This window comes from Microtus oregoni, unplaced genomic scaffold (genome assembly GCF_018167655.1).
Source record: "Microtus oregoni isolate MIOR12 unplaced genomic scaffold, Mior012 000010F_ref0000083, whole genome shotgun sequence".
Taxonomy (NCBI): Eukaryota; Metazoa; Chordata; class Mammalia; order Rodentia; family Cricetidae; genus Microtus; species Microtus oregoni.
The window spans coordinates 45,189,105-45,260,000 of NW_024543069.1; the positions used below are offsets into that span (position 1 = coordinate 45,189,105).

The following is a 70,896-nucleotide window of genomic DNA, read 5'->3' on the forward strand; positions in this document are numbered from 1 at the left end:
TATGGAGGCCATTCTCATTCAACCGACCACATAGCCCCAGCTGTCATGGAACTTAGAACAATCCTCCTGCCTCTCCTGCCCAGGATTGGATAAAAGGCATCAGCTAAGGCTGGCTGAGCTTGATACATTGTTATCTGCTCATCACTGCAGTCACAAAAGTACCAGTGTGATTCCACCTGGTTGCTATGCTCTGGGTTGCTGTGCTTGGGTGCAGCCTCCTGCTGGCATGTGATTGTTCTTGTTAGTATTCAAACATCTGCACTGCCTGCCCTTAGTTTCCTGAGAGGCTACTTCCTCAGCAGCAGCCACTAAGAACATCTCCTATGCACATCCCCTTTTAAAAGGTGGGTTTGCCCACCTCCTGTGTCTTTCTCTCTCTTTCTCTTCACCAATCTTGTTCTCAGGGATCAGTCTCTGCCCCCTTCTCAGCCTCTTCTCTCTCCTCTTCCAATAAACCTCCCATGTGAGCCCTGTTGCAGGACGTGACTTCTCTTCACAGCGTTTTAAAATAAATGACGACAGTTCTTATCTGGGAAGTGTGTGTCCTGCTGATCGCACTGACCCCAGAAGCTGAGGGGTTGCTTTGGAACTGGCTGGAAGCAGGTGCAAGACAATGGCATCTTTGTGTCCTCAGCTCTGAAGGGGGCTGAGACAGGTTACACTGACAGACACTCCCTACTGATACATGCCTTTACGGAGTAGTGCAGGAGACCAACCCACACTCAAGGAGACAGATGCCACAAGAGGGCACAGTTGCCAGGACCCAAGGAGGAGCCGGTGCTTTTTAACAAAAGTAGTCGCTAAGCCCCTGTATTGCAAGATTTCTTTCATACGTAGAAACTGTGTTTTATTTCTTAAAGTTGTAGGGAAGGGGCTGGAGAGATGGCTCAGAGAATAAGAATGCTTGGTGCTCTTTGAGAGGCTGAGTTCAGTTCCCAGCACCAATACTGGTTCGCAATTGCTGGTAACTGTTAGGAATATTAACAAGACAAGCCGCTCCGCCAGCACAAAGAAATCCAACCAAACAGATATGCCAAATTAAAATGCCCATATTTAATAAAGGTTGCACTCTCCGGTGGCAGGGAGAGCATGGCAAGGGAGAGAGAGAGAGACAAGGGATCCATGCAGACCCAAAAACCACTTGTTCTTCTTTCCCTGGCAAGCCTAAATAGCCTGGGGGAGTGGTCCTGACCCTCCCAGGGAGGGGTCACCGCTTGGCAGGCTGGGAGTTGAAGTCCAAGCCAGGGCAGCTACCAGGCCAGGGGCTTCCAATTTGTAACTCGAGCTTGTGGGCAATCAATGGCTCTAGGACTCTCTAGGACTCTAAACTGTAAATGTTTAGAAAATAAAAGTCATGAAAATAGAAAGGGGATTGCTTGGGAAAAGAAAGGAGCCAGCAGGAGGAGGGACAGGAGAGGTGACAAAGGTGTCAACAGGATCAAAGGGCATGTAAGCAATGGTTGATTAAGCAGCCAGGCTTGGGGGCCCACGGCCTACAATTCTAGCACTCCAGAGGCTGAGGTCAGCCTGAGCTGCAGTGCAAAACTTTGTCTCAAAAATATAAAAAGAAATAAATAAATAGGCTAGGCATGGTGGGGTTTGTTTTTAACCCCAGTACTCAGGAGGCAGAGGCAGGTGAATCTGTGAGTTGGAGACCAGTTTGGGCTACATAGTGAGGTTCTAGGACAGCCACGGCTATGTAACAGAAAGACTCCATCAAAAAAAAAAAAAAAGTCAGTGTTTGGATGGAAGCATCACCCCAACCCCTGGCATCCATATATCCAAAGAGTCTGGAATGTTTGGGTGGAAGCTCCATCCCAAGCCCCCTCCCCTGGGAGCTGCCTCAGTCCACCTCTAAGAAAGCCTGCCAAATGGTGACCCCTCCCCAGAGAGCTCAAGACCACTCCCACGGGGTATTTAAACTGCTCCCCAGAGAACAAACATGTGGTTTTCTGGTCTTCCTTCCTTATCTCCTCTCTGGGGAACTGGAAGGCCACCAGGGAGCACTGGCATCCATTAAATCTACGCCTTTTCTAAGTAGGTTTGATTTGGTCTGATTTGGGTTATTGCATCAGCAGAGAGGTTTACTGGGACACAAACTTTTCAGTCAGCAAAACAAACAAACAATATAAACAGGTGAATATATAAATAAAGTGAAACCTATTATTTTGAACCTTTTTATATTTGGAAAGTTACTCAGGCTAATGTGGCAATATTTTAAAATATTTTTCTTAATTCTTTGTCTTAAAAATCTCATTTGCAGGATTTTTTCATACTAGGCTAGCAATAACTAACCCATAAAAGAATTAAGATTATGTCAGTGTCAATGGCACAAATTTCTGATCCCAGCTCTTAAGAGAGACAGGCAGAGTGGTCAGAAGGATTAAACTTGGCTCCATGGTGACTTGAAGACAACCCTCAGCTATAATGAGACCCTGCCCCAATAAAACGAGAGAGAGAGAGAGAGAGAGAGAGAGAGAGAAAGAGAGAGAATGGAAGGAAGAAAAGAATGAAGGAAGAAAAGAAAAAAAGCAGGAAGGCGGGAAGACAGGGAAGAAGGAGGGGAGGAAAGGGAAAGGAAGAAGTAAAAAGAATATTAATTATAGTGTCATAAAAGTAGAAGTCACAAAATTTTTTATAATTATGTTTATATAAATTATGATACAATAAAATGCTTACTGTGAAGTTAATTAAAATGTTTTTTAGTGATAAAATGTGAAAAAAAATAATTAAAATTTGAACTTGATCCAGGCATGGTGGCTTAAGCCTGCAATTCCAACAGGATCATCGTTGGCCACATACAATTTTGAGGTCCATGTGGGCTACTTGAGACTCTGCCTCAGGACAATAGCTCCAGCATGAACATAAAAATCAAAACCGCCTCCTTGTCTCCAGGACTGAGAATTGTTATGCAAAAATGAAGAACAACATGCCCCTTCAGTAATGTGTGTCTTCTGAGTTAAATGGGCCAAAAGTAACCTTGTAGGGAAAAATATCTGGAAGGCATTCACAGTTGAGGTTCAATGTGCTGATCACATCCCGCAGACTTGTGGGGGGATGGGAATGAGACAGGAAGTGCTTTCAGGTCAGAGTTCAGGATAAGTGAGTGGTAAGGATTCAATGGATAGTTGAAGATCATCTCACAAACAAGGACAGAGTGGCCATCTCCAGGGTGAGGGTATTAAGATGCGCTGCTGTGTGATTTGCTTTCCTGCTCCGATTTTATCCTAATTTTCAATTCCTACTTTGCGTTCTAATCTGAAGGCTATCATTAACTTTTTTTGTGTTTTATCTGTTTGAATTGTGTCCGTCCAAATGTGTGTGCAGGCGTGCGAACTTTTCATGAATGCAGACAAGAAGAAAGTGTGGGAACCCTTTATCACTCCGCCTTTTCTTCTGAGGTCACATCTCTGCCTGAACCTGGAGCCCAGGATTTTCTGAGCTTTATTGGAAGCTGGCAAACTGTGCAACCCCCTCATCTCGGCTCCCCCCAGGGTTAGAGATACAAGGTGTTTGCAGGACGCCCAGCTTGTTATGTGGGTGCTGGAATCTAAACACTGGTCCTTAGGATTGCAGAGCAGGAGATCACAACAGTACCCCATCCTCACCACCACACTTTGTGTATCCCGGGCTGCCCTCAGTCTCTGCAGTTCAAGGTGACGGTGAACTGGTTTTTCTGCTTCTAACTTCCAGGTGCTGAAATCGCATCGTGACTAGCTCACTTTAATTCTTTCACTGTAAGCCTGCAATGGGTCTCCTCTGTCCAGACACTCCCCAGTGGCCTCCAGACCATAGGGATCTAATTTCAGAACTATTCGAGGGGCTGGAGAGAAGCCTCAGCAGTTAAGAGTGCCTGCTGTTCTTCCAGAGGACTAAAGTTTGTTTCTCAGCACCCACATCTATCAACTCACAACCACCTCTAACTCTAGCTCCGGGGGATCCAATGCCTGTCTTCTGGCAGCACACACACACACACACACACACACACACACACACACTTGTATATAAACATACATGAAAATAAAACTAAAATCAATCTTTATAAGAAACATTTGATATGAGCATGTTAATGTATCCTAGAGATACCAGCTTTTGGGATTTTGAAGCAAAAGTGAAAATTCAACAGCCATCTGGGTCACACACTAAGTCCAAAAAAGTAGAGATAACTTACCCGTGCTATACCATGAAGAAAATGACCCCCACCCTACTCCCCTCCTTCTCTTCTCTTCTCCCCTCCCCTCCCCTTCTCTCTTTCCCTTCCCTCATCCCCCTCTCCATAGGATCTCTCGTTATTGTTCTGACCATATTCACTAAGACAATTGGAACGTGCTCCTCTTGCCTGCACAGGCACTAGTCACTATGCCCAACTTTTTCTTTTTACTGGCCATATCCCCTTAGTGTTTGGGCTTAGAGGAGGAGGCACGCCCCCAGGGAACAGTCTTTCGTGAATAACTTAAATGGGAATCTTAAATAACTGTGTCCATTAAGTTTGCTGATGGAAACTCCATGAAAATGTCAGATTCCTTATTTACTGTGGCTTCAATAAAGCAGAAAACTAGATTAAAATGTCCAAGAAGTTAAACTATAGTAAATAGAGATTTTGATAAATCAACTCCACATTCCTTAAATGGGAAATTTGACTTAGAAAGATCCAATATTGGCTGGTATGTAGCTCAATTGGTGGAAGGCTTGCGTAGTATGATGAAGTTCTGGGTTCCACCCCAACAACCCAGACAATCTCTGGTAAACACGCCACAGTTCCCGAATGCCTACACGGGGCCTCCAAGGCCAGCCTGAACTGAACAGCCCTGTCTCTTTTTGCTTGTTTGTTTGTTTGTTTGTTTGTTTGAAACAGAGTCTCACTCTGCAACTCTGGCTGTATTGGAACTCACTACGTAGATGAGGCTGGCTTCAAGCTCAAGCCTTCCTGAGGGACTAAAGGCATGCACTATCATGCCACCTGAGACCCTGTCTCGAACAAACAAACAAAAGCACTAGGCAAATGCTTAACTCTATGAAGCTTTTTTCTTCTTTATAGGCATAGATTTTAAAACATTTTCCTTACTTGATGTGGGGATGAGGTACGAATGTGCCACGTCCCACTGTGGAACTCAAAGGGCAACTTGCAGAAGTCAGTTCTCTTCTTCTCCTACCACATGGGTCCCAGAGACCCAGCTGAGGTCCTCAGTCTTGGCAGTAGACAGCACCCTTGTTGCCCAAGCATCTCAGCCCCTGTAGGAGCAGCTGTTATAACATGGTTGGTTCTTATCACTAAATGTTATGATTTGTATGTTTCAGTCTTACCTGACATCAAACAATCCTGGGGCCAAAACTCAAACCAACTCTGTCATTTGCATTAAAAATCCTTGGCTGGGCTTGGGATGTGGCTCAGGGGCAGAGTCTTTGTCAAACACCTGAGAGGCTCTGGATTCAGTCCTGAGGACTGAAACTCAAAAAGTCTCCCCATGGCTTCACATTGGCCTTCAATGCTCGTATTTTTTAATGATTTTTGTAATTTCTCTTTTCTGATTCAAGGAAGTAGGAAAATTTTATGGGGCCTGAAATGGATATCTTCTGGGGATTCCAACCAGGATTGCCTTTGTAGTACGGATCATGTTTCTTTTCAATATTTATAAAGCTTCACATTACAGAAGAAAGTAATGAAAACATGCATTGAAGCAACAGGTTAGGAATTCTGACTTTTGTTTCACTGTTAGTAGATTGAAATTTTGTCTCAAATTGGAAATAAAACTGAAAAATAATTGTAAACCAAACTGGAACTAATTTTTAGTAGAGAATAAGACTCAAGCCACCTCCTGGGATTACATAAATAAAACCTCTGGTGGATAGAAAGGGATGGAAGAGATTAGCAGGTGACATTTAAAAAGCTCCCACACCAGGGTTTTTATAACTTTGATCAGTTTAGCAGAAAGAAAACCTAAGAGTAAATATTTGGTAATTTGAGGATGTATCCATGTATAAATATAAGTCTATTTTCACAGGATTTTTTTTATTTCTGTGTTATATGTAGGTCTCCATAGATTGTGTGTGTGTGTGTGTGTGTGTGTGTGTGTGTGTGTGTGTGTGTGTGTTTGTAACCAGAGGTCAGTGTCAGGTGCCTCTCTCTACTGCTTCTCATTTGGTTTTGGAGACAGGGTCTCTTACAGGTTCTCTTACACTAACTGACCAGAGAGTCCCAGAGATCATCTTGCCCTGCCACTCCACCCCTGGGTTATAAACACAAGTCACTGAGTCTGGCTTCATGTGGGTGCTAGGGATGCCAGGTGTCTTAGTTGGGTTTCTATTGCTGTAAAGAGACATCACAACCATAGCAACTCTTATAAAGGAAAACATTTAACTGAGGTGCCTATTATGGTCAAACACTGCAGGTCCCCGAGTGGTGGCAGTGGGCAGTGGGCCAAGAGACCATGGCAGCCACGAAGATAGTAGGTCTCAGGCAAGGAGTCACACGGTAGGTGAGAAACGGCTAGGCACACGCCATGCAGTGAGGTTGGATATTTATTTAGTGGGTTATGGAAGGGAAGGAAAAAGGGGATAAGGGGGAAGAGCAGAGAGAAAAAGAGAACCAGAGAGAGAGAGGGGGGGGAGGGCGAATGGGGAGAAGGGGGAAGAAGGGAGAGAGGCAGAAGAAAGGAAGGGGCTCAGAATGGAAGCAGAAGGAAGTTTCTCCTGCCTTGCTGGTGGATGGGGGAGGGAGTGGGTGGGGCTTGTCTCTTAAAGAGACAGGACAGACCATTACAGTACCAGCTTCCATTTTCAGAGGTTTAGTCCACTATCATCATGGTGTGACATGGTTGTAAGCAGGCAGACATGGTGCTGGAGAAGGAACCAAGTGTCCTTTATCTTGACTTGCTGGCAACAGGAAGTGGCCTCAGACACTGGGCACGACATTAGCTTATATGAGACCTCAAAGCCCTTCTTCACAATGCTACACTTCCTCCGACAAGCCCACACCTGCTCCTACAAAGCCACACCTCCTAATAGTGCCACTCCCTCTGGGGGCCACTTTCTTCCAAACCACCACACCAGGGTTCATGAACTTTAGCAGCATAGACTTCCCCATTTCCCCAGGCTTTCACAGGTCTCACCCCTCTGAGCCAGTCCATAGACTCAGCTAAGTAGAACTCGCATTATCCAAAAAGGCACAGCCTACTCATTCTGTCTTCTCTCATTACTGTACCATTTATCTCCAAAACAAATTCTTCTAAAATTCTTTCTCCATTCTCACAGGAAGTGGATAATTTGATGGATATATAAACATCTCTTCCTGGAGGCTGAGGAGAGAAGAGTCAGGATTTGACCTCTGGTCACTTTTGTCCACCTCTGACAGACACAAAAGAAGCGCGGAGCAGGGGGTTACTACTTCACGTTGTCTGTGTCTCCCCTGTGTGAGTGTCCGTGCTCAGGCTACGGGAGGAGGGCAAGGAAGACCTTGACGAGGAAGGCGAGAGACAGAGCACAGGCCTAGTCCATTTCTAAATGCCCCGACTAATCAACACCAAGGCAGCAGCTCACCGTTCCATTGTCAAAGGATAGAGATGACTAGAATGTTCAGAAACGACGGGCCGTGTTTGCGGCAGGAAGAGAGCTGGGAGAACAGTCTGTAAAAAAGCCAGATTTTAGCCACATGTTTATTTCCATTAACCCTTAGGCCAGCACTTTAAGAACGAGAAGAAACCCTCTCTTCAGGGCAGACTGAAAGGCTGAGCTGTGGTCCTAGCGGCTGACTCTTAGTGCTTCCTTCCATGTTTCCCAAGCTCTCTAATAAAATTAAGATTTCCATCTTTCTACTTCCCTTTGTCCCTCCCTTCCTCCCTCCTTCTGCCCCACCGCACCTCTTCCACACTTTATCTTGTCTGTCCCAGGCTGGCCTGTGGCTATCATCCTGCCCCCATTTCCTGAGTGCTGAGGTCGCAGGTGTGTGCCACCTGGGGTTTGTGCTAGGCAATCATTCCACTGATTGAGCTACAAGCTCAGGCCCCTTCCTGCAGCCCCCTTTCTGTCAGCTTGTGCATGGATGTGTTTGTGTGTGCACACACTTGTGGAGGTGAGGGTTTGACATTAGGTACCTTCCTCAGCTGCTCTCTAGATCTTGACAGAGTTCCCTTCCTGAGGCTGGAGCTCCCAGACTCAGTTACACTGACTGGCTGCCAGCCCAGAGGATCCTCTGACCTGTGCTTCCCTGATGCTGGTATCAAAGTGTGAACAGCCACATTGGCTTTTCCTTCTTTTATATTTTAAACATGGATGCTGGGAATGGAACTCAGGTAGGTCCTCCTGCTTACAATGTGATCATTTCACCACTGAGCCATCTCCCCAGCCCTCCCTTCCCACTTTTCTTTCAACAGAAAGGCTAAGGATAGGTGGATCCTTCAATAGAAGAGCGCATGCTCAATGTACAGAGGGCCTGCATGAAGCCTCAGCAGCCAACACAACCACTAACACAAACAGTAAAATAAAGGCAAACTCTAGCAGTGCTGTGAACCTGTTGCCGGATGGCCACTACTGTAAACAGTAAGTGCCAAATAACAAAAATAGCATGGACAGAGCAATAAGCTGTGTGCTGGTTGGTTACATACGTGCAGAAAAGTTTCCAGCTTAGCATTGTGCAATCACAGCACAAGCAACTTGCAGGCCTGGAACCTCTGTGCTGTGCCAAGCCCGCCTGAGTTCATCTCACACCATAGGACCAAGCAATGATGCTGAGGACTCACAGGGCGAGAAAGCTGACTTTTGACTTTTAGGAATCTGCTGTTGTTGTTGTTTGATTGCCCATTTGTTGGCTTGTTTCTTTGAGTCACTGTAGCCTAAGATTCACAGTAACCCTCCTGCCTCATCTGGTTGAAAGAAACACAACTAACTGGTTCTTTAAAACAACTTAAGGGTAGGCCAGGCAGTGGTGGCACAGGCCTCTAATCCCAGCACTTAGGAGGCAGAGGCAGGTGGGTGGATCTCTGTGAGTTTGGGGCCAGCCTGGTCTACAAGGGCTAGTTCCAGGACCGCCGGCAAAGTTACAAAGAAACTCTGTCTCGAAAAACCAACCAACCAAACAAACAAAAACAAAAAAAAACTTTAAAGGTAAATTGAAAATTTGCTTTCTTCCTAAACTCTCTGTGATGGTTAATATCCCCAACTTGTCAGGATCTAGGACACCTAGAGACAAATATCGGAATATACCTGGGAGTTTCTACACTGAATTCATTAAGGTGAGAAGACCCATCCTAAATGTGGGTGACACCATTCTATAGATTAGGGTCCCAATATTTAATTAAGAGGTGAAAATAAACTGAAGGCCAGCATTCATCACTGCATCCCGACTGTAGGTGACAGTGGGACAGAGCATGGCTTTTCCTCTCACCACGTGTCCCTCACCATGATGGTCTGGGTTCCCTCAAACTATCAGCAAGATAACGCCTGCTTTCTTACACGACTTCTGGTCAGATGTCAGGTCACAGCAATAGGAAGAGCCACTGGTAAGCTGAGTAATGGCACACCCACGCCCCATCGAGTGAAAGCATTTATGCCTTTTGTTATCAGTGGGGAAAGTCCTAGAACATTGTCCCCTGTCCCACTCAAGTATGTGTGGAAGTATAAAATCCCAAAGAACAGTGTCTCTTTTTTTTTCATATTTTGTTTTTCTATAAACAAACTTTATCTGTGGCCTTGTGGGAGACAGCCAGTTCCAGGAAACAGAGCTGACAATGTCATTCCCCTTGAACTGTGCATAATATAAAAACAGAGTTTAAGTAAATATTTGAATTAGGACAATTACAGAACTCTAACTTTGGAGTAGCCCCCCCCCCCCAGCATGTATCGATCCTTCCTTCCCAGGGCTGTGGTTTCAGTTTGTCACACCTGCTCCGATCAGAGGAATGACCATGATGTTGGATGTGCTGGCACAGGGTGACCAAGGAGAGTGTGATGGAGAGGTTAGGCTCCTGCCACCTCGCAAGGAAACACGTGTCTATAAATAGCAGTAGAGCAGCACCTAGTGCTACACCCAGACATAGCAGAGGGATGTAACAGCAGGCCTACTGAAGGGTGGGCTGGGAGGCATGATGGAGGAAGGTCATTGGTTAAGTAATAAAGAAACTGCTTGGCCTCATAGGTTAAAACATAGGTGGGAAGAGTAAACAGAACAGAATGCTGGGAGGAAGAGGAAGTGAGCTCAGACTCGACAGCTCTGCTCTCTGGAGGAGAGGCCATGCTCCCCTCTCCCGGGCAGACACACACGATGAAGCAAGCCGCCAGGTCAGACATGCTGAATCTTTCCTGGTAAGACCGGTGCTACACGGTTTATTAGAGATGGGTTGATTAGGATATCAGAATTAGCCAGTAAGGGCTAGAGCTAATGGGTCAAGCAGTGTTTAAAAGAATACAGTGTCCTTGTAATTATTTTGGGGCATAAGCTAGCAGGCGGCCAGGGTTCTGGGGACGCAGCCCCGCCACTCCTACTACTACAGAGGCAAGCGGAAGATGCCTTCTTGGGAGTTTAACTGTGGATTTGCTCCAGGGAATGACAGGCTAAGCATGACTAGTTCTTAATGTCCCGCTGGCTCTGTCTGTGACTCTCCTGTTGGCTTATCCCTTCATGCTTTCCATTGTTAGTGCCACACATTCTTCTCAGTGACCTTGCCTGTTGGGCATGGTGGCTGTGCTTGGCCCCAGCTTTCTCAGCTTGCTTTGTACAGACAGTGAGGAAGGAATGGAAGCGCTTTGTCATTTGGAAGTTGTACAAATGCTTCCTTTTCCTAGCGTGGAAACAAACACCACCAAGGACAGAAACCTGGGCTGAAAAGGGAAAATTAGTCATTGCTCATGCTATAGATCTGCCAAAGGGTGATGCTTGCGTTGAGACCCAAAGCTATACCCAAAGGGTTTATTCAGATGATCAATTTTTGTATCTCAGAAAAAATTGTGATATCATCTATATGGAGATTCGGTGGGAAAAGATTCTTTCCTCCCCCCCCCCCCCCCCGCCTTTCTTGTCAGAATAATAGGTATTCCAGGCTGGCCTTAAACTCACTATGTAGCTGACGAGGACCCGGAACTTGTGATCCCCCTTCTCTACTCCAGCCCAAATGCTTGGATTACAAGTGTGTACCACCACAACAGTTTTGTCCAATGGAGGGGATAGAACCCAAAGGCTTCATACTTGCTAGGCAAGCAGCCTTCCCACTGAGTCTGCCCCTAGGTCCTTGTAATTTATCATGAGGAGGGCCTGCTTTACAGACCAGCACTAGTGGATTGAAGAAAGTACACACCAGAGTTCTCTTTCTGTCTCTGTCTCTCGCTCTTGTTCTCCCTCCCTCCCTCCTTCCTTTCCTTCCTTTCTCCCTCCCTTCTTCCCTTCCTCTTTCCATCCCTCCCTCCCTCTCCCCTTTCCCCTTCTCTTCCATAACCCACTAAATAAACTATACCCACTTTCTCTGCATGGTGTCTATCCATCTCTCATCCACTGTGGCTCCTCCTGGGACTGGCTGCCCCTCTGACCCTCCGAGATCTCTTACCCACAGCCTCCCACCCACCTGGGACCCACAGAGGCCTCAGCTGGTCAGACCCGGCTGCCCCTTGTGGCCCGCTGCTTCCCCTTGGAAAACCATGCCGTTTTATCTAAACCACTACAGTGTGTACAGTGCAGATCTCCAACTGGCTTAGCTCTTCTGGAAGGCAACCCTTGTGCTCCTATGTGGGCTTTTCAGAGAGGAGAGCCTGGTTCAAGGAACCAGCCACCACGTGCTTCTCGGGGAAGACCTGTGGGGCTGTCTTCTACAGCAGATGGCTTAGATGTACTAGTGGTTGTGAGAAGCGGTTTATCAGTCCAACAATCCACCCTAATCCTGTACTCCAGGCTGGACATTGTTTTGGGATGTGGTATACGTAACTAAAGCAAAGGCCTTGCATTCACAGGGCTTCCCTCTGGTGGGGGAAGATGCACAATAAACACATAATCCAAGAACTTGAAGACAAAATCAGGTGTGATAAAACCGTGTCATAGTATAAAATGTATCCCACAGGCTGGTAAGTCCAAATACTTGGTCCCAAGCTGGTGGCTCAAAATATTTGGAATAGGCTCAGAACCTTTAAGACATGGAGCCTCACTGGAGGAAGGGAGTCACTGGGCACGGGTCTTGAGATTTTATAGGCTGGTCTCTCTGTGTCCACTCTCTGTTCCCCCTATGCTTCCTGAATGCTGGTGCCGTGACCAGCTGCCTTCGCTACTGCCATCATGCCTTCCTCCTTTAGGGGACTGTGTCACCCTGAACTGTGAGCCCAAACAGTTCCACCCTCCTTCAAGTCTTCTTCCTGTCAGGTATTTGGTCACAACAAGAAAAGTAATAGAGTCCCCAAATAGTGGGAAGAGCACTGGGCATGTGCTGCGGGGGCTTTGTGCAGAGACTGGGGTGAGAGGAAGGGATTGTTTATGACTCTTTTACCTCACCTGGGTTCCCCACTTGTGTGAAAACAGAACCCTGAAGCTTCTGGTACGTTTAGCATTACTTGTGATGGAGGAAGGTCATTGGTTAAATAAAAAGAAACTGCTTGGCCCTCATTGGTTAGAAGATAGGTGGGAGCAGTAAACAGAACAGAACGCTGGGAGGAAGAGGAAGTGAGCTCAGACTCCACAGCTCTCCTCTCGGGAGCAGACGCCTCAGAGAGACGCCATGCTCCCGGCTCCCAGGCAGACGCACTCTATGAAGCTCCGACCCAGGATGGACATAGGCTAGAATCTTCCCGGTAAGCGCACCTAGGGGCACTACACAGATGATTAGAAATGGGCTAAATTAATATGTGAGAATTAGCCTAGAAGAGGCTAGATAGAAATGGGCCAAGCAGTGATTAAATGAATACAGTTTGTGTGTTGTTATTTTGGGCATAAGCTAGCCAGGCAGTCAGGGTGCTGGGGACGCAGCCCTGCCGCCCTTATTACTACATACTTGGAACGCACAGAAAAAGTATTTTGTTTCCAGATTGATCACAGATTTCTAGAGGCCCAATAGACATTTATACTGTCCCCTCTGAGGCTCAGAGCACCTTGAAGAGGAGGAGTCAGAATGGAAAAGCTGGAAAATAGGGAGAATGTCTGCAAAAATCTTAATGTTTGAGCAAGACACAGCCATGGCAACCACAAACTCTCAGCAGCCATAGCCATGGCAACCGTGAACTCTCAGCGGCCGTAGCCATGGCAACTGTGAACTCTCAGCGGCCGTAGCCATGACAACCGTGAACTCTCAGCGGCCGTAGCCACGGCAACCATGAACTCTCAGCAGCCATAGCCACGGCAACCATGAACTCTCAGCAGCCATAGCCATGGCAACCGTGAACTCTCAACAGCTATAGCCATGGCAACCATGAACTCTCAACAGCTATAGCCATGGTAACCGTGAACTCTCAGCGGCCGTAGCCATGGCAACCGTGAACTCTCAACAGCTATAGCCATGGCAACCGTGAACTCTCAGCAGCCATAGCCATGGCAACCATGAACTCTCAACAGCTATAGCCATGGCAACCGTGAACTCTCAACAGCTATAGCCATGGCAACCGTGAACTCTCAGCAGCCATAGCCATGGCAACCGTGAACTCTCAACAGCTATAGCCATGGCAACCATGAACTCTCAACAGCTATAGCCATGGCAACCGTGAACTCTCAGCAGCTATAGCCATGGCAACCGTGAACTCTCAGCAGCCATAGCCATGGCAACCGTGAACTCTCAGCAGCTACCCATGCTTACACCCGGTCAGCACAAGAGTAGACCATTCAACTGTCAGGCATGGATGGAGAAGGGCTCAGGGGTTCTACTTTTCATTGCCGAATTATTTGCTTCTAATGGAATCAGAGAGCAATCATTACCTTCACCCGTGTACTCATCCACGACCCCGTTAGACCTCACTGACACTTCTAATCCACAGTCACAAAGATGGTTAACCAAACAGGTCACTAAAACCAACCAAAAGTCACAAACTCAGAAAAGGGACTGGTAGGGTGGGAGAGAAATAAGACAGGCTGTGAGAGCTAGTAATTAAAATACATTATATACATGTATGAGATTGTTAAATTACAAAATTAACGAATAAAAGATGATAATCTGGAGGTTTGCTTTACCCAGTCTTTGCCAGTCAATTGCCTTTGAGCTCAAGAAGCTGGGGAAAACAGACCTCTCCTTCCCCAACATCCATCACAACCATCTCTAACTCCAGTCCTTCCTGTAGATCTGATGCCCTCTTCTGGCCTCTATGAGCACTGCACACACAGGGTACACAGATGAACATGCAGTGAAACCTTCGAAACACATAAAATAAAAATAAAAGAAATTTTTTTAAAAAAGAAGATAGACAGGACAGGCTTCAAAGCCACAGAGAAACCCTGTCTCGAAAAACCAAAAAAAAAAAAAAAAAGAAGATAGAAAAGAGTAGTGATTCTTTGTCTGCTGTCTGCTCACATGTTTTGATTTCTTTATAGCACAGACAACCATCAGCTGATGGCTCAACCATCATGACTGAGGTTAACAACGCTGAAGCTGCTAAGTGTTTAACTGGTAGCCGCTAACTACCCTGGCTGCCATTGTTCCCCCAGGTTCAAAGGGAAGCTTCTTTAAAGTAAGGCTGGGCGAAATGTCTCAAGCAAGGATCCACCTAGTCCAAACCCAGTGCTCTCAGATCTTGCTGCCTTTGGCTTGTACATCAAGGAGCTCTGTGACTTTCCAGACCACGGTGTAAGGAATGAAGTTTCCTAGAGGCATAAAGTCTGCTCACACAGGTGTGTCTGCTCTTTGGAGACCTAAGTCATAAAAATTCAGAGACGAAGCATCTCAGAAACTGTCAAGCCCTATCTCTACATATAATGAGGTTAGGAAGGGTTGGAACTTATGAAACGTCATTCTTCCCTTCTTGTTCCACCAAGAAGTGTTTTGTTTTGTATTCCGGAAACTTCCACACATCAGATGTTCAAGTTTATGTTCATCAGTTATACTCTAAGTGAAAGTTAAAAATTATACACACACACACACACACACACACAGGCAAACACACCTACACACACATGCACACACACATGCAAACACACCTACACACACATGCACACACACATAGGCAAACACACCTACACACACATGCACACACACAGGCAAACACCTACACACACATGCACACACACAGGCAAACACACCTACACACACATGCATACACACAGGCAAACACACCTACACACACATGCACACACACAGGCAAACACACCTACACACACATGCACACACACACACAGGCAAACACACCTACACACACATGCACACACACACAGGCAAACACACCTACACACACATGCACACACACACACAGGCAAACACACCTACACACACATGCACACACACACACAGGCAAACATACCTACACACACATGCACACACACACACAGGCAAACACACCTACACACACATGCACACACACACACAGGCAAACATACCTACACACACATGCACACACACAGGCAAACACACCTACACACACATGCACACACACACATAGGCAAACACACCTACACACACATGCACACACAGGCAAACACACCTACACACACATGCACACACACAGGCAAACACACCTACACACACATGCACACACACACAGGCAAACACACCTACACACATGCACACACACAGGCAAACACACCTACACACACATGCACACACACACAGGCAAACACACCTACACACACATGCACACACACACACAGGCAAACACACCTACACACATGCACACACACAGGCAAACACACCTACACACACATGCACACACACAGGCAAACACACCTACACACACATGCACACACACAGGCAAACACACCTACAAATACTCTCAAACATACAGACATATACATGTATACACACGTATACACACATACACAGGTAAATGCACCTACACACACTCTCAAACATACAGACATATACATGTATACACACATATACACACATACACAGGTAAACGCACCTACACACACTCTCAAACATACAGACATATACATGTATACACACATATACACACATACACAGGTAAACACACCTACACACACTCTCAAACATACAGACATATACATGTATACACACATATACACACATACACAGGTAAATGCGCCTACACACATGCCCATACTCATGCGCACACACTCACATGCACACACACACACTTTAACTGAGATTGTATGTATCATTATCAGGGTGGTGCGTGACATGGAGCCCATGGAGAGGTAAGAGGACCACTCCGTGGAATTGGCTCTCTTCTTATACCTTCACTTGGATTCTGGGGATAACTCAGGACGTCAGGTATGAGCAGCAATTTTTTTTTTCAATGAGCCATCTACCTTGCCATAGATTTTTATATTTGTGTATAGAAACAAAGCTTTCATTTTAGCTCTCTTCTTTAGTTTAATTGAAGAGAATGGTGGGGAGCAATCTTAATAAGTGTCTTTGTTCACTTCTTTTTAAAATGTGGGAGTAAAGTCATTATCTCGTGTCTGACATCTCCTTGGTGTGTCGGCTTCATCACCGTATCCTCTCGTGTGCTTAGATTGAATGCAGTTCTGTGTGCTTGCTAAAATGTTCAGGTGTACACACAACTGGGGGGGGGCAGGAGGGAGGGAGGAGAGACAGAGGAACTCCTGTGCGCTGGTCTAGTGGGGAAGAATGAAAGCTTCAATTTCTGGAGCCCAGGAGGCAGAACTCAGAGCGGGACTGATACCGCACACCACAGAGGGTCAGCAAAGCATTGCTGCCCCGGATCACAAAGGGAACCAAGGAAAAGTTGGTGTTTGTTTTTTGTTTTTTTTAAATATGTCAAAACAAGGAGTTAAGTGATGGTACATTTCCTGATTACAAAGACTAAGGCCAGGGTGGTGGGACATAGGGGTAATCCTAGAACTTGGGAGGCAGAGGCAAGCTCCAGGTTATGCACCAGGTCTATGCACCAAGTTCCAGACCAGCCAGGACTACATAGTGAGATACATACATACCTAATACATACACACACACTTACTTAAGTGTGTACATGCATACATATATGAATCAAAGCTTTCAAACTTTCTCCCTTAAGGCAATCTTTAAAAAAAAAAACAATATGAGAACTTTCCAGGCACCTGGCAACTTTGATTTGCTTATTTTTATCTCTCTTTTCTATTTCTTTCACTTTCCTTCACTTTTTAAACATTTTGTGACCTGCACACAAGCAGCTTGCAACTTCCATGACTCCTGTGTTCCCAGTCCAACTCTCCCAGGTGCAGACTTAACTATTCAAGCAATGCTGATGAGTTCAGACATTTAGTACCTGAATTTATTTAATTGTTTCTTTTTTTATCAGGTTCCATTGAGATACTCTTGCACAAATGCTACGCAGGTGACCCTGAGCAGGCCATCCCATCATACTAAAAGGTGGTGAGGTCGGTTAGTCCTGTTATCGTCATAGTGTGATCACTCGTTCCTATGACAACTGGCACACTACACTGCCTTTCTCTTCCTCCAGTATCCATGGATGAACCCTGCTGGAGTCAGTTACTACGCTGCTGTTAGCAGTGGTTTATGTTTTAGATTTTTTTTGTACTTATTAGAAAGAATGTTCAATACTAAACTAAGGTGGGAGGGAGGGAGAGAGTGTACGGCTAGACAACTATGGTGTGCATGTGGTTGTAGGAGGACAAGTCAGGCGTCCATCCTGAGCTTCCTCTCTGAGACAGGGTCCTTTACGTACCTTAGATAAGCTGAGCTGGTTGGCCTGGCAGATTCCAGGAAGTTCTCTTATACTCTTCCTTTGTCTCTATACACTTTATCTTGCCTCGTGAATATCGGAATTACACACACACACACACACACACACACACACACTCACACATGCATGCACACACTCACGCATGTAGGTTCTGAGAATTCCAGTTGTGGTCTTCAATTCTTGAGCAGTCAGCACTTCATCTGTGGGGCCATCTCCCTAGCAACGCCACCCACTTTTCTAAACTGGGTTTCTAACTCGTTATGTGGTGAAGGGTGACCTGGAGTCTGGATCCTCCAACTCTGCCTCCCTTAGGACTATAGGTGTGTGCCACCAAGCCAGCAAACTCAGATCTTTCCGACACTAGATGTATGCTCTATCTGCTATATGGGTGACCACCCCTCAATTCTAAAATAAGACAGATGTCTGAAGCTACTAGGAAAATGTATCTTAAGTACGTCTCTCTCTGGAAGCCCCATTTTCTTTCCTTTCTCTTTTTATTTTATTTTTGTTTTTTAAATTTTTTTCTTTTTATTTATTTATTAAAGATTTCTGCCTCCTCCCCGCCACTGCCTCCCATTTCCCTCCCCCTCCCCCATCAAGTCCCCCTTCCTCCTCAGCCCGAAGAGCAGTCAGGGTTCCCTGCCCTGTGGGAAGTCCAAGGACCACCCACCTCCATCCAGGTCTAGTAAGGTGAGCATCCAAACTGCCTAGGCTCCCCCAAAGCCAGTACGTGCAGTAGGATCAAAAATCCATTGCCATTGTTCTTGAGATGTACTCACTCATATTTGGTTTCTAGCCATAAATAAAGGACATTGAGCCTATAATTCATGATCCTAGAGAAGCTAAATAAGAAGGTGAACCCAAAGAAAAACATATAGGCATCCTCCTGAATATTAACCTTCATCAGGTGATGAAAGGAAACAGAGACAGAGACCCACATTGGAGCACTGGACTGAAATCTCAAGGTCCAAATCAGGAGCAGAAGGAGAGAGAGCACGAGCAAGGAACTCAGGACTGCGAGGGGTGCACCCACACACTGAGACAATGGGGATGTTCTATCAGGAACTCACCAAGGCCAGCTGGACTGGGTCTGAAAAAGCATGGGATAAAACCGGACTCGCTGAACATAGAGGACAATGAGGATTTCTTTTCTCTTTTTAATATAAATGAATCTTTCCTGTAGTTTTAAGCCCTTTTAAGCCTTAAACCTCTAGCACCCACAGGGCTGTTATTCATAAGGATTATATGTGAAGGGATGTACTTAAAAAGACCCAGGATGATGGAATCAGGGTTGCCCTCAGCATCTCTGCTATCATCCAGCCTTTGTGAGTCTGGGATTCCTTGCTTGACTGTGTTGCAGTGTGCGGAGGTGAGTTGGATTCAAATGTCCATTTTTTTTTTGTGTGTGTGTGTGTTTTATTTTGTTTTGGTTGAGATAGAGATTTGCTGTGTAATCCAAGCTGATCTTGAAGTACTGATCCTCCGGCCTCAGGCTCCCAGTGCTAGGCTAGGCATGCCATGTCCAACACTGTTTTGGTTTGTTTTTCATTTTGTCTTTAGTGGAAAAGTGGGATTGAAATGTTGGTGGAGCCTGCACCATCCTCCCTTGAGCCAAGATCTTGGGGTTTCTTTGGGTTGAAGAGAAGGGAAGGTGTGCAAAGACTTTGACTCTGCCTCCTTCTAGAAGAATTTACAGAATTCCTGCTCTAGGAAATTGGTGCCGAGAAGGAGAAGGGGCTTCCCCAGTGGTGGCAGCTGCTGGTGCCTAGGTTCAGAATGGTTGATAGTGGAAGCCGGAAACAACTGCACACCCACTTCTGTGCCCGCTGAAAGATGCTCTTGCTTTAACAAAGTAAACAAGAGTCCAACCTCTCTGGGAATCATGGAGGGAGATGTCACTAGCTCCACTTCATTTTCTACGTGGTCATATTTAGTGCTAACACCTTTGAACCACTAATAAAGTTATATGGACAACATTTGGGTTAATCTGGAATGTTATGGGCTCTTAAAATCTCCCCACATTAAAAGGAAACATTCTGTCTTTGTTTGTCAGCCTTTGCACTGTGTACTGTTTAACAAGGGGATTTCAACAGTCTGTTTTCCAAACGTGCAAGCAGCAGAGAGTGAGCTGACCCGGGGCGTGCAAGCACACCACAGAGCTGTAATCTCGAGATAAGAAGTAGAGGAAAAAGTCAAAACAGCTCAACCAAATATGAATGCAGACAAACCTTTCTTCCCTAGATCTTTTCCCCGGGCATGATGGAGCAAGCTGGCCTTGGCATCAGCTCTGGTGAACTTGAAGTCACCTACATTCACCCTTGTGCTGCTCCGTGGGACCCAAATGCAGACTGGACAGGCTAACACCTCCATAAATTTATTTAACAAGTATTTACTAATGTGGATCTGCTCCGTAGACACAGTTGTAAGCTGTCAGAGAGGCCATGCGTATGAAGACTCACAAGTTCTTTGCCCTTCAGGAACTTCGCTAATTTATATGGAGAAAGAAAACAGTCTGAGAATCTAGCCCACAGCACTGAGAGGAACCAGGGCACAGTGGCCGTGCCAGACAGTCTGAGCAGCTTTCCCGGATTCTGCATATCTGCATACAGCTGTTTTGAAATCTGGGTCAGCTTGCGGAATGACTGTTGTAGATCAGAAGACAGAAGCGGGGAGAAGCGGAGAACAGGCGAGAGGCTCCACTCTCCAGTACATGGCAGGGCCTTTTGGAAATCCTCATCAATCTGATCAGCAAGAGTCAAGCCTAGTGTTTCCAAGGTGTTGGACAAGAAGATCAATGATATCTGAGCCACTGTCACAAGAACCTGGAAGAAAGGTGAGTTCAGTGTGTTCTCTGTGCAGAGCTTGCTCCACCCTAAGCATCTACACAAGTGAGCTGAACTGCTGTTCTCACCCAGCCACCTGGTGAGATAAACATTAGTGTCTCCTGCTTCTCTCATGAAGAAACAGACCCAGAAGAGCTTTGTTCTTCCTCAGGATACAAGCCCAGCAGACGGTGAAACTAGAATCAGACCCTGCTCTGCCTGACTTCAAACCCAAATTTTGGGCTGATAAGGCAGCACTGACTCCAAACCTGAAGACCTAAGTTCAAAGCCAGGCCCAACATCAGGGAGGAAGAGAACTGACTTCTGTAAGTTGTCATACTATGGCATGAGCATACCCTTTAAAACACACGCGTGTGCATTCACGTACACGTGCGCGCGCACACACACACACGAGTAATATGTGTGACTATTTTATGTATGTATACCACATGTATGCCTGGTGCCCAAGGATGCCAGAAAAGGGTATCGGGTCTCCCGAGACTGGAGTTATAGACACTTGTGAGCCACCAAATGGATACAGGGAATTGAACCCAGGTCCTCTGGAAGAGCAGTCAGTGCTCTTAACCAGTAAGCTACCTCTCCAGCACCAATAAATGTAATTTAAAAAATTGAAAATAGCTGAGTGTTATACCTATAATATCAGCCATTGGAAGACAGAGGCAGGAAAATCCCTGATAATTCAGGACCAGCCTGGTCTCCACATCAAGTTTCCAGACCTTGCCTAAAGTAATAATAATAAATAATTGTATCAAATTAAACTTGGGAAGGAAAGGTTTGTTTGCTTAAACCATTTAAATTAAATATAACGAAAAGGGAAAGGTGATTGGCTGTGTGGTTCTTGCCTTGCTTTGTGGGAACTCTTGCTGGGAATGTGGTTCTATTGTGCAAGAGGATGTTGGCTTTATACTGTAACCACTAGGCAGGTTGAGCTCAGAAACAATTAGCTCAGTCCCCGAGCCGTTGAATCTGATTAAGCCAGGAAGTGGTCACTCCCCAGGACATAGCAGATGAAGGGAGTCAAGGCAGCCACTCCAAAAGGAGAAATCAACCCCCACTCTCTCTGAAAAAGGACAGTGTTAGAGTTTATCCTGTCTAACTCACATCTAGGGCTCTAGCATGCCCTCTGTTCACCTTTGGAGAAGCAGGGGTTTGCTGTCTGCAGGAACTTGTTGCCTGTGTTTGCAGTCATCGCAGTTACAGTCTCTAAGAAACTTATGTTTATGGAGGGTTGGCTTGCCCTTGTGTTTTGGTAACAGATTATCTCAGAGCAAAGACTCAAGTCACAGAGGAAGATGAAGGGCCCCTACCAGGCTGCTGGCAGGACCCTGCTTATTTTAGGGAGCCTCAGCATCCTCTCTGGAGTGCTTGCCTTCTTCCCCGTCTTCTCTTGCAATCTTCAGTATGCAGGATGGAGCGTTTGGATCGCCTGTCCCATCTGGAACGGGGCTTTGGTAGGACGTATTTCATTAACACACTGACGTAAAGGGAGATGAGAAGAAAGCGGAAGGAAAATATATCAGTTAAGAGTTTTCCAATAATTCAAAGAAGTATATACCCTGCAGAAAACCGTACTCCTGAGTTGGGAGAAGGAATTTCTATGAACTGAATTTTAAGCACGCAATTTTTCTTAGCATTGTTTTATATGTATTTGTATGTCATGTATACAGCGAAATGTTAAAGAAATTCTTATGGGGCCTGGTGGCACAGATCTGTGACCCCAGCTCCTGGGAGACTGAAGAGGGATGGGAGCTGGAGGCTAGCCTGGGCTACACAGTGAGGCTCTGATTGTTATGCAGCCATTCGTCCCTGCCAAGCTCGTGTCACCACACCGGGCATCATTTTGACTAAGATTATATACATTTGGTGCAGGCTGAGCATATATTTTAGGCATAGGCCAAGAGAAATGGCATGCATGTCTCTAACATGCCACTGAGTGGCTACAGGAGGTAGAGCGGGGCAGGCTGGGGTTGGGCACGGAATCAGAGGCACAAAGGGTAGGGAAGTAGCCTGTGTTCAAGTTCTGACTTTAATGTTCTTACTACTTGGTCTGAAGCAGGCGTCTCAGCCAGCTAGCTCCTTCTTGCTCTTTCGTGTGCTGTGAGTACATTCATGGGCATAAAGAGACCATGTGAACAACTGTCTAACCATAAGACACTTGGTGAGGGTGAAGGCAATTTGAGCAAAGACTTTGTACTCTATTCCTGTACCGTGTGCTCTGCCCAAACTCCCTCTTCTTACCCACTCGCTACCAAGCCTACTCTGTTATCCTCCTCCCCGGAGTGTAGCTTCCTGGACTCATTGCCAGCCAGCTTGTTCTTAGTTGACATCTCCCCCTTCACATTCAAGGCTGCCATTTCAAGAATGCCAAGGTGGGTTTCACCCAGACCCTTTGCTCTGGGGTCTCTTTGTCTAAAACCTTCCTGTATCTGGCTGGCTCCCAAGCCATATTTTCAAAGGCAGGATCTCATGTCTCAGGCTGTTCTAGAACTCTCTATGAAGCCTAGAACTTCTGACCTGCCCACTTCCAACTTCCCAGTGCTGGGGTGACAAGCAACCACCACCACGCGCAGCTTCCGCAGTCCTGCAGATCCAGCCCAGGGCTTCACGCTTCAAGGCAACAGCTCCACACCCAGCTCCCCACGGTCAATTCTCAATCAAACACCGCTTTTCCACCAAGGTCCTCCCTCTCTTATGCTATTCAAACTGCAACCCCTAGATGCCAGCAGAGATGACCCAGCCGGGAAAAGTGCTTGTCGTCGAGTTGGAAGACGCAAGTTCGATACCTGGAACCGCACGGTAGAAGGAGAGAGCCAACTCCCATCAGAGGTTCTCTGGTCTCTGCTTGTGTGCTATGGTTCCCATATGCCCAATCCCTGAACCCCACACAAAATAAATAAATAAAACAAATGTGAAAGGCATCTTTAAAACTGCAACCCCTGCCCCCATCTGCAGTTCCCAATCCCGTGAGCCCACCCCCGTCTACACTGTAACCATGCCCCCATCTCTGGCTCCCAAGCCTATGGTCCCCCCCCCCACCGTCTACACTGTAATTCTGCCCTCCCCCACCCCGTCTGCAGTTCCCAATCCTGTGGGTCCACCCCCCGTCTACACTGTAACCCTGCCCCTGTCTGTGGTTCCCAAGCCTGTGGGTCCACCCCCGTCTACACTGTAACCATGCCCCCATCTCTGGCTCCCAAGCCTATGGTCCCCCCCCCCCCCCCAGTCTACACTGTAACCCTGCCCCCCCCCGTCTACAGTTCCCAATCCTGTGAGCTCATCCCCCCCTCTATACTGTAACCCTGCCCCCCCCAGTCTACAGTTCCCAATCCTGTGAGCTCACCCTTGTCTACACTGCTGTATGACTTAACTACTTCCTGTGCTTTACACTAGGAAAGGGTTCTGTTTCTCTGTCTCCAGAGCTTAGAACAAAGACAGCCACCTGCTAGATTTTGAAAAAAGTAGCATTTGATGGAAACTCTTGACTGAGTGGATGTCTCCCAGGCCCTGCATCCTGAAAATAGACTGTGTTGTGCTGAACTCTGGTTGGGTCGTGAGGACGACAGGTGAGGCTGGGTCTGTGCAGAAGAAACCCCAGAAGGAAGCGGTAGAGTGCCCACTCCTCCCATGTCTAAATCTGGAGCAACAATCATTTTCTTCCTCTTGAGCTTCTTACTAAGCTAGCTTTGTCTGATCAAGGTCAGCTTCGCAAGGCCGCTGCCTTTTCCACACCACCCCTGCCAATCACGTCTTTAATTGCCGCTGAGACACATCTTCCTCCAGTAAAAGATGAATTGGATATTTCAATCATATTGCAATCTCCTTTACAAATGACTTCGTATTTCTTTTGAGCCGTGAAAGAGAGAAGTTTTTGCATGTGATACAGTCTCTTGTATTTGTTCAAAGCTTTTATTCAAGACTTTCTAAAGTCCAACCAGCATTTTGGTCCACACCCTGCTAATTCTGTTCTAAGGCCACATGGCACACAATTTTCCTAGGATGTCTGAACAAGGCTATTTAAAGACATCACCTGCTAGGAAGCATGCAGCCAGCAGGTCAGATGTCCTCCAGAACTGAGCCCTGTTAACCCTCAACACAAGGCCCGCAGAGCCGTCTCCAATAAAGGGACTGGATCCTGTGAACACATGGCCTGCAGAGATCTCTGGTGAAGACATGGATCCATGAACACATGGTCTGCAGAGATCTCTGATGATGACACTGGATCCATGAACACATGGCCTGCAGAGCCGTCTCCAGTGAAGACACTGGATCCGTGAACACATGGCCTGCAGAGCCATCTCTGATGAAGACATGGATCCATGAACACATGGCCTGCAGAAATCTTTGATGAGGACACTGGATCCATGAACACATGGCCTGCAGAGCCGTCTCTAGTGAAGACACTGGATCCATGAACACATGACCTGCAGAGCCATCTCTGATGAAGACATGGATCCATAAACACATGGCCTGCAGAGCCATCTCTGATGAAGACGTGGCTCCATGAACACATGGCCTGCAGAGATCTCTGATGATGACACTGGATCCATGAACACATGGCCTGCAGAGCCGGCTCTGATGAAGACGTTGGATCCATGAACACATGGTCTGCAGAGCCGTCTCTAGTGAAGACACTGGATCCATGAACACATGGCCCGCAGAGCCTTCTGATGAGGAGACTGGATCCATAAACACATAGCCTGAAGGGCCGTCTCTGATGAAGACACTGGATCCGTGGACACATGGCCCGCAGAGCCATCTCTGATGAAGACATGGATCCATGAACACATGGCCCGCAGAGCCATCTCTGATGAAGACACTGGATCCGTGAACACATGTCCCGCAGAGCCATCTCTGATGAAGACATGGATCCATAAACACATAGCCTGAAGGGCCGTCTCTGATGAAGACATTGGATCCATGAACACATGGCCCGCAGAGCCATCTCTGATGAAGACATGGATCCATGAACACATGGCCCGCAGAGCCGTCTCTGATGAAGACATGGATCCATGAACACATGGCCCGCAGAGCCATCTCTGATGAAGACACTGGATCCATGAACACATGGCCCGCAGAGCCATCTCTGATGAAGACGTTGGATCCATGAACACATGGCCCGCAGAGCCAACACATGGCCTGAAAAGCCGGCTCTGGTGAAGAGACTGGATCCCATGCATTCAATTAAAGAATCTACATGTAGAGAGTGAGGGTCTTGGCAGAAACAAGCCACAGCGTACCTCCCAGAGCTTTGCTAGTACAAGATCGGGGTTCCCCTTGCGTCCTGCTGAGCAGGCTTCGCAACTGTTGTAGATGGGGCTCAGCCATGTGGGGGCTTAGCAGTCGTGGGACTACCATTTACCAGACAGCAGCAAAGGAGAGACAGTGTTTGGCAGTGGTTAAAATAATGAAATCAGAGTTTATTCAGTACTAATGCAGAGTGGAGAAGGAGAGCTTCGGACAGGACCAGGTTCTACTCCAGATGCTGCAGCACAGCAGAGAATGTAGGTCAAGGAGCAGGGAGTGGGGCAGTGGATAGGAAATTACACAGAGGAAACAGCAAGGAGAAATTATGGGGATTTTTGCTGAGGACAGACTAGGTGATCAGACATTGTCTGCAGGGTGATGCTGGAGGATAAAGAGATCAAACAGACAGTTAATCAAATATCTTGGTTAATGTTTTTATTTATCTACTACTGTCTTTTAATTCATTTGTTGTGTATGTGAACATACATGGGTGCCCCTGTGCAATTGTGGGAGTCAGAGAACAGCATTCAGCAGCCAGTTCTCTCCTTACACCATGTGGGGTCAAACTCAGGCCTTTGTCTTGGCAGCAAGAGCCCTTACCTGCTGAGCCATCTCTTTCACAGGTCCCCAGGAAGATCTTAACAAGGAAGTGCTGATTCTGGCAGTTTGGCTGGTTGGAGTAAGCAAATTGATCTTTGTCAGCGGTTAGTTTCCCACTTGAATAGCCCAAGCCTCTTTTTAGTCATCCTGCCTAAAAACAAATTAGTCATCTCGTCATCCAAACCAATTCTTTCTTCTCCAATTTCCCTTTTCTTGTGTTGGGAAATCAATTTCAAACCAAGAATGACCTTTGACTTAATTCTTTCTGCTAAAGTAGTCGCTTTTCAGACTGTGGAGATAAATCACTGGGAACCAATGGGAGACAGGGTCAGAGCTGGGGGAATCTACAGGTAGAAGGGTCAGTGCTGGGGAAACTATGGACAAGAGGGTCAGTGCTGGCGATCTATAGACGGCAGGATTAACACTGGGGATTTATAGAAGGCAGGGCCAGCACTGAGGATCTATGGGCAGCAGGGTCAGTACTGGGGACCTATGGGCAGCAGGGTCAGTACTGGGGACCTATGGATGGCAGGGTCAGCACTGGGGGATCTATGGCAGCAGGGTCAACACTGGGGACCTATGGGAGGCATGGTCAGCACTGGGGACCTATGGGCAGCAGGGTCAGCACTGGAGGCCTATGGACGGCAAGGTCAGCACTGGGGATCTATGGGCATCAGGATCAGCACTGGGGATTTATGGGCAGCAGGATCAGCACTGGAGGCCTATGGACGGCAAGGTCAGCACTGGGGATCTATGGGCATCAGGATCAGCACTGGGGATTTATGGGCAGCAGGATCAGCACTGGGATCTAGGGCGGCATGGTCAGCACTGGGCATCTGTGGTCAGTGCCGGGGATCTATGGGCGGCAGCGTCAGTGGTGGGGATCTATGAGCGGCAGGGTCAGTGCTGGGAACCTATGGGCAACAGGGTCAGCACTGGAGACCTATGGGCATCAGGATCAGCACTGGAGAATCTATGGCAGCAGGCTCAGCACTGGGGACCTATGGGCATCAGGATCAGCACTGGAGAATCTATGGCAGCAGGCTCAGCACTGGGGACCTATGGGCATCAGGATCAGCACTGGAGAATCTATGGCAGCAGGCTCAGCACTGGGGACCTATGGGCAGCAGGGTCAGCACTGGGGATCTATGGGCAGCAGGGTCAGCACTGGAGGCCTATGGACGGCAAGGTCAGCACTGGGGATCTATGGGCATCAGGATCAGCACTGGGGATTTATGGGCAGCAGGATCAGCACTGGGATCTAGGGCGGCATGGTCAGCACTGGGCATCTGTGGTCAGTGCCGGGGATCTATGGGCGGCAGCGTCAGTGGTGGGGACCTATGGGCAACAGGGTCAGTACTGGAGACCTATGGGCATCAGGATCAGCACTGGAGAATCTATGGCAGCAGGCTCAGCACTGGGGACCTATGGGCATCAGGATCAGCACTGGAGAATCTATGGCAGCAGGCTCAGCACTGGGGACCTATGGGCATCAGGATCAGCACTGGAGAATCTATGGCAGCAGGCTCAGCACTGGGGACCTATGGGCAGCAGGGTCAGCACTGGGGATCTATGGGCAGCAGGGTCAGCACTGGGGATCTATGGGCAGCAGGGTCAGCACTGGGGATCTATAGAAGGCAAGCTATACAACTCTTACAGATAACCTGAGTTCAGTTTCCAACACCCATGGTAGGCAACTCAAACCTGCCTGAAACGCCAGCTTCAGGGGGTCTGTCTGATGAATCTTTTCTGACCTCTAAGGAACTCTCTCTCTTTCCCTCTCTCTCTTACACACACACACACACACACACACACACACACACACACACAAACAAATCAACAAATTTACTAAAGGAAATAAAGTAAAAGTAGATGAGAATGCGAGTTTGGTACACTAGAAGTATGTAGGTATTAATTTTAGTAGGAAAACAAGAGAGATGGAGCCTGGAGCAAGTCTCAAGGAAGGCCATGACAGGCGATGGGCAGGTCCAGCCAGAAACCAGCATCTGCAGAGGCAAAGAAGTGACCTTGTGTTTGGGACACAGACAGTTCCATTTTCCCATTCACTACCTGCGTCATGAATATAGATGCACCGTGTCCAGCCAGCCTCCCGCTCTTGACGCCACCTGCCACCATGACTTCCCCGCCTGCCGCCACATCTTTCCCACCTGCCGCAGCATCTTCTTCCTAGCGAGCCGCCATGTCTTTTCATCCCCATTGGATAGTATCTCCCTGAAACTGTCAGGTGAAATAAATCCTCCCTCCCGTAAGACGCTTTTGTCAGGGTATTTTATGACAGAAATAAGAAAGTAACCAATACAGGGACTCAGGGAGTCCAGGCTGGCCTCAGACTCTGTATATGGAGAGTAACACTGAATTTCTGATCCTCCTGCCTCCGTATGCCAAGTGGTAAAACTACAAATGTGGGCCACCGTGCCCAGTTCATGTAAAGCCGGGGATCACAGTCAGGGCTTCTGCATGTTAGGGAAGCATGTTGCTAACAGAACTACACCTTCAACCTCATTGTATAGATGCAACGTGGGAACGCTGGTGTGCTTACCACCGGGTCTGCCCTCTATTCAGGCGGCATGAAGATTTGCTATCACTACTTTATCTGCCTCACGACTACCTCACTGCTTACTGTAGTAGATGCTTGTAAGTGACTGCGTTGTGTATCCTATCTTCGCATGATGCCTCTAAAATCGCTTCCTTCAATTCATCCGCTTCTGGGAACTGCACGCTGTACTTAAGCAGTTTAAAAGTCCAGTGGAAGGGCTCACAATTACCCCGGAAAGCCAGCCAATAGCACGGCAGAGGGAGGGAGCACCCTCTCTCCTGCAGCAGGTTCCTCACCTCCTGTTACTCCCCAAACCCCACTGATTCACCAGACCTTCGCTTCCCAGACAGTCTGCTTCTTCCTCCTTTTCTTTGCCCTCGTGACTTCCGTTCCCTACTCTCAAATTTCTTCCTTTTTCATTCTTTCCCTCTTCTTATCTAAATATAAAAGTGAGCACCGGGAAGATGGGTGTGCTCAGCCCCATCCCATCAGCCAAGTGGATTTAAAAAGTTACGGAGCAGTCAAACATCCTAGGCTTCCACTTGGTGGAAGAGTTTTCTCAGAGCCGTGTGTAAACAAGGCAAAATTCAAGCTGGCGGCTGTGACCAAAATAACAGGAAACTGACTGCAATTCTGCAGCGTGTTTCAGCTTTCAAAAGGAAAGACACTCCTGCCAGCACATTAAGTCAAGCTAGAGTCTCAGCATCCCACAATGTCTGCTGTCTCCAGAGCTAAGCCAGCCAAGGGACAGGAGCAGTCTCCCGCCCTCCTGCTTCTGAGGTTCTGATTGATGACAGGTGAGCTGTGTGTCGGTCTGGAAGCTGAGACAGCCCCAGGCTCCATGGCTCAGCTCTTAGTACTTCTCCTGTTTGTGCCCCCGCTGCCTCCTTAACATCCCCTGGAAAGGTTCGTCTTGCAGAATCAAGCCAGGAACTTCTTTTGACTGCAGATGGTCCTGTTTTTATCCATGGCAGACCCACGCCAAGTCTGCAGTCTTGGGCTCGTCAACTGGAGCCATGCGTGAGCAGGAGTTTCTCTCTCCCAGTTTCTCTAAATCCAAGTTTCAAAATGGTAAATAGACTAAGTTTGGAGCTCTGGGCGCAGCATCCCACTCGCTGCAGCATCCCACTGGCTCGCACGGGAAAGCTCTCATTTCCCCTGCACCCAGCAGGTCTGAGAGCTGATTCATACTTACTCCTCAGACAGAATCGAAATTGGGCTGTTTAAACCTTTCTGCACTCGGCTCATCTCTTTCTGACTTTCTATCTGGACCTCCAAACCCAAGCTTTGATTGAGAAGAAGGATTTCTGTGGTTTGGGGATAAGTGATTTCTAGTCTCAATAACCACAAACGGCTCCTTCTTCAGACCTCACGATGAATCCAAGATGAGCTCAGAAATTCTTTTTCCATTATCTACTGCCGCATTCTGGACACACCGCCCCTTCCTTATTAACTATTTTCTTTCTGCACTCTGGGCCTTTTTCTTTAAACATGAACTGTAGAGGAAAACTCTTCATCAAAGCAGATGCGCCTGCACCTGGAACACTAATGCCTTGCCGCAGTCCATCCTAACGACTGTCTTTGTTACTTAGGAAACAGAGGTCACGTGTCTGCATCCCCTCAGCGGGTCAAGGCCACAAAATGAAACGAAAGCAAGCTGTAAAAGACCAGGCCAGGGCTGGGGATGACTCAGGCCTTGGAGACAGGTCTCCATTTCAGTCTGTCCCATCTGGAAAGATGAAAACCAGAATACTGGGGTGGCAACATAGCTCAGTGAGTAAAGATGCTTGCAGCCAAGCCTGTCACCCTGAGTTCAATTCCCGGGACCTACGTGGTAGAAGGACAGAACCAATCCACACACACACACACACACACACACACACACACACACACACACTCACGGAGGAGGGGAGGCAAATAAAGATAAATAAATATTAAAAATCCTTAAAATTTGTGTGTGTTACTTTTCTGTTGCTGTGATTAAAAAATACCACAACCAAAAGCAACTTCGAGGTTTATTTTGGCTTATGGTTCCAGAGTCTACACCGGCAGGAAACATGCGGCATGCCAGCAGAAGGAGGAAGTTGGCTCTGTACATTTTCTCCACCACACAGAAAGCAGAGGGAGCTAGCAGGAAGTGGGGCAAGACTATAACCCCTCCAGGCCCACCCCCAGTGGGCTTTACATACTCTCAGGCAAGGCTGCCATTTCCTAAAGAGTCTAGACCCTTCCCAAACAGCACCACCAGCTTGGAGCCAAGTGACCAAACCCACGAGCCCATTGGGGGGCATTTCTCATCCCAACCACCACACAAAGCACAAGTCAAGAATTGCGAAGCAGGATTTAGCTGTGGTGACCTGTCAGTAGCAGAGGTGGTGGCTGAGGGGAGAAGGCAGCACAGGGAATGGAAATGAGCGGGATGTGACTCACGTCCGGGTGACTCTAATGGCTATTTTCCTCCCTGTCAACACAGTTCCTCCCACAGACGAAGATGGGATCAGAGCCGTAAATCCATTTCACCCCTTGCCCTGCTTTCCAGCTTGTGATAAAGTTGTCACGCTGTGAGACAGATTGAACTCTTTGCAGAGGTCCTTTCCACTGGGGAAGTTATTTTTTTCCAATTTTCTTTTCACAGGCCATCACAGCTGGGGCACTTGTGCTGCTTGCTCACCGAGAGTGGAGCCAGAGACACTTGGTAAACACAAAAATGTGGACAGGGGTGGTACAGTGGGCTTGGCAGTCATGTGTGCATGTGTGTGTGCGCGTGTGAAGTGTATTGTCCTTGAACTTGCCATATAGCTGATGATACCTCAAATTTCTAACCTTCCTTCCGTCTTCCAAGTTCTGGGATTACAGGCAGTGCCACTTTGCCCAATTTGATAAACTATGTATTTTTTACATATATTATTTAATTTAATATAATGCACAGCTGGTCCTCTGCATATAATTTTTATCCAGTTCTTACTCCAAATAATTTATCTAAGTTCATGATTATTGTTTGAGGTCAGTGTCAGGGCTCTGGAGTTTAATACAGAAATGAAACGACTTTAAATAATGTAAGGGCCCATATGGTGGTGGGGGAGGTATAGACTGAACCCAGGACTTGGTGTCTATCAGACAAACACCCTACCCACTGGATTACACCTCCAGCCTCAATAATGCAGTTCAAAGCTCAACTCCTCAGCCTGAGGTCACCTCCCGAGCTCACTCAGATCTGGGAAGGATGAGAACTCCAAGCCTGCTTGAATTTAACAGCACTGAGCCAGCTCTTTCCAGGCTACAGGAGGAGCGTGGTGTCTAATTCCAGGTCTCATTTCCGTGGCAAAGGCTGTAGTGGGTCAGTTGGAGCTTGGGCTAGCGCACAGGCTCTGGTGAAGGTCTGGACGAGGTCTGAGAGGCTCTTCAGCAGTGTAGCGCGACCCAGGCACAGATGGCACCTGAGAACCACCGTCCTAGAGAGGGCCTTGTTTCCCCAACACCAGCTGACCCTCTGTGCACAATAGGGAATAAGCAAATATTTATTGAATTGATCTCATTTTAGCTCCAATTGGCTGACATGGTTTCCTCTTGTAGCCTAGATTGGTATAAGAGGAACGGGTCCTAACAGGAAGGTTGAGGGGACAGGGAGTGGAGGTCAATGGTGGAGGCTTTGTTGGTCTAGCAGCAAAGGAGGCCTTGGGTCTAAATTTGAAATGGCAGCACGGGGGATGAGTGTGTGTGGGGGGGTGGGGGTGGGGGGGTAATCCAATGTGGCATTTGGGATGTAGAAGCAGGAAAGACCAAGAGTTCAAGGCCAACCTTAGCAACACAGAAATCTGAGGCTAGCCTGGGCTATAGGAGACTCTGACTAGAAGTAGATGAGACATGAAAGTTGTGTGTTTCTCCTTCAGCATGTGGGGGAGACTGAGGGCCACCGGCTCTTCATCTAAGTAACAGCTTGTTTCTCCTCTTTTCCAGTGGGAAGCTGGCTTCACCTTTGCGGTTCTGAGCATTATGGGATGTCCACTTCATTTTGCAGTAGCCTTGGAATCTGCTCTCCTTGGTCCATATTGCTTCTACTCCTTTTCAGGGGTGGCAGGGACCAATTACCTTGGTTACGCAGTTACCTTTCCTTTCCCGTACACGGCGTTCCCATCAGTCTGCGTGGACCCGCTCCACTATGAAGCATATCACCTGACCCTTCAAGTCCTGGACCTGTGCCTGAGCCTCGTCCTATTCTGTGTGTCCCTGGCCGTGTTCGTCAAGCTTTCCACACGACTGGTGCAGAACGGACACGTAAATGTAAGTTCTCAATGGAGGGAGGCTGGGCCTTACTCACTCCGGAAGGTGAGGGGAAGGACCACATGGGAATTCCTAAGAGGTCTACCATGATCTGCTGCCATGGTAACCAGGGTCCAGCATGTTACAGGCTCTCAAAAAGCGATTTTGGATGAATGGGAGGACTTACATTGAGGGAATAACTGGTTTATCCCCAATACTAGGCACTATCTGCTAATTTTTATCTCAAACTAGCATTTTAAAGCTGTATTGGAATAAATAATAGTACATACATACTCCCACCTCTTGACATTTATCTCCTTTCAGGTTTATTTTAAAAATTTTAAGTTAACTGACATGTATATAACATATTAGGTCATGCTCTCCTCGCATTACTTTCTCTTGTCCCTCTTTTCTCTTCCTCTGAGCCCCTTCTACTTTCACGTCTTTGTGCATGTGTAGGCGTGTGTGTATACACATATGCATGTTTGTGAGTGAGTGTGAGAGAGTGTGTGTGCAGTGTATATGTGTGTGTGTACATGTGCTTGTGTGCATGTGTCTGTGCATGCAATGAGCTCACTTGGCCCGATGGGTTTCACTGACATTTCTTCCAAGATCATAGTTGAGTGGACATTTACTGGCACGTGAGCAGTTAACCCATGAGACGACACCACTGAAGAAATATCTCCCTGGTGCAGGACAATTGTCTATATTCTAATTATATTTTAAATAAACACTGATTGGCCAGTAGCCAGGCAGGAAGTAGAGGTGGGTCAATGAGAACAGGAGAATTCTGGGAAGGAGGAAGCCCATTCCTCGGCAGTTGTGAGACCACCATAGAAGAAACAAGATGTGACTTGCCCTGCTGAAAAAGGTACTGAGCCATGTGTCTAGCATATACTAGAATATAAGTTGTAAGAGTTAATAAGAAGCCTGAGCTAATGGGCCAATCAGTTTATAGTTAATGTAGACCTCTGTGTTATTTCTTTGGGACTTAACGACTGTGGGTACTGGGCAAGACAGAAACCCCGACAACATCTCCTCTTACTCCAGCAATTATTAACTGCCAAGAGCTCCCCAGGAAGGGGTGAGGCCCATGAAAGCTTCCCCCCAGCCCTCCCCATGACAAAGTGTTGGCTGATCCAGTCTTATGGACAAGGAACTAGGGAGCTATAGCAGCTGTGAGTTCACAAGCACACAGGCCAGGTGGTGTCTGGAAGCATTTCACAGCCCGCCTCCCAATCCTCCAGTCCTTGAATTCTCCCCAGCTCCACCTCTGTAATGCCTTGGGGGAAGTGACAATAGTCACTCAGGCTCAGCCCTTAGAGCGTTGTGAGTCTGTAGTAACCGCCGCTGTCCACTTTTCTGAAGAAGGCTGAACTTTAAACAGGTGCTCCTGCCTCAGGCCATAGCAAAAGGTAGGACAAAAGCAAGCATTGTGTGATCTACTATCTGAAATCAACAAAGTCAAATTCAAAAAACAGAGCAGAGTGTAGTTATTGACAGAAGTTGGGGAATCAAGAAATGAAAAGATTTTTGTCAAAGAATATAAATTTTAGATGTGAGTAAATAGTTTGGGGCATAATATACACCATGAGACAATAGATAACAATACTGCATCATGTACACAAGATTTTCTAAGAGAATACACACAAACATATACATACCATCTGTATATTTACGGTATTTTCATCGAGATCTTACTTTAGAGCCCAGGCAGGCCTCATATCCTGTACCCTCATGCCTCAGTTTTCCCATGCCAGGATTGTGGGTATGTGCCTCCCAGTCTTTAGGAGTAAAACTTGTGTGAGTGCGCATGTGTGAGTTGGGGCTGTACATGTCCACGTATGTGCATGGAAACCCGAGGATGGTGTCAAGTGTCTCTCTCTATTGCTCCCCCCTGTGTCTCTCTCTATTGCTCCCCCTGTGTCTCTCTACTGCTCCCCCTGTGTCTCTCTCTATTGCTCCCCCTGTGTCTCTCTCTATTGCTCCCCCTGTGTCTCTCTCTATTGCTCTCCCCCCGTGTCTCTATTGCTCCCCCTGTGTCTCTCTCTACTGCTCCCCCTGTGTTTCTATTGCTCTCCCCCTGTGTCTCTCTCTATTGTTCCCCCCTGTGTCTCTCTCTACTGATCCCCTGTGTCTCTCTCTATTTCTCTCCCCCTGTGTCTCTCTCTATTGCTCCCCCTGTGTCTCTCTCTATTGCTCCCCCCTGTGTCTCTCTCTATTGCTCCCCCCTGTGTCTCTCTCTATTGCTCTCCCTCTATTCCTGTGATGCAGGATCTCTTGCTGATCAGGTTAGGCTAGCCAACCAGTGAAATCTTAGGATCTCTTGCCTCCACCCAGTTTTTCATGGGTGCCCATGTCCCCAGGTTTGCACAGCAAGTGCTCTTACCCATTGAGCTGCCTCCCCAGGTCTCTTAAGCAGTAGTCTTCAGTGTTCTCACCATACAAATGCCTGCTTACAGACAGTCACAGTGAAACTTGGGCTGACTGATGACAGACTCAATAATCTGACTGTGGAAAGGCATTTGCCAACACACTGTATTGTACATGCTAAATTTAGACCGAATTGCTTATCTAGTCTAGTTTGCTTCAATAAATTTGAGAAAAGTCAGTTTCTTACTTGTAGAAAAGGCACATGCCCACCTTGTCCTGTAGGGTATAAGAGCAGAGTGGGCAGTGGGTTTTTCTTCTAGCAAAATGGGTATTAAAATAAACTAATCTCAAATTTCAAACTTCAAAATAATAGCTTTGTTTGTTTATTTTTGAGAGGAGGTCTCTCTTTGTAGCCCAGGCTAACTGGAGCTATGTAGCCTAGGATGACCTCAGAGTCTTGGCAATCCCCATCTTTTATATGCTGCAATTATACTTGTGACTCACTGCATCTGATTCTCATATTTATATATTTTTATTTTATTTTATGTGTATGGTTGTTTTTCCTGCATGTATATCTATGGAGCATGTGCATAACATATCTGTGGCGGCCAGAGAGGGCTTGGGATCCTCAGAACGGAAGTTCCAAAGTTGTGAACTGTCACATGGGTACTGGGGACAGAATCTGAGTCCCATGCACGAGCAGCCAGCACTCTTGCCTGCTAAACATCTTGTCAGTCACAAACCAAAATTTAAATCATGCTTTGGCCTGTTCCTTTGTAATTCCTCTGGCGTTAGAATAAAGTCAGTCATTTGCTACTTTAACCACATTCAGCTTTACCATATAAAATTATTCTAATAGAGAATACTAAAAGCTTTGTGGAAACTTTCTGTGGAAACATCCTTAGTGCTTTAAGTATTTGTCAAATATGGACTTTTTAATTTGGTGGCAAAACAACATACAGAAAAAGTTGTCCCCGTATTTCTGTTTGGACCTTGGTAGCGAAGTCTGCATATCCCAAACCAAGCTGAACTTCCTATTTTCTCCAAGAGAACTAGTTATAATACTAATGCATGGTCCTAGCCAGCTTCAGACTGGGTGGACTGTTTGCATTTTACAGGTTGTATGCTTTTCCTAACCAGTTCACTTAGGGCTGGAGGTGTTGGTAGAGTACTTGCCTAGTGTGTACATAGCTCTGAGTTTGATCCCAAGCACCGCAAAATGAGGTATGGTTTGCACACATCTGTAATCCCAGCACTTACGGGGCAGAAGCAAGTGGATCAAGAGTTCAAAGTCATCCTTGGTTATATAGAAAGTTCAACACTCGTAAGGTACATGAGACCAGTCTCAAAAAACAGGAAAAATATTACTTTCCTCAGCTCACTCAGCTAAGAGGCAGAACCCAGGGCACCTTGTTGCTTCCTTATTCCTACTGCTGGCCTGCTGGCCCTAGCCCAGTCCACTGCAACAGACCTGAAGGTGGAAAACACACGTCATCTCTGCACTAATTCTTCCAGGTGTGGCCCATGTCGATCCCCCGCTGTTGGAAGACCCTTCCTTAGACAGAAATGCTCCCTCCGCAAACGCAGCTTTTGTGATTCAGATTTCTACCTACTAGGGTCAGGTCGTGCTGCTGGTGTATTTTCTTCCAGTTCAATCCTATGTACCCAACCAGCAAAGCTGGAATACAGGAAGTTGGCACTCTGGGTGCCTTTTGAGGTCAGTCCCGTCCTCATCAGCTTCTGCTTGAGTCTGCAGAGGAAATCCTGTCCATTCCAAAGACAGAGCTGATTTTGCAGGGAGGCCTGCCAAGCCAGGCAAGTCAGCCTACATTACCCCCCCTCCCTGTACTGCCAGGGCATCTGGAAAGTCAGGAGCTGAGATTTCGCCCAGGTTGTAAAGAGCCCACATTTTCTAGACTTCTTGTTAGATAGAACTCATGGCTATGAAAGCCAGAGAATTACTGGCAGTCGTCATAACGCTATGCCCTCATCACAGAGTCCCCCCCCCCCCAAAAAACCAACTGGAGACCGAGTCCTGTCTGTAAAAGCAAAGAACTCTTATTGGTACACAAGTTTGCAAACTTGGACTCCCCACGTGGCCATAATGTTGGCGTAGTTGGAGAGCCCCGAACTCAGTTGGGGTTGGTTTCTGTATTTGGTGAGAGTGAGGGATTTCCGAAGGTCAAAACCCCTGATTGGCTGACATTTGCCTAGGGGTGTCCTGAGGAAAAGTGATGGGTGTGTGCTGGCAGGTGATCCGATCTACAAAGGTTGGAACGTTAGGAATTTTTTTGAATGGTCTGCTCCTGGGTGGTGCCTGGGTAGTCTCACTTTGTGGTCTTTCTTGGAACCAGGGTAAACTACTGAGACTCAGGCCTCTATTGAGCTTGTCGTGGCTGGGTCCCACAATTCCCCACCACGGGAGATCCACAGCGCGTGGCTGTCCCCCATTATGCATGATGCTCCTAATCCCTACAGTTCACACAGATAGAGGGCAGGGAGAAAGGAAGGGAAACTGGACGCGGAGTTTGGTCAGTGACTGTGCTGGGAGGAGACCTGAAGTCCCTGTGGGGAGATGAAAGGGCAGCAGAATAAGTGACCTGGGGGCCATGACCCCTTTGTGACCAGAACAACCCTTTCACAGAGGTCACATATCAGATATCCTGCATATCAGGTATTTATATTACAGTTAATAGCAGCAGCAAAATTACAGTCATGAAGTAGCAACAAAATAATCTAATGACTGGGGTCACCACAACATGAGGAACTGTACTAAAGGGTCACAGCGTTAGGAAGGCTGAGAACCACTGGGCTAGAGGGAAGGTGTGCCAACGTGGAAGTCACTCTGTTGCTCCAGCACAGCTTCCCGACCCATAGAGCCCATGAGAACTGTGGTGCACTTCTCCGAGCAGATGACATCAGACACACTCGGGCAGGTTAGACCATTTGTTGTTCGCTTTGAGATGGTGTCTTCTGTAGTGCAGGCTGGCCTCAAACTCACTGCATAGCTGAGGATGACCGTGGTCCTCAGTCTTCACCCTCTAGGTTACTCGGATTGCAGACAGGCTCTAACATGCCTGGCTTCAGGGTTCTTATTAAATTTCTGGATCTCACCTGAACCCTGTGATGTCAGAACCCTGAGGAAGAACAGACAATATGCATTTATAACACATGTCCTGGGAAGTTCTCATGGCCACAGAAGTCAAAGAATTGACATTGTAACTTCTTTCTTTATTTCTTTCTTTGTTTCTTTCTTTGTTTCTTTCTTTCTTCCTTTCTTTCTTTCCTTCCTTCCTTTTTTCCTTTTTTTTTAATATAAGGTATCAAACAACCCAGGCTAGCCTTCAACCTGCAATGTAACCAAGGCTAACCTTGAACTTGACTTTTATACCTCTTCTTTTATTTTCTAGGACTACAGTGTAAACCACACCTGGTTTATGAGGTGCTGGAAACTGAACCCATGGTTTTATGCATGCTAGGCAAGCATTCTACCACTGAGCTACATCCCCAGCCCATTAGGCTATAACTTCATATAAGAGTCTCCCCTTACTGCCATTTCTGGACAGAGTCCCCATTTTCCTATCTGCCTACAATGCAGCACCAAATTTAGGTAAACGTCTAGATAAATCTAATACATGGCATCTTCTGAGAGAGCATTTTTGAGTGATTTGACATTAGTTAATCCAGAATGGCAGCAGATTGAGTTCCATTAGCCATGCTGTGGGGCTGACACAATGGAACCTGAAAGTCTGCCTTAGCATAGATGGCCCTGCCCCCAGTCCATGTCTGCACAGCCCAGCCTGGCCCGTCTCCATGTGCCTCTCAAAATAGTGCACACAATTTCCAGCAGTGAAATTATTATATTATGTATCAAAATATCCGAAAGCACAGGCTTAGAAGAAAACAATGACCTAGGTATAGACTCCTCCACAGTGTGACTATCTGTGAGGCACCAACAGAGAGTTATAATGGTAGATGTTTTTCCTTTATTGCATATGTTTGTTGGGGTTTTTTTTGTGCTCAGGTGCCCACAGCAATTGTAATACACTCCATGTGTCTGTGGAGGTCAGAGGACATCTTCCACAAGTCGGATCCCTCCTTCTACTATGTGGGTGCTGGGAATGGAACTTGGGTCTTCAGGCTTGGCAGCAAGCACCCTTACCACTGAACCATCTCACCTGACTGTGTATATGTTGTTTTCATCGGTTGAATAAAGAAATTGCCTTGGCCTTTTGATAGGGCAGCACTTAGGTAGGTGGAGTAGACAGAACTAAATGCTGGGAAGAAGGCTAGACAGAGAGCCACCATGAAGCTGCCAGAGACAGACATGATGAATCTTTCCTGGTAGGCCACTGCCACGTGATAATATACAGATTAACAGAAATGGGTTAAATCAAGATGTAAGAACTAGTCAATAAGAAGTTAGAGCTAATGGGTCAGGCAGTGTTTAAATGAATACAATTTCTGTGTAATTATTTCAGGTATAAACTAGCTGGGTGGCTGGGATGACAAGCAGCCCACTTGTTCCTGTTACAGATTGGCCCCACGTTGGGCGCCATTCTATAACAGGAGGTCTGCTCGTTGGGGTTTCTGTCCTGCCCAGTTCCCACAGTTGGCAAGTCCAAAAGAAAAATTACACAGATGTCTCCATAAGTTATAAACTGATTGGCCCATTAGTTCAGGCTTTGTATTAGCTCTTATAACGTATATTAGCTCATTATTTTTATCTATGTTAGCCACATGGCTCAGTACCTTTTTCAGCGGGGCAGGTCACACCCTGCTTCTTCCGTGGTTTGGGCAGGACTGCGGAAAGAGCTTCCTTCTTCCCAGAATACTCCTGTTCTCATTTTCCCACCTCTACTTCCTGTCTGGTTTTTCCACCTATACTTCCTGCTTGTCTATCGGCCAATCAGCATTTATTTAAAATATAATTGACAGAATATAGACTTGTTCCGCACTACCAGACTGTGTTGCCAGAAAGTGACTGAGTTTTTGTTTTGTTTTTATTTTTTCTAATAACAACCTAAATTTTCCTTTGAACTACGATACTTATTATAAAACATGATCCTGGCTGGTACTTTGTCTTCTTACACATGAAACATTGGTAATACTTTAAAGTGGCAGTTGTAAGTGTCACTCTGAACATCACTGCTCTTCAGGAGAACGGCATGATCTCACAATTGTGAGAGTCAGGAGGCTCTGTCTTTTAAAAAGAGAAAACAATGATCAAAACACATTGTAAATGTACACAATTGTCTGGAAATAATAATTATGTTTGATAAACACAGAAACCTGAAGAAGACCGTGTTTGAAGGGAGATGACAGTACATGGTGTGTGGGGTGGGCACACTTGTTCTCCAACAACCAGAGCTACATCCTTCTGAAGGTTTGTCTTGTAAATGCAGATACATGTTTTCAGAAAGGAGTCGGGCACCACATCTCCCTCCCTCCTCCACAGCTGTCTTTAGTAGATTTGAGGTCATCTTGTTACAGGTTGCATGGACAAAGGGCAGTTCAACCCCAAGCAAATCACCCCAAGAAATAAATGATTAAGAGAGGCACGGAGCATTTGGAGACTCTGAGAATTGTAAGACTCGCGTGCAGTCATTCTGATTTCAGTGGCTGGGTGGGAAGGCCTCTGGGCTACAAATAGGACGGACCACCTTCCTCACACAGTCCCACCCACAGTTTAGGTAAGACAGAACACCAGGAACACCACAGCCAGAACTGTGTGTGTCCTTGGTCCAGTAAGTAATGAAGTTATAAGAAAGTAAGAGGAAGGATTTCTGGTACCCTGCAGGCATTCCCTGCAGCTGCCCTCCTCCTCCCCCGCCCAGTGGGATGGCTCCTTTTATTTTTCTTTCATTATTTTTTGTTATGTTTATGGCTTTTTTTTTAATGAAAGGGGGAAGGAAAACATTCCCCCCTTGTCATGTGAACCATGGCTTTAGTTTTTTTTTTTTTTTTGGATGGAGATCTGCTTGCTTCACATAAAAGACGCTGGTAAACCCTGTAAGTGCAATTTAAAGACACTCGAGCAAAATACTCGTTAATGGGCAGCTCTTTTTCACAGTGGAAGACAATAAGCACCATGCAGTGGCCCACATCTTGAGTAGAATTCTTTGCCTCATTACAAATATAAATGTATTGGGAGGGATATATTTTTGAGACAGGATCTCTGTATGTAGATGGGGCTGGATTGGAACTTTCAGCAATCCTCCTGCCTCAGCTTCTGCAGTGTTGGGATAACAGGTATGGTCCACCACACATGGTGTCTGTAAATGTGTGTGCACTCATGTGCAGGATCTGTCACCAGTGTGCACATATGTGGCTGATGTCTGCTAGCGTCTTTCTCCACCTTGTCCTTTGGCATAGGTCTCTCGTTGATCCTGAAGCTCCTCTCTCCTTAGATTTGCTGGCCCATGAGCCCCAGGGATCTGCCTGTCTCTACATTAGCACCCTAACCTCCCCCTCAAACCATCTCCCCAGCCCTGCAATTATTAATAAACTGAAATAGGTTCACCTGAAGCTACTTTCAAATTTTTGTGAGTGTCCAGTCATTATTTTCAGTAATTACTCCTGGGTTTCACTGTGATTTTTTATACGTTTAAAGCCCACTTTGATCATAACCCCCATCACCTCTCTTGCTCCCTCCCACTCCCAGTAAACCCCTTCCTCCTCCCAACTGACCCCCTTTTGCTTTCATGTTTTTAGTTTTTTTCTTGGTTCAGTGAGTTTAATTGGGTTTGCTTCCAGGAACGAGTGAGGGGCTTCAGCTATAACTCTTGCATTAGGGTCCAAGGCCTGAAACTGAACGACAAAAAGATCTTTGTAGGAACACTGGGAACTCAGTCCTCTTAGGCGGACACAGCAGGGCTGAGGTGGGTGGGGTAGCAGTCAGAATCCATTGCATTTCTCCCTCTCGATTGTGTTGTCTTCTCGATTGTGTTGAGTCAGTAGAGAAATCCGAATCTAGAAGGATAATCACAGGTCTGCAGAGATGGCTGTGTGTGTGTGTGGGGGGGGGGTTGGCAGTTAAAGTGCTGACCCTTGGGGCTCATGGGTCAGGCATTGTAGTGGAAATTGGAGCTCCAGGATCTGTGTCAAAGGGCGAGGTGAAGAGACATAGAAGAAGCCAGCAGATATCAACTTGTGGCTTTCACATGCACACACGGGTGACAATGTATGCAGACACACACACGCACACACACATGCCACAGTTAGAGGGGTGGGGAAGGAGGAGAGAGAGGAGGGGGAGAGAGGAGAGAAAGAGAGGACAGACAGTCATGATACAGGGTACGCCCATGCCTGCGATCTCAAGTTCTGAGAAGAATGGTGACACCAGCCTGGTCATAGGAGAGTGACCGTAGGGGCTGTTTACCAACCACTTTAGCTGTGTCGCCTCTGCAGGCCCAGTCCAGGTGCTTTGCTTCTTTGTCCCTCAATACTCAGAAGTTTATGTGCCCGTTTCACAGATGTGCACACTGAGTTGACCCCATAAACTCTTGCAGAATCTGGACTCTTGTCCCGTCTGACTCTTACAGGGTCGGTCAAGCCCCTGATCACTGTACCTTATCAGGCAGGGTGTCATCAATCCTGTGACCTTGCACTGGCTTGCTTCTCCTGAATGGCAGTCCTTCTGAGGCTTCTCACTGGGGAGCGTTTGATGTTTGTTCTTAGGATGCTTGCATTTCACTTAACCCGTGGGGTCAACACCAAAGATGGCAGCAGCTTGTGAGGGGAAATGATGAGAGGAGTGTTTCTTGTAGTGAGCGTGGGTGGGCTGGGTAGACCGGAGGACTGGGTCCTTGACAGCTACACTTGGTCAGTTTTCACGGTAGCAACCACCTTTAGTTTTGACCTGTTGCCATTTGCTACGCCCACAGTTTCACCTTTCAACATGAAATATCCTTGTAGAATATCATATCATAATCTAAAATAGTGTTAATGAATACGTTTGAATAGATATTAAGCACCTTTAAAAAATAATCAGGCCCCCATGGCCGCTACTCAGGAGCTTGTCAGAAGAGGACTACAGTTCAAGGCTACAGCATGAGTTCAAGGCCAGCCTAGGGAAGCCCTGCTTTTGAAAGTGAATAGAAACCCCTGAGATATAATATTGTAGAGTGCTTGTCATGCCATGTGAGGCTCTAGGTTCAGTTCTGAGTGCGGGGAGGGGGGGTGGCGGTGGGGGAGGCAGGAGAGGAGGAAAGAAAGAAATGGAGAAAAGAAAATGTTTAAAACATGAGATAGGATTTTTTGCTATTGCTATTATTATTAAAAAGTAGAACTCTGGGAACTGGGGAGATGGCTCAGTCAGTACTACTTTTGTCATGTAGACATCAGGAACTGAGTTCAAGCCCAGCACTTCTGCAAGACGTGGGTACAGCAGTATCCATCTGTACCCACCAGGCCCTGCACAGGAGACAGGTCAACTCCTGCAGCCCACTGACCTGCCAGGCTGGCTGGATTGGCAAAGCTGGCAGACAGTGATTGAGGAAGACACCCGGTGCTTCACCTCTGGTATACACAGGTTTGCACACACAGTATTGGTCGAGGAAGACACCCGGTGCCTCACCTCTGGTTCCACAGGTGTGCACACACAGAATGCTCACCTCTCCACTCAAACATGTGTGCACGCACAGAATGCTCACCTCTCCACTCAAACATGTGTGCACGCACAGAATGCTCACCTCTCCACTCAAACATGTGTGCACACACAGAATGCTCACCTCTCCACTCAAACATGTGTGCACACACAGAATGCTCACCTCTCCACTCAAACATGTGTGCACGCACAGAATGCTCACCTCTCCACTCAAACATGTGCGCACACACAGAATGCTCACCTCTCCACTCAAACATGTGTGCACACACAAGCACACACACACTCTCACTCAATGTACATATAATATACTCATATCACAAGGTAGAATCTCGATTTAAAAACCCAAAGGCCTTGATTCTCTAGAACTGTGAAAAAATTCAAAGCACCACAGTCACCCCGATAGAGATTCCTGGGTGATTATAATGGTGCTAAAAAAAAAAAAAAAGAGAAGGGAATCCAGGTCTAGTCAGAAGATAGCCATGTGGGTTTCCTACTTCAGAGGATGTTAAAGAAAGCCTGGCTAGCTGTCGCCTTTTGGAGAGGCTCTGGACAGGCTGACTCCAGAGAGCTTTCCAGATCTCTCCCAGCTTAGGACTTTGCAATGAAAATTTCCTTCCTTCTGATACTTCATTCAGACACAGTGTCAATCCTGAGTCTCAGAGGGGAGCACTCTGTGAAAGCAGGTAGAGAAGGAGACGTTTGTTTTCTCTTGTGTAGGGATCGCACGGCTCTTTCCTGTTGAATACACTGATGTGTACTTGGGTTCCATCATGCTGCTGAGTTATGGCATCAGCCCATGACACAGCACATACAAGAGCATTTCTCATGTGAGAACACACCTGTTCACAGCTCCTGGGTCGCTCTAACCACAGTCTTAGCTTTTTAATTTTTTTACTTCAAGCACTTCAGAAAAAAAGTTTTCTTTTTTTTTAAAAAATATTTATTTATTATGTATACAATATTCTGTCTGTGTGTATGTCTGTAGGCCAGAAGAGGGCACCAGACCTCATTACAGATGGTTGTGAGCCACCATGTGGTTGCTGGGAATTGAACTCAGGACCTTTGGAAGAGCCATCTCTCCAGCCCCCGAGGAAAAAAGTTTTCTTTACCCAATCTCCAGTCTCTCATATCAAATTACAAGAGCTTTTGGGTTGGCTGTCTGGGAAAACAATCAACTTTCCACTTGATTATTGAATAGTCTCCAGTTTATTTGCAAGAAGATGAGGAAGAAGAAGAGGAAGAAGAGGAGGAGTGTTCTTTAAAATATTTTCCCTACATAATCAACAGAATGTTCAGAATGGCAGTCTTTGTCCACTATGCACCAAGCAAGGGATTAGTATTTAGAATATAAAAAGAAATGAAAAACTTAAACACCAAAAAATATGTAATCAATAAATGGGCCAGTAAAATGAATTGACAGTCTCCAAAAAAAGAAATACAGATATGCAATAAATATTTGAAAAGGTACACAGTGTCTTTAGCCATAGAGGAAACATGAATTTAAGCTGTTTTTGAAATCCCATCTCACCCCACTCAGAATAGCTATCATTAAAAATCCAACAGTAACAGGCACTAGGGAGGATGTGGGGCAAAGGGGAACCCTTGTGCTTCTGGGGGGATACAAGGTGATGCAGCCACTGTGGACCTCAGGATGGAGCCTTCTCCAAATCTAAACCTAGAACCCTAAATGGCCCAGCCGCACCGCTCCTGGGCATAAACCTGAGGGTATGAAATCAACACAGAGACACCCGCATGTGCCTACTGCTGCGTTCGTCACAACCGGCAGGTGATGGGATCAGCCTAGATCTCCAGCAATAGAAGAATGGATGAAGAAATATGGTACATGTCCACAATGGAATTTTACTCATCTGTAAAGAACAATGAAGTCATGGCCTTTGCAAGAAGGAATATAATTGACTGTCACCATGCTGAGCAAAGCAAGCCAGACCCACAAAGAGATATTCTGTGTGTTTTCTTTCATGTGTAGAATCTAGATTTCAATTCAAATGTATATGTATGTGTGTGTGTGTGTATATATATATATAATGTTTTTCTTAGCCACATGATGCATGCTTGCAATCCCAATAAGCAGGCATCTGGTGCAGGAGGATCATGAATTTGAGTCAGTCTGCTTTATAAAAAGCAGGCATCTGGTGTAGGAGGATCATGAATTTGAGTCAGTCTGCTTTATAATAGCAAAAGGTTGTCTTAAAAACAACTAAACATAGCGGCAAGAGAGAGGGCTCCAGAGTCAAGAGTAGTTCCCGCTCGTCCAGAGGACCTGAGCTGGACTCTCACCACCCTTATCAGGAAGCTCATACTGTCTGTAGCTCCAGTTCCACAAGAGACAGACAGGACATACACACACGCATACATATATGTGTGTGTGTATAAATCTTTAAAAAAAAAACACCTCTAAAACGAATGCCCAGTACTACCCCCTGAAACGCCCACAACATGAAATGGATGAAAAATCAGGTATTCCGTTCCTCTCTTATACCGTAGGGCAGCCTCATGCCACAAGGGGAAAAGCGGTTGTGGCACCAGGGCTGGGCTATAGTCCGAGCCTCTTTGACAAGAGCCTTTACCTTAGAAGCATTAACCTTATGAAGATGGTCTTCCTCGTAAGGTCCACATTCATAAACTCAAGCATTACTTAAACAGTCATCCTTCACCCTGCTTCCCACTGAACACTCACTGCAAATTACAATAAAGAGGGAGACGGCTAGACTGTGTCCTTGCGTTCTAGTGACTGACGGAGAAAAATGAACCAGAGACTTGGAAGCAAGAGGCCAGGTGAGGGACTGCAGTGTCTGGTATAGGAGTGACTTGTAGCAAGAGGGAAGAAGACACCCATCTTAGAGATTGCATTATGTAGAATTCTCTAGAGCAACAAACCCAACAGACTCTACACGTCATGTTAAGACAGCTTTATAAGGTCAGTTACCGAACAATCCAATCCCACGATGGCTGTCCAAGGCTAGACAGCTAGAGAAAGCAGTAGCTGATGAGTCTGAGCAGTTAGAAGCCTCAGAAGCAAGGAGACCAATGACCCAGCTCCAGGAAGAGCCTGCAGGTCCTCCGGGTCCATGGAAAGACATGGAACGCTCAAGTCTGGAGTCCGAGAGCAGCACAATTAGGGCGCCTGCTCAGTAGGGGAACGCATGTGCACAGGCTTCTCTTCTTCCATTGCTTTGTTCCTTCTGTGTCCCCACCCTGGACGGTACTACCCACCTTCAGTGCAGGTCTTTCCCCTGGATTCACTGACCCATGTGCCAATTCTTTTTGGAAACACACCTCACAGCCATACACAGAAGTATGATTTGCAAATTTTCTGAGCGACCTTTAACCTAGTCAGGTGGACATCCAAGATTCAGCACCAGAGAGTACCCAAACAGTGGCGCCTAGAGAGTTACCGTGGAGACAGGAGATGCACACAGATGCGAAAAGGATCATGAGAGGTGAAATTGAGTGATCCACTTTAATGTGAGCCATAATCTTAACAGGTAAACAGTTCCAAGTCTCTCAGCACCAAGCAAAAGTCATTGTGAGGACTGAAGAGAAAGCCGAGGCCAGCAAGCCCAGCCAGAGAGTCCCGGAATCCTCCAGACTTAAGTTGTTTACATAGTCCATACAAACAGTGCCTTGCCCTTGAACTCATAATAAATCTAGTGTTCAATGCCATGGGCTGTAAGAGTCTTAATTTAACTCAGTATTATGAAATGATTTATGCATGTGTTTCTTTTCCTGTTGCTATGACAAAATGCCAGACCAAGGCAGCTTGAGGAAGAGTTGGTTTGGGCTCCCAGCTTGAGGGTCTGATGGGGAAGTCACAGCAGCAGCGTGAGGTGGTGGCCACACTGCGCTGTAGTCAGGCAGCAGAGACAGATGAATGTCAGCACCTCTCCTTCTCTCCTTTTTACCCGGCATAGGGCCCTTGCCCATGATGTGATGCTGCCCACATTTAGGGTGGGTCTCCCCACCTCAGTTAACTCTCTCTACACATGCCCTCACAGATATGTCCAGAGGTCTGTCTGCTCGGTGACTCTAGATCCTGCCATACTGACAGTCTTAACCGTCACCGTTTTCCCTTTCTTTCATGATGAAGAGCTCAGGTAGGGACTCAAAGGTGGCCAGCTTCTGCCTCTAGCACCACCTTTCCATGCCCTTGCATCAGTCCATGGCTCCCCCTTTTCGCCACAACCTCTTCCCAGTCTCCCCTCCTAAGATCACCCCTTAGGATGGTGGCCTCCTTACCAGCCTTCAAGCTGTTTGGCCTCACACCTCCAATTCTGTAACTGAGTCCCCTCTCCTGTTCTAAGGAGCCATACAATTGTCTGTTTCCTGGACACCTCCCTGAGGCATCAACTGAGCCTCACGATGTTGCTGGGCTTGGGAGATCTCCTCTCAGGCTCCCACTCCTCTTCCCCACCCCCTGAGTTCCCAGCACTGGACACAGGGCGCAGCTGGAGACCTGATTTTCTGCCGGCACCTTACACCTCAGGTCAGCTACCGAATCCTGACAATGCCATCTAAAGAGTCTCCGTTGTTTCCTCACATCGCCGATTGCTACCTCAGGTTCTGCACGCCACCTTCTGTGGTCCTAGGACACACCATGTGTGTCCATTCTAGAACCTGGATTCTAGAATGATCTCTATCAAGTTCAAATCTGCTTTTATCACTCCCTAGCTACTCCCTGGCTTGATATCTGTGGTGATGTGAATGAGATTGGCCCCTGTAGGCTCGTCTATTTAAATACTTGGTCACAAGGGAGTGGCAGTATTTGAAAGGATTGGGAGGGGTTGCTTTGTTGCACTGAGGGGTAGGTCTTGAGGTTTCAAAAACCCCATTCTAAGCCCAGAGTCTCCTCCTTCCTGGTGCTTGTGGGTTCAGATGTAGAACTCTCAGCTCCTTCTCCAGCACGTCTGCTGGGCCTGCTGCCTTGCTTCCTGCCATGCTGATAATGGACTAAATATCTGAAACTGTAAGCAAGTCTCAATTAAATGCTTTCTTTTATAAGAGTTGCCTAAGCTGTGGTGTCTCTTCACAGCAAAAAAACAAAAAAACTGACCAAGGCAGTAGACAGAATTCCTCCATGCCACCCCTTCATCCTCAGGCTACCATCCAAACCTCAGTCCCAACACAGCCTGGTACATTCAGCTCTTCGCTGAGTCTGTGAGTTTCTTGGAGGCAGGGACTGTCTCTGTGACCCTCTATACAAGTTTTTGTTTTTTAAAAATCTTTTGTAATTTCTTTCATGAATACAATGTATATCATATGCGCCTGATACTTTTCCTCTACCTCCTCCCAGAACCCCTTCCAGTTTCATTTTTCCTCCTCCTCACTGAGCCTAGTTAATACTGTTTGTATGCACGTGGATACTGGGCTATCCCCTGGACCTTGAAGAAAACTGACTCTTTCTTCCCTGGAGCAGGAGCTCCTCAGGTTGGGGTGGGAGCTTGTGAGCATGTCTGATCCACACTGGAAAGTTGGCTGGCTAGATCTTGTGTTGGTCTTATTCAGGCCAGCACGGCTGCTGTCACGTCCAGAGACACTGTTGGGCAGTGGTCCTCTGACTTTTCCCTCTTACTGTCCCTTCACCCCCACTTGCCAATGTTTCCTGAACTAGAGTGGAAAGGTATGACATAGTTATCCTGCTTAGGGCCAAGCCTATGAGTTGTTTTTCCCTTCAGCCATTATTGAACCTAGCAGCCCATCACTCCTATATTAACTCTGCAGTCCATGCAGATGTCCAGTGATGCGGCTTTAACATTTTTTTTTAATGTTTTGTATTTTGGAAGGTTTGAAAGTTTGACGGAAGAGGCCAAGGCAATTCAACTCTGATTTATTTCTGATTTCTCACTCCCAGGATATTATTTAGCTTAAAAACTATTTTTTAAATAAATAAATAAATGAATGAATAAATCCCACTGTTAGGGATTGTTAAGTCTCCTCTATTGATTTTTTTTCATCTGGGTCTTAGTTCTCAAAATATTATTGACATCCAATTCATTTTACAAATAATATAGAACTTTTCTTCAGTTGACATGGGTTCCAAATTCTTTTGTTCAATTGATCTCAGATCAAAATTCTGGGGGAAGTATCATTGTTTTATATTGGGGACTTGAGCAGCACAGATTTTTATATCCAAGGGCAGCCTTAGGAACAATCCTCTGGGGTACCAAGGAATGGCTGCATGCTGAAAATTTCAAGTTGGGAGCTGCAGAAATGGCTCAGTGATGAGACCATTGGCTACTCTTCCAGAGGATCCAGGTTTTATAACCAGCATTGACATGGCAGCTCACAACTGTCAGAGGTTCCTCCCATTTCATGGGCTCCAAAGCCCTTGCCTGGCCTCTACAGGCACTCAGTACACATGGTGCATAGACATACCTGCAGGCAAAACAACCATGCACATAAAATAAATTATTTAAATAAACTTTTCAAATTGTGTGCATCAGTATGTGCTGCTATCCCAGCATTTGAGAGGCTGAGACATCCAGGAATGAGTTTGAGGCCAGCCTGGGGCATATAGCAAAGTTTTACCTAAAGGAGGAGGCAGGAGAAGGAAGTGGAGAAGGAAAAAAGGAAGGAGAGAGGGAGGGAGGGAGGGAGGAAGTCAAGTAAAATATCAACAACAGAACAAGTTCAAGAAAATGCCCAAGCAAAATGGCCAGATTTAATGGCAAGGAATTTTTTTTTTTTTTGAAATCTGTCTTCTTGAAGTCTTCATAAATGACAACACAACAGCACAGATGGTTCTTTCTAGTTATGTCTTGACAGTTGGTCAGCAAGCATATGGTTTTCAGAAATTATTTTAATGTATGTATGTGTATGTTTCTCTGTGTGGATGTATCCATGAAGTCCAGAGGACAGCGCTGGATGTCATCCTCGGGAATGTCAGCCATCTCCTGTAAGACTAGCTCTCTCACTGGCCAGAGCTCACCCACCAGGTCAGAATGTCTGGCCAGTGAGCGCACTGTTAGGGAGAAAAATGTAATCCGAAGATTTGGGGAAAATAATCTTGAGGCATAGTGTCAAAATGATCATCATTGTTATGCTTTTTTTTAAAACTTGATTTTGGCATCAGTGTTTCTTTTCATCTTTCTTTTTCCAAAGAGTATTGTTATATCAATTACGTCAAGGAAATAATTAAAATGGGCAGTAGTTTAAACAGCTATGGCACACAGAAATATTCTGAGATGAAACACGTCTCAGAAGTGTGCATGTTTTTATATGAGCTTTCATGTGTGTACGTGTTTGCATGTGTACTCTTGCATGTATGTTCATGTATATGGCACCCAAAGGATGGCTTCAGGCATCATCCTCAGGTACTTTAAACACTGTTTTTTGAGATAGAGTCTTCACTTCACCAAGTAGTCCAGTCTGGCTACCTAGTAGCCATTGGCATCTACCCGTCTCTGCCTTCCCAGCTCTGTGGTGACCAAGTGCCACCATACACATCTTTTTGTTTTCATGTGCAATTTAGAGGTGGGACTCACGTCCTCATGCTTGCAAAGAAGCCTTTTAACAACTGAGCTATCCCCAAACAATTTTATTTGAAATGTAAAATAATTGCTTTGGGTGGATAAGACAGTCTTGTTCTGTAGTCCTGAAATAAGGCTTTTACTCAGAATATGATCCAGGGCAGCCTCAAACATGAGGTTCTGCCTCCTCAGTACTGGGTTCAAAGGCTCGCTGCACCATGACCCTGCCAAAGCACACGACCGTGCTGCCGGTGTCTCAGGTGGAATTAAACTAGACTTTTGAACAATGTAATGATATATGGCTTCTTTGTAGACGACGTCGGAAAAGGTCGTCTCAGCCTGTGGGTTTGTGGGAGGTCCCTTCAGCTCATGCAGACATCAGACTGGAGGGTAGTGTGGAGCCTGCTATTCTGGCTATTGTTCTCCTGTCATGGGGAGACTCATAGGAATCATGTGGGGGCTGCCGTTGGACCAATCACAGTGCGCTCCATTTTCTGAGCACCTGCTGTGTTCCAGGCACTATTTTCTAGACCAGCGGTCAGCAACCTACAACCCAGGGGCTAAAGAAGACCAACTGTCTTTGGGGGACTTTTGAATCTAAAGCTAAAAATAGTTCTTATTATTATTATTATTATTATTATAGATTTTGTTAGAGAAAGGTAATCTAATTTCTGGGCCCAAGAGAAGGCTTAGTAGGTGAAGGTTGCTGCCAAGTCTACTGACCTGTGTTCAATCCCAAAGACCCACATAATAGAAGAGAGTCAACTCCCAACAGTTTTCCTTTGATATATACAAATAGTAGCATGTGTGTCTCTGCCTCCATATACACACTAAATAAATGTAAATAAATAAATTTAATTTTCAGCCTTCCTTGAAAATTTTAAAGACACATTTCACCAAATAGAAAGACACTGGACATTAAGAAGGAGGTTCACCGCACCCAGTCTTTAGGGCCCAATGCAGCCACTTCTCTTCCTCTGCGTACTCTCTTGGCATTGTTACAAAATCCAAGACACAATCCCACTTTTTGAAATTATAGCACCCTCCTTAACAACAAAGTTACTTATACTCTTTTAATGTTTGGAGAAAAAAAAATCAAAATCTCATGACACTTAAAAGTTCCATTATATACAGATCTCCATGTCCATAGAGAAAGTCCTATCAGAAAACGGCCACCCTTGTCTGAGGCTACTCTCACCTGGAGAGGCAGAATATCAGTGACAGAGACCGTGCAACCAGTTAAACCTAAAATACGCATCAACTGGCTCCTTGCAGAAAAACGACCCAGTCCCTCTTTTAAGCACTTGGCATGTGCTGGACACACCAAAAATACAGCTCACCTCCTAGCAGGAGAGACATACGATAAATAACACACATCATTTAAAAAGCAGAACAGCGTATTCGTAGATGGTTATCAAGACAAACAAAGGGGCCAGAAATGCAAGACAGGAGCATAGGGTCAAAGGAAAGCAGGATGAACATTAAATTCCATTTTTATACCTTCCCAGCTACAGCTAAAATCTCACTTAAGCCCACAGTAATCATATTTTAAGTCTTAAAACAATTTTCACGCTACAGGGAATTTGCTGTGGCCATGCAATCAAGAAACATCTCCAGGAAGGAATATAAGGGAAAGTGGCTTGGGTTTCTACCCAAGGGTACACAGAGAAGCCAACGTGCCATGGCAGTGTGTGTGTGGGGAGAATGTCTACATATGAGTGTGTGTGCATGTGCGTGCATGTGTGTGCTTGTGCGTGCATGTGTGTGTACTCGCATGCATGGGATAGAACCGATCACGTCAAGTGTCTCATTTCTCACTGAACTAGAAGTTGGCTGTTTGTGGCTAGGCTAACAGGCAGGTAAGGCCTAGGGTCTATTTGTCTTCACCGCACAATGCAAATTTACAGGCACCTGCAGCCTTCCCTGGCTTTTTACCTAGCCCTTCTTTGGCACTTTTGCCCTCATATTGGCGTTTAATCCTCTCCTCTCACCCTTCCCATCTGGGTGTCCGGGCAGCTTTCAGTAACTCAGGATCAAATCGCTTCACGTGAGCCTACTTTCCTTTTTGGAAAACAGGGCCAACCCCATCTTCAGCCTCTGAGGAATGACATCATTTCTGATGTGAGACCAAGCAGGCCAGCAGGGTCCTGGAGAAGTACTTAAGAAACACTTGCTTCCTTCCCTCCCTTCTAACCAAATCCAAGTTCTTGGCTCCCAACTAAAGATTTCCGAAAGTTCCCTTTCATCTCCTGTTGGGTTTTGAAAAGCCCCAAGCCAATCTAGACAACACAAACAGCAAATGTCTAGAAGAAATACTCTGTGCCAAGATCCCCACTTGCGCACACGGCCCCTGCCCGCCACAGCAATGGCCTGCTGGTGCTGTGTTCCTGCCAGAGTCTTGATTGTGCGTGTATTTCTTTTTTATACCTTGCTGACATTCTTTGCGCCACTCCCAGCAATGTGGCTCTCTCTGCGGATGCCTCTTAAATCCGTAACTGGCTCCATGGTGCTGTGATCTGTGTCATCCTTCAGGGCTTTCTGGGACATAAAAATGACCAAATTAAATGTCAGAAGCAAAATTGTATTTTCTTTGATAAACTGTACAAATAAATACTTCTCTTTTTCTTCTCTTTCTAGGGTCAAAAGAATGGATAATAAATTCGGAGTTGTGTTCCCCTTAAATTGACCTTAATTTCTGGTCATTATTTTGAAATATTTACAAAGTAATTGTGTTTTTTAAACTCCCCCCCTCTATGTTCTTTTGAAATAAAATAGAAACAATTGTATACTTTGGTCCTCCCATTATGGAAATATTATTGTTGCCATAGAAATATGAAATATAACTTTATAGCCAATAAATGATTTGTTTTCATTCATTATTTTACAAGTGGAGTCTCATCTGGTGGCAATCCCATATCACATAAACGAAGGGACATTTCTCTTAGTTTTCCTTCTTTACCACCACCAACGTGGCTCTAAAACTTCAAGACTTGAGACCTGCAGGGGAACCTCATTCCCCCCACCAGCAGCTGCCTTCCCGTTCTTGCTTTTAGCCCTAAGAACAGCCCACTTAGGAACTAAGAATGACCCTCCGTTGGTCTGTCACTTCATCTCCTGCGTGTGTGAGGCCTGGCTTTGATCCCTAACACTCTGTAAAACTGGGTGTGACCGTGACCCCTGTAATCCAGCACTTAGGAGATGAGGAAGGAGGATAAGGCCATCTCTGTCACACAGTGAGTTGGAGGTTAGCCTGGGCTACATGAGACCCTGTGTCAAAAATGCTGTAAACAGATCTACAAGGTGGCTCAGCCAGTAAAGACACTTGCTGCCATACCTGCCAGACTGAGATCAACCACTGCGACCCACACGGAAGGAGGGAACCAGCTCTCACACATGGTCTGCCGTCTTCCCATAGGTACTGTTTAAACTCCCATTAGCATGCACATAAATCATTTTTAAATTACAATTTAAAAAAAACCCAACCATACAAACAAACAAAATACGTTTTGTAGATCCAAAGAACCTTAGATACACGTTAGGCCAATTTCTCAATAAACGCTCCAAGATCTGTTTGGCCCCTTACAGTCTTTGCCAAGAAGGCATGGTACGCAGTTACTGCTTGACTACAACGAGACAGTTGAATCGGAAAGGTGCTTCTTAGTGTCTGTGTGCTTGTTCTTGGTTTGTGGCTCACCTCAACTCATTGCTGGATTGAGATCAGTGACCCAGCTCAGTAGCATCCGCAGCCCAGGGAACTTGCAGGAACTGGGAATAGTCAGATCTCAGCCATCAACTCCAGGAAGCCCTCCTGTGATGATTCTGACACACAGGACAGTCTGGAACACACAGGTGTTCTGGGAAAGGAAATTGACAGAGCTTTAGAATGAAAAAACCCCGGCATGGGAAAACTTCCTCCTCCTGCATTTTAGGACAGACTCTCGACTTCCTAATAGTCCAATGGGGATAATGAGGGCAGCTAATTCATAGTCTCGCTGAGAGAAATCAATGAGATTCCAGCAGGAAAGTGCACAGTAGAAAGCCCGACCCACCTGAGATTCTCGAAACACCGCAGTGTTGGTGACATCGATCGCTCAGGGATCCATTTCGCTGATCCGATTTTTATTCCCAGAATGCACTTAATGGGGAAGGAGAGGACTCCACAAAATTGTCTTGTGACCTCCAGACATGTGTTGTGTGACACATGCATGCCTATATACCACACACATACACATGCACAGGCACACACACACACACACACACACACACACACACACACTAAGTTATAAGGGTTTGGACTTCATTCAACACTTTTAGTAGATGTCTTCAAACATCAACTAGGAGGGATTCCACTCATTTGAAAACAGAAAGTTCTGAGTAAACATTTTAGACATAACATTTTAGACACAAGACATAAACACCTTCATCTCACAGATGCAGTATCTGCGACTGGGAGAGGCTTCACGACTTGTTCAAGGGCATAGAGCTGAAACAGCGCTAACTAGCGATCCAGGACACGCCTCCCAGGTCCCAAGTCTTCAACACACTGTTATCTGACTCCTTAAGATAAGATTTCTAGCCAGGGTCTGGCCAGTGCACACGTAGGGACTTGGTGTTTGTCTAATGTCTGAATTAAACAGTTGAGTGTCCGCCTAAGCCCTGGACACCCTGCTTATTCATTCGCATACATCCTGCTTTCTTATTTATGCCCTTCTCTGGGCTGAAATAATTTAAAGTGGCCCTGGGCATTTTATCAACAAGCTAGATCTCTGGTTGTTACCACACTCCTCGAAGACCTGGAAATTCAGTAGTTTCTTTCTAGAATTGAGGCAAGAAAATCTGAGGAAAATGCACAATTTGGGGGCCTGGAAATTTATCCGGTCTTTGTGGTATCCTGTGTACAATGCAGTAGCATATGTCTTAGGTTAACCACAACCCCGTTCATAACGCTAAGAACCACACTGGGTATCAACAGGTTAGTGCTTGCCATTCTGGTCACGAAGAAAAGAGCAGGCATTTTACTGTGCCCTTGCCTGGGAGAAATGAAAGAGTTAATTCTAACCCCTGTGTGCCAAAACCATCTAGTTTACAGACTGGAACGAATATATACGGCACCTTTGTTTCAGAGTGTAGCTGTTGAGATTCCTGAGCTAGTGACAGGAGTCGGGGCAGGAAAACGGGCTGGGTTACTTACTTTGAATGTGGACACTTTGGCTGCGGGAAGGAAACTATTTAAAATGGGGCTTAGGGAAAGGGGGGAAAAATCCCCTTTCCCCAGCTGAGATTCTTCCAGGATGTCGTCATACAATCTCCAAGACCTCCACAGAACAGGAGACGACTCTCATTGGCTGTATGCAAATGATCTGCAAGCAGTGGTTTCCTGGAGGAGAAAAACTTAGACCAGAGAAGAAGGATGCAGTCAGCCTGGCTCTCTGCAGTCCTGCGAGAACAGAGTTGTTCTTGACAGGGCAATTTCAGCCTTTGACATTCCAGGAAATTATTCCAGAACATCACTCGGGCTGGGGTTTCACCCGCCCTGCAACATGGAGACACAAGTGCAGTGTGTAAGATTTAAGTTTTCGCCCAGACTTTAATACAAAGCCCAGACCAAAAAAAAAAAAAAAATACGCAGAGGCCGAATTTCACTGAACATTATCACTAGTAATTAAACCCAGTATAGGGGAAGAAAGGTCTGCTGGCCAGGAAACTGCAGGCACAATCTGAAGTCTATTTCCTCTCCATTTTAAAGACGTGGATTCTTGCTGTGTCCCAGATGTGACACCCAGATAAGGTGCTTGGGTCGTTAATGTAGCTGCAGAACTTAGCCGCATCCTGGAGACACAGGGGCCTTGCTGAGGTTTGCTGGCCTGTCCATTTCAACGTGTTTCATTTTGTCCAAGCAGGACAGCTGAGAAAGGTCAGGAGACTCGGGTTAAAAGCCCGGAAATGGAGCAGGGCCCCACACGATGACATCATTTTCTTGCAATGCGGTGAAGCAATGTCAATTCCATGAAGGGGGAAATACATGACTAGGGAGGCCTGGCCACAGTGAGTCCCAGAATCCGCGGAGGAAAGGCAGAGATTGGGAGAAAATGTGTGTGTGTGGTGGGGGATAGACGTAAGAGAGCACAGTGCGGGAGATTGAGGGAAAGAGACCAGGAGAGAAGAGTGACCTAGAACCTGGCCCACTGCTATTTATTGACAGTCCTGTGGCTGGTGCAAGGGGAAGAACTAAGATAAAAACCTGTTTCAGTGTCCAACTGCCAGTCCTGGTGCAGGGATACATTGGCCCTTTTCTGACTCAAGCAATTGTCTCCTGAGCAGTAAAGGGGATCTCTGTGCTGCACTGACCTTCTTGGAGATGTGGGTATCAAGGCCTAGTAACTCAGCTACACAGGGGGACAGCAGACAGAAGAAACGGTGCCATACAAGTGTACAACTTGCTGGCAGCTCCATAGAAGTGACTTCTCTTCCCGGCTGCCGCTCTGATGAATTCGGGGCACGTGGAGGGGCAGCTTTGAATGCTGCGGGATCCTCCTGAGACTCGGAACCTTCCTGTGAATTCCCTGAGCTGTCCTCCTTCTCCTCAGAGGGACTGTTTTAGTCCAGCAGAAGCAGCTGTAATGACCTTGTCCTGAACACAGTGTGAAGCAGATGACCAGACTTTCCTTAGTAGCCCCATGATTCTGTGGGTGCCTTCCTTGTGGAGTGTGCTCAGAAGTCTAAGCTTGAGAATTTGCCTGATGGTGAGGTTTGGGCAACATAAGCCTCCTGAGTGGGCATCCCTAAACATATAGAGATAGCTTTTGCAGGCTGACAGGAAGGTGTCTTCAAGGCACTAACACAGGTCCTAGGAGGCCCTGGACTAGGTGCCAGCCTGGCCATGTGATTGTGTACAATGTGTGCAGTTGTGATGGCACTCCTAGCCTCCCCAGTGGCGGAGCCTGACCTGGATTCCATCCAACTTGTTCAGCCCTGAATCAAGTCAAGGATTTCAGAGCTCTGGCCAACACAGAGAGAGGTTGCATGGGAGCGCCCTGCTATTCCACTGTTGGCAGGGATTTCTGTCCCGCCCAGTCCCACAGCCATTCGTCCCAAATAAATACACAGACGTACAGAGGTACCATATTAATTATAAACTGGTTGGCCTATTAGTTCAGGCTTCTTATTAACTATTTCTTACATCTTAAATTAGCCCATTATTTTTGTCTATGTTAGCCATGTGGCTTGGTACATTTAGCAATCAGGCATTCTTACCTTGCTTCCTTCCTCTTCCCAAAAGTCTCCTGTTCTTGTTGCCCCACCTCTACTTCCTGCCTGGTGGCCCCACCTACTATGTCTGGCTACTGGCCAATCAGAGTTTTATTAAAATACAAGTGACAGGGTACAGACCAGTACCCCATAGCTTTCCACCTCTGACCAGAGAGCAGGGTTTGGAGAACTGGGCTTCCGCTCTGTACCTTGCTCACTGACTGCGTGGCTGCTTCCTGTAACTGAGTGTCTGTTGTCATTGTCATACCCCTCGTGGGGACTCCTTTAGAACTTTGCCACTTTTTTTTTGTTCTCCCCATTTAGATCCTGTTGGAAGTTAGCAGGAGCCACCAAACACCAACTCCAGGTAAGATCAGCAGACTTCTTCTTGAGACTTCAATATGTATTTTTTTAAAAAACGATTGACATTAAATCACTTTTACAGTGCCACTTCTTAGCCCCCTGGATGGGGTAATGTACTACAAGGACTGTCCCCGTCATGCCAGAGCAACCCTGCAGCAGCTGAGTCAGTACCAGGAGGCCCATCTAACCTAAGTTTTAGGGAGTTATTTTACCCAAACTGGGGGAAACCATGCAGAGACATATATGCTCTTGGGGAAACTCACACACATAGGTGAGAGGTGGACCCATACCCAGGAGGGCTCACCCAGTCTTCTCCCTCATTCTCCTGGGGGGGGGGGCATCTTCCTGAGTCACTGTCCCCAAGATCTGTTGAACGCTCAAGCTGTTGCACAGCCAGGAAGCAGAGCAAATCTAGAGAGACTGATAGAAAGAATTTTACTTCAATGCTCACAATTTCTGAGGTTTTATTTTTCTGCCAAATTGGCATTTTTGTGCTCTCTGAACACTCCCTTTAAGCAGTTCTTGGTTCTCTACAGTTAACCCTACAGGGAAAGGAAATTTGTTTTACACTGGTGTATTTGATCACGGAATCTGAGGCTTGCATTTCTCACCATCTGAATAGCCCTCATGCTTGCCCACACATGTTGAGAGTGCTGTTTAGCTTAAATACACAGATCACACTGACTGCAGACTCCCCTTTCACCTTGCTCTAGGCAAGGAGGAAGATCAAAGCCGCCTGGCTTTTTCCAGGATGACCCCTGCTTTGTTCTGAACCCTTCCCCCATCTCCTGTTTGCAGAAGCGCCTACAAAACCTCCGCATTTGTCTGTTCTCTAACCCTCCTTCTTATAAACAAGAGCCCATTGCTCATTTGGCATCCCAGGGACAGAGACTCTCCGACAAGTGTAGAGTCTTTACTTTGAGGTGTCTTTCATGGTTATGGAACCAACTCATTCCAACTTTTAACACTCACAGCGTTAAGCAGTGAGAAGCAGTGCAGGGTTTGTCGGGTGATGAGAAGAACCGGAAATGGCTACCTTCTGACAAGACTGATGGAGAACAATGCAGCTTTTCTATGATGAATTCTGCCTTGAAATACTCACATGGCTAACTTTTTTAAAAAAAAAAAAAAGTGGCCCTGGCCTATTTAGTTGTTAATTCCTTTCATATTGGAGGAGAATAGAAAGTAAATAATAAAAACTGATTTCATTTAGCTCATCAATTGTTATTGATAAAGAATATACAAGGTACCAGATTGTGTAGTCTTAATACGGCACAATGATTTGGAAAAACAAATCTCCCAGCCCAGGGGCCAACAAGAGGCTCGGTGGAGAAGCACTTTCCACTAAGCCTAAGGAACCATGTTCTATCTCTGGGACATACCTCCTGCTGGCTTGCTGTCCTCTGACACAGGTGGCGGTGGCATGTGGGCCCATATTCACATGTGCTCGCACAAATCATTGCAAAAATAACAACAGCAAACAACAACAACAACACTCCAGTCCACAAAACAGAGATGATATAGAAGATAAACCACAAAGACGTTTGAGCCAGTTCTACATTAAGAAAAGGACCGAAAACCAAACCCTTCTCCTCTTGGGGTATGTGTGTGTGTGGGGGGGGGGGTCCTCTCTTTTCTCACACATAAAACAAAGAAGCCAAAATTAACTGTCATGTATAGAATCCTGGGACTTACCATACATGTGCTAGTGTACAACATTAAGCCCCCACAGGCTTTGTTTGTCAGATTTCATGAAAAAAATAAGGTCACGAAATTATGACTTCAGACAGGGAAGTGGATGCTATCACCGGGCCAAGGAAACAACAGGCAGGGAGGCCCGAGTCGGCCACAGATATGCAAGAATGTCTCTTGCCACAGGCAGCCTGGACAGAAGGGAGAGCAAGCTGAGTGCGGCTCACTCAGGCCAATCAATCAACAAGGATTTAATTTGACTCAGGTTACTTTATTTGTCAAGGGATTCTTACGGGGGTGCCTGAGATAACATGGCCAAGGATTATATGCCCCGCTGAGTGTAGTAGATTGCAAAAATATCCTAGCGACTAGCTCTGTAAGACTAGGGAGGGAAAGGGCCTGGGTGGTAACCAGAGAGGGCCCAGGAACTATTCCAAGAATGCTCTGAGGCTGAGCCGAAACAGTGGGGCCTGCCTGGGGACTGTGAAGAAAGGGCAGTAGCAGCAGACGGAGAATGGGAACCAAAATGGATTTATCCTCTTTAAGTAGACTGCGCAGCCAGCTTGGGAGGGGACACCGTGCTAACAAAAAAAAGCACTTTGACCGTGAACCAAAGAACAAGCTTTAGATGTTCTCAAAATATAAAAGGTGCCTTGGTAGTCAGGATTTCCCACCGGACTCACTTCTCCAGAGAGAACGACAAAGAGATCACAGGGCGCTCTTCGGGCCAGGCGCTCTTAAAACTCGAGACCGTGAAGTGCGGTGCAAGACCGTGAAGTAAAACCGTGAAGTGCAGTGCGGTGCCCTTGCTGCCATGCCCGCCAGGAAGCTGAGACAGACGAGGGACTGAATTCTAGGACTTAAATATCTAACTCCTTCTCTTTTCTTTTTCCCTCTTTGTCTTCCCTTCCCATCTTTCGTTGGAAGTTACCTCCTTCTTTCAACTTTTTCAAAGACGGTGGTTGATTCCTGTGGGTGAGGCACGTGGGAGCCTTTGGTGGGGGGGGGGGGGCAGATGGCGTGTGAGTGTGGAGTGGCAGGCAGGAGATATGAGCTTTTAGTATTAGCTCTGCCTATGACTCATCCTGTGTTTAGGTCTTGAGGCTTTGTGTTTATTCTTGGGATATAGTTCAGGCATTTTCCAGATGAGGAAGGGCTCTGGGGCACCTAGCTGGCTTTTCCTAATAACTCACCACGTCGTCTTCACTTCGTCAAAGCATGGGTTACCTCTCCAAGGGTCTTTGATTCCCTGGCTGCAGACACTCTGGCACCAGGAAGCCTTAAAGGTCAAGGAGCGAAGACACACACAGAGGTGGGTGAAATCGGGGGACACTTGTTAGCAGCCTCTGAGAGCCTGTGGGGTGAACACTGGTTTCTAAGATAGATGGATGGTGTCATTCACAGTATGAATAACTACGCTCGGCTCGCTGAGCTGAGGCAGGAACCCAGCAGGTGTGTCCTGGAACAAAGCTGTTTGCAAGAGAGCTGCTAAACTTTAACCAGTGCGGACTGCCAGTGCTGGACGTCATGAAGCCCAGGAGCAACAGTATCCTGCAGCCTCAGTTTCCTCACCAGAGGAACAGAGGGCCTGGACCCACTCATCCCCCATGGCTCCTTGCAGCGCTAATCACTGTGATTTGTTCAGTTTACCAGTTCTCATTACAGTCATTTGACTCCACAGGGCGCACAGATGAACAACTTTTGGATTCTCTTCAGGTACAATGCGAAGCAGCACACAGATAGAGTAGACAAAGGTGCATAACTGGAAACAGCAACTGGCAAGATGTGGATCACTGAAGGAACTAAGTTATGCTAGAGACTTGCTAGCTGTGTGTGGTGGTCAACGTTGATTGTCCTTGTGACAATGTAGAATCACTTGGAAACAGAGTTTCAATTGGTGGGTGGTTAGTTCAGGTTGGTCTGTGAGCTGAGATTGTCTCTATTACATTAACTGATACAGAAAGACCAAGCCCACCTTGGTCAGCCTCTCCCAGGGTTTGGGTTCTTAGCTGTCTAAGAATGGAGGAGGCAAACTGAGTACTGATTACACATGCATTGTTTTCTCTCTGCTCTTGACTGTGGACATGACTAGCTAGTGTAAGCTCTTGCCAGTCTCAGCTTCCTGCTATGATGGATTTGTGATTTAGCATGTTTTTCTCCCCGAGATGCTTATTGTTGGGATATTTAATCACTGTGGCAAAAACGAATCTCAGGCAACATCCTTAACCAATTCCATGAAAGCATAGCCAAATACTTGACAAACCATATTTACACAGGGTTGTCTTTGTTTGGTGGTTTTAGATTCAGCTGTGAAAAGTCACACAGGGAAGTATCCTGTGTACCCTGTATCAAAGGCCCTGTGTACCCTGTATCAAAGGCCCCTCAGCAATACTATCGTGCAAAACTATAGCACAAATTCAGAGCCCAGATGAAAGCTGTATCTGTCGTGGTTGGGATCCCTCCTGCTGCCCTTCTGTGGTCTCACACGTTTGCTCTCCTGCCTCAGTCCCTAGAAATTCCTGGAAACCACTTTTCCATTCCCAATTTTTATAACTTTGCCATTTCATAAACTTTATATAACAACACAGATCATAAGTGTCAAAAATAAACTTTTATAATCTCAGCCCCATTTCTGTTTATTTATTTACGTACTTTGAGACAGAGACTCATGCAGCTCAGACTGACCCCAAACTTACTGTGTAACTGAGAATGACCTTGTACTTCTGATCTTCCTTCCTTTACTTCCTGAGTGCTGGATTACTGGTGTGGAAACCAGACCTGGGTTATGCGGTGTGGGAATCCAGTCTAGAGCTTTTCACATGGTATACAAGCGTTCAAGCAGTGGAGCTATAGGCCCCAGCCATCAAAAACACACCTTCTGAAGGCAGTGGCTACTGCAAAGCCATTCAACAGAATGGCGAAACAGTCTCGAAATGGAACACTGAGATTAGTGAATCCGGGCTATAAAAGGAACTGCTGACTTCCAAGACCAGATCAAAACTCCCCAATTCCTTTGGGATGTTCACCTGTGAGAAGCCATGTCACAGGCCAGACAACTGGAGGCTAACAGCTGGAGAGGCCATCACAAGGGTCAGACGATAGTCAGGCACTCCGGCTGACAGATGAATTCGTCTGAGGCTCAGCCTGTGATTGAAGCTGTCTTGGGTCCTCCAGTCCAGCTCGTCTGCTGGCTGTCCACCTCTGAGTGACATCCATCATGGACCCAAGAAGCCAAAGAGTCACACAGCTGAGACCTGTGTGAGTATATGACCCACTGAATCTGGTTGTATGGTGAAAGCAATTGTTCTCTTAGGCCAACAAATTTGGTGTAATAGTTACTTAGCCACAGCAGCCTGGGCTGAGCTAAATGCTAGACAGAGCAGCCCAGAGCCCTCCTGCAAGTGCTGAGGAAACACTTAGATTCACTTAGTGGATCCACAGAGATTCACTCATCTCTCAATGTCACCACTGGAAGCCACAGAGAGATTCAAGACTCAACTCTCTGACTGCCCCCACCCCTCAAGTCTCTACCCTTTATCATTTAATGAGTGATACTAAACTGAGGAAACATCTGCAGAGCCACATCTGTAACCCCAGCGCTTAGGAGGCCGAAGCAGGGAGGTCATGAGTGTGAGGTCAGTATGTATGCTGCCCTCCCACCTCAAAGAAAACCAGAAAAGAGGAAGAGGAGATGAGGAGAGGCAGGACGAGAAAGGGGATAAGGAAGAGAATGAGAAGGAGGAGGAAGAGAAAAATAACTAAAAGAAAGGACCTTTCTGTGCAGGGTCCAAACACTAGCTCTTTGACATGCTGCACTTTGATTTCTAGTGAATAAAAGCTGAATTAGCTGAAAGCATTGACATATAAACAAAAAGTGAACTGGGTGGCCTCACATGTGTGGAGCTTACAAACCCTACACGTAATTGGGCTATTTGAATGCAACTAGCTTCCAATTAGGGTAAGCAACGTGCTCAAGTACATAAAACAAGGATTCTGGAGTCTCGGGGTTTGAAGGCTGTCTGTGCCCAGCACACTGAAAGGTCTTTCCTGCTACAAGAACAAAACGTGGCCTCTATTAATATCAAGCTGGCCTCCTCTGAACACTTGCTTCCTGGTGATTTATGGTGGCCAGGCCGCTTCCTGCTCCTTTTGAATGGTCACATTTCGACCTAGGAGGAATTCTAAGCAATTCCACATCCCTTGGCCGTGGGGCAACTTCAGGGGAATCTTTTAGGGAGAATTTGGGTATTTACAACTCACAAATTGATCTTGCTTGATAGCTCACAAAGGAGAAAGGGGGGGCTTGTTGTTCTGGCTGATGCCAACTGGGACTTGATCCAAACACAAGTAAGAAAGTCTAGCGCAGGCAGCGTGTGTGGGAACAGGTCCTCGCTGACCTCCCAATTACTGTACGAAGATGGAAACTTTTTCCCTTAAAAAGATCAAAGATATTATCCTTTGGTCAACGACAATGACATTTTGCTTCTCAAATAATTCCATTTGAGGGAAAAAAATAAATAATTCAAGTCACATGCTGCCCATAACTGTATCCCAAAGGAAACAGTGTAAGCGGCTCAAAGTTGCTGTTCACTCGGCTGCAACATTTTTGCTACTCACACAATTTAATGAAGGGAAGGCTGCACTCAGCTCTGTTCTGAACACTGTTTCCATCAGCACACGCCCTGGTGGCTTCAGGATATAGCTATCTAGGCTTGACAGTCCCACCTGGGATGCAGACAGTTGTCAATATCCATAGCTGGAGAAGATGCTGTTAGAACGGAACAACAGGCAGCTCTGAGTGTGCAGCTCAGGAGACATGCTGCTGGAGAAGGAGCCCTGAGTTCTTTATCTGGATTGGCAGGCAGCAGAAAGAGAGAATGAGACACTGGTCCTGACTTGAGCTTCTGAAATTTCAAAGCCCCCCCCTTCCCCCCCCCCCCCCCCCCCCCCCCGTGACACTCTTTTGTCAGCAAGACCACACCTACTCCAACAAGACCACATGTCCTAATCCTTTCAAATAATTCCAGTCCCTATGAGCCTATGGGGACCATTTTCATTCAAACCACCACAGGGCCCCAGATTCAGTCCTTAGCACTACATACACTGTATGTATGCATATAGTAATATAGTAAATATCAGTGCATATCCGTAATCCCAGTACGAGGGAGGCAGAGGCAGGAGGATTAGGAATTCAAAGTCATCCTTGACTACTAGCCTGGGTTACACGAGACCCTGTCTTGAAATAATTTAATCGTAGATTGCTAATTCAAACTCATTTTGGTAAGAAGGGAAACTAACCGACATCCATAATGAAGAGTCCAAACTGAGGTCTTACAAGTTTTGAACACGGCAAGGAGCAAAGGTACTTGGGAACTCGGCTCCTGTCCCTATTTCATTCCACTAGACTCCGCCCCTCCCTGACTCTCCATAATCTCCCAGGCCTCTAGCCCCACTTCTGAACTAAAATGGCTTTTCCAAAGATCACCTGTTACCTTAGCGGCCAATCCAAAGGTTCTGTTTAAGTCCTTGCCTGTGCAATACAGCAGCATGGAGGAAGCTACTCCCTGGATTCTTCCCCATGGCCTGCTCAGCCTGGTCTGTTACAGCATCCAGGACCACCAGCTCTGAAGGCACCACCCTGCTGGACACTTATGGGCCAATCTAGTGAAAACATTTTCTCAACTGTGGTTCCTTCTTCCAAAACGACCCTCGCTTATGTCTAGTTGACAAAAAAATACAGCACAGATCTAAATATTGATATTCTTCAAAATTCATCTCAAGTCTCCTTTATTGGTCTCTCATTGGATGATCTCCTGCCACCATGGGATGCATGAATCAAACTGAGGTTCTCAGTCTTGGCCACAGTCACCTTTACCCACTGAGCCACCCCATCAGCCCTGACTTCTCACTACCTGAATCTTCTCACTGAAAATACATGGGCAATATCTACTCAAATGTATGTCGTTTCAGGATATTTGATCACACTGTGTAAAGTTGTTTCTCTCTTTTACTTCTGCTGCCTTCAAGGCACCTCCTGAATGGTTTAATAAAGAGCTGAATGACCAATAGCTAGGAAGGAGAGGCTAGGCTGGACTTCCAAGGAGAGAGAAGAACTCAGGGGAAGAGTCTGAGAGATGAGGAATCATCAGCAAGATGCGGAGAAAGATGGATGTAGAGTACTGAGGAAATGTAACGAGCCACAGGGCAGAGTGTAGATTAAAGTAAAGGAGTCAAGTTTTAAGTGCCAGCTGGGAACAAGCCAAAAATAAGGCCAAATTTTCATAACTAATAAAAAAAATCACCATGTCATTATTTGGGAGCTGGTGGTCCTAAGAAAGACCTGTTGCAGCTCATGCCTTTTTATAAGCCAAAAGATTCCTTCTTAAAAATGTCCCATTAGTGCTAGGCAGTGGTTGCACATGTCTTTAATCCCAGAATTCGTGACGCAGAACTAGGTGGATCTCTGTGAGTTTGAAGCCAGTTTGCTTTCAGAGTGAGTTCTAGGACAGTCAGGGCTGCACAGAAAAATCCTATTTTGAAAAAACAAAACGAAACCCAACCAAACAAGCAAAAACTATTAGTAAACTCATGGAGTCCTTACCCTCACCCATGTTTGTGCCCCCTGGTTGACCCACACCCTCCACATCCTGTCTTTTGTTGAATTCTTTTCCTCTCTTCCCAATAAGTACTGTTTCATTAGGATCCACCAGTGTTAGACACTCTTTCAGTATTTCTGCATCTCTTCTTTCTCGCTGTTTGGTAGATTCCACTCTGCTGGCCTTTTTGGATGCAGTCATGCAGCAAGGCCATGACTTACTTCAGTCAATCAAATCTAAGTGCAAGGGCTGAGGAGATGCCTCAAATAGCAGACGTTTGTCCTGAAACCATGAAGATCTGACGTTGAGCTCCAGAATTCACTTTTAAAAACATGACAGGTGACAGGCTTATAATCCCAGTGCTGGGGAAGCAGAGGCGGGCAAACGAAGCCTGGGCCTCACTGCTGGTCAGTCCGCCTAGCCTACCTGTTAACGGCTTTTGTCTCTTCCTTATCGACCAGTGGTTCTTTAAGCATCCTGTCCACGAGTCAATGGTGAGTTCTGTGCTTTACAAATGCATTTTCTCCTTTTTGTGGTTGGTCTTTTTAATCTTAATGCTGTCTTTTGATGATAAAAACTATTAATTCTGTTGAAGCTCTGTGTGTTAGTCTTTTCCTCGGTTAGCACTTCTTCATGTGTTCTGTTGAATGAATACCTTTCCACTCCTGAGTAACGACACTCTTTCTCTATATTAGGTTCTAGAATTGAATTATTTTTACATTTACCGTGGTTCTGTGAGTTGGTTGCTGTATGCATATGTGCGTGTGTTCACATGGAGGAGTCAAGGGGCACCCTTGTATACATATGTGCACACATACACAACACGTATGTGGAGATAAGAGGACGGCTTGCAGGAGTTGACTCCATTGTGCCTTTCAGGCCCTGACCCCCGACAGTCATGTCTGTCTTCACGTCACACTTAGGACTTTCCACCAACCAGAGCATGCCCAGATACATAACCAAAACAGCTGTCGAAGGCATAGCCAAAACAAATGTTACCAGGTGCCCCTCACCTACACCAACAGTGACATCACTGTGGGTCTTAGTGTTATAAACACTGTACCTCTGAGCGTCCTTGTCGAGAGGTCTCTCAGTCACAGGCTACTGAAGGACTCTGATTTGGCCTTACATGTGTGGTAGCCTGTAACTTTCTGCGCTCCCCCTTATTGAAGCAGGGTCTCTCTTGGTTCCACTGCTGTGCTGTGTACATTAGCTGGCCTGTGACACTCCTGTGTCCAGCTTCACCTTGCTGAAGGAGGGCCTGGATTATAGAGGCACATTGCTGCATCTGGTATTTTTTTAAAGATAAAATCTCACTTTGTAGTCTAGACTGGCCTGGAACTCACAGAATTTACCTGCCTCTGGCTCTTGAGTGCTGGAATTAAAGGTGTGCACCGCCATACTCAGCATATCTGAGTTTTCACATGCATTCTGGGCTTTGGCGTGTCTTCAGGCTGTGTGGCAAGTGCTTTTTCCACAGAGCCACCACTCCAGGCCTTGCATTCGGTTTTTATAATGTAATGTGAAGTCTGGATCAGTGTGTGTGTGTGTGTGTTGTTGTTGTTGTTGTTGTTTGAGATAAAGCGAACCTGATCTGGAGGTCACTACGTGTACTATGCTGGCCTCCTACTTGCCCTGATCTCCTGCTTCTGCCTCTGCTTCCCAAGCTTCCTAAGTGCTGTCAGTAAAGACATGCTGACCACCACCATGCTTGAATTTATTTCTTTGTTTTGTTTTTTTAGGGTGGTTTATTCTCACATGTTACCCAGGTTGTCCTTGAAGTCACTGTGTTGCCAAAGCTAGCCTCTACCTGCTCCTGCCTCCACCTCTCCATTGTTGAAATTCCCGGTTAGTGCCTCAGGCCCAGATCTAGCATAGGGTGTTTTGTTTGTTTCATTTTTTTCAACACAAGGTCTCACTATATAGCTCTGGCTATTCTGGAACACTCTGTAGACACGGCTGGCCTCAAACTCACAGGCCTGTCTGCCGCCCGAGTGCTGGGACTAAAGGCATGAGCCACCATGTGTGGCTTATCACAGAATTTTTAAGCTTCTTACATAGACTGCATCTGATAGCCGCCTCCCGTTATTTTTCTACTATTGGTACTAAAACCCAACTAATTGATACTAACCCTGGGCCACTCTGAGGTATGGCATTGCTACAAACTGGGGTGGGGAGGTGAACCTGTCAGGTGCTGTTAGTGCACAGGAACCTAGCACCCTTCCGTGAGTGTGCACACACGCCTCCGTGAGGGTGCACACACCCCTCCGTGAGGGTGCACACACCCCTCCGTGAGGGTGCACACACCCCTCCGTGAGTGTGCACACACCCCTCTGTGAGGGTGCACACACGCCTCCCTCACAGTCCAGGACCTCCACCTTGATCAAGGAAAGCGGCTATTCTATTTGCTTGTTTGGGTTTGTTTTGCCTCTTTGTTTGATTGCTTTGGTTTTGGTTTTGTTCTGTTTTGTTGTGGTGAGATGAGTCTCGCATACCCTAGAGTGGCCTCAGAATCACTGTGCAGCCAAGGCTGGCCTCGTATTCCAGATCCTCCCGCCTCTCCTTCCCCAGGGCTGGGATTGAGGTGTGCACACTGTGCCCAGCTAACAGGAGAATGGTTTTAGTGTCAAGGTTCTTTGCAGAGGTGTACAGAGTAGGATAATAGGGATGGATATGCAGCTGTGGAGCTGAAGGGTGTTGTGTACCTCCAAGTTCTATGGCTTTGTTCTGTGGCTCTGTCTTACAGATCAGTTCTTTGGTTCCGCTCTGTGGTTTTGTGGCTCCTTTCTCCTTGCTCGGGGCATCATTTCCCCAGTGACTATTTTATTTGGTTTCATGTCTCCTGAGGCAGGAAAGGTCTCGCTGATTTAACTGGCTTTTAATAATATAGTGGAAGAAAAAGATTCTAGCTCATTAAAATAAATCAGTCTTAAGATTACAAAATTATTTAAACACTAATTGATGTTTTGACGATGACCAAACACTATATTTCTAAAGACTCGACTGCATGCAGATGGGAGACAAAGGCAGCCATGAGAAAGGATTAAAGTTCCTTCACTATCTCTCTTCCCCAGAGTCCAAGGATTACTGTGACCCTGTTTACCTCAAATAGGCAAAAGGTCTTGTCCCAAAGAATGAGATCAGCCACTTCAAACAGGAAAACTTATCTTTCCCTAGAAGTCGCATATGAATGAATCTCTTTGTGGCTTCTTCCGTGATCCAATCCTACCTAGTGCATATAAACTGTTAAAAG

At 46.4% G+C, this 70,896-nt stretch overlaps 1 protein-coding gene and 1 non-coding gene across 2 annotated transcripts; one reads left to right on the plus strand and one right to left on the minus strand.

The window, feature by feature from the left end:
* Positions 1 to 21,907: 21,907 nt before the first annotated feature.
* On the plus strand, positions 21,908 to 47,842 carry Tmem212 (transmembrane protein 212). Its single transcript, XM_041659592.1, has 4 exons — positions 21,908 to 22,066; positions 31,652 to 31,711; positions 32,974 to 33,297; positions 47,764 to 47,842. The coding sequence occupies exons 1-4, from the start codon at positions 21,908 to 21,910 to the stop codon at positions 47,806 to 47,808; spliced, it is 588 nt and encodes a 195-aa protein (XP_041515526.1). The 3' UTR covers positions 47,809 to 47,842.
* Positions 47,843 to 52,630: 4,788 nt separating this feature from the next.
* Positions 52,631 to 52,804, minus strand: LOC121453095. The gene has a single exon (XR_005974969.1). It is a non-coding gene; the product is annotated as a small nucleolar RNA SNORA81 (small nucleolar RNA).
* Between the last annotated feature and the right edge of the window lie 18,092 nt (positions 52,805 to 70,896).

Excerpts from the sequence above, each read along its gene's own strand:
- Tmem212 (XM_041659592.1), top strand. The coding sequence starts at position 21,908 with ATGAAGGGCCCCTACCAGGCTGCTGGCAGGACCCTGCTTATTTTAGGG. Across the intron at positions 22,067-31,651 it reads CCATCTGGAACGGGGCTTTG|GCCATCACAGCTGGGGCACT; the intron begins GTAGGACGTATT and ends TTCTTTTCACAG. Across the intron at positions 31,712-32,973 it reads AGTGGAGCCAGAGACACTTG|TGGGAAGCTGGCTTCACCTT; the intron begins GTAAACACAAAA and ends CCTCTTTTCCAG.